This window comes from Conger conger, chromosome 3 (assembly GCF_963514075.1).
Source record: "Conger conger chromosome 3, fConCon1.1, whole genome shotgun sequence".
Lineage (NCBI taxonomy): Eukaryota > Metazoa > Chordata > Actinopteri > Anguilliformes > Congridae > Conger > Conger conger.
Window position 1 is genome coordinate 61490646 of NC_083762.1, and position 72089 is coordinate 61562734.

Below are 72089 nucleotides of genomic sequence, written 5' to 3' on the forward strand. Positions count from 1 at the left end.
TTCCTATGTGCATGATCTTATTGTAGTCCTGCATCCAGTCTCCCTGGAGGATCTTAACTGCCTCAGAGGAATGGATCAAAAGCACAGAGACTTGCACCATTCCGGGCCAAAACAAGCGGAACTGCACGCGATAGGAACCATTTTGGAAGTCAGTGATGTCTCCTGATGCACTTGCCTCAAGCTCTGGAGAGTGGATCCGGGCCAGGATGAAGTCTCCACCATAGGCTTTTGGGTGCCCTGCATAGTTCCTCATCTCCACGAGCACATTCACTGTATCCCCCACACAGTACTGAGCCCTAGGCTGCTCTAGCCTGACCAAACTGTGCTGAGCACTGGAAGAGTCGTTGAAAGAGGTAAAGTTGGAGGTTGAGGGAGCCCATGAAAATGAGAATATTACTTCATCTACAGTCATTTCTTTGTGAGGGGTCCTCGTTTCTGCCTGCAAGCACAGAATATTACAAGTAAGCTTGAGTTCAGGAACATCTGGAATTAACTGTGTTGGATGCTCAAAGCAGAGAATAGAACACCAATGTCCAGCCCACCCCAAACCAAAATTTTCAGCCCCCTCCAAAAGTATGGTAATGGTAGAGTGACATTAGTTATCTACAGTTAAATAGAAGTATGTTAAAAAAAAGTAAATTAAGTGCAAATATTTTTTAATAGCTTTTGGTTCCATATTTCAGATGTAGTGGAAATATTACACATTCAATTCCAAATCAAAGCATTAACTAATTTTATCAAGTCTGGGTTATTCTTTTACAGGAAGCAATGACAAAGAAAAGGAATATTAATCTGTCTAAAGAAATGGCAGTCGACATTTTTCTGTTCAAACTCTCTTAAGACTTGAATTTCTCTTGAAAATTTTCAAGATTTAACTTTAAATTCCATCCATCCATCCATCCATCCATCCATCCATTCATCCATTCATCCATTCATCAATTCCATCTTAACCCGCTTATCCTGAACAGGATCGCAGGGGGGCTGGAGCCTATCCCAGCATACATTGGGCGAAAGGCAGGAATACACCCTGGACAAGTCGCCAGACCAACTTTAAATTGCTTAACTAATATCTAGTCGCTTAACCATTCTTTTTGATAACTGCTGCGCATCTGCCTTGCATCGAGTCAAACAAATTCTGGCACCTAGAAAAAGGTATTTCAGCCCAGGATGAACAAATTACATTCAACAGTTCCAGTGAATTTTTGGGTTTTGCTTCAGAAACTGCATTTTTTATGTCACCCTGTTACGACCCCCTGCTTCCCTGCCTGTTTGTCTCTCGCCCCTGTAGGTATGACGTTGTGTGTGTCTGTGTTCTGGCAGGGGCTGGAGGGGGGCGTGGCAGGGAGGGAAATTGGCTTCACTGGTGACACCTGTGACCAGTGAAGCTAATTGTTTCAGTATTGGATAAAAGGGTTCAGGAGAGCTCAGGTAGTTGGTGAGCTCTTCCCCCACAGAGATACCCGTGAGGTTTGTGCCTTTTGTTATGTTGTACACCTTACAACATTCCACTCCTATACTTTCCACTCATGCACTCACTCACATTACTGATTTGCTGATCTCCACACCACATTGTTTTATTATGTTGATTAGGTTCTGTTTGCTTTTGTTATAATAAATAAGTAAAAAGTGACTTGGTTGTGCATCTCCCCTTTATTTGTCATGGTCCATGGTCATTGAATTCATTAATTAATTCATTTTGAATGCAATTCCCTCATGATTATCTGCTTAAATAAAATATTAAGTGGTTATACACTAAACCAACCAATATGTACATATTTTTAATCATGAAAAAACACGGTTAAGCAGGAGATTTTAACGTTGTGGCTGATCAGCGTATATGAATATACTGCATGCTTTACCGTATTACAGAAATAGCTGTTTTGTATTCAGCCCCCCATTTTCACCTGTGCAAGACTAAGATAGCGAATTAACTTAAAATAATCTCAAAGCAATAAAGTCTAATATTGACTTGCATCGCCCTGAAATGCAATAACTGCATCAAGTCTTTGACCCATTAACATCACAAAATGTTTGGTATCATATTTTGAAATTATTTTCCAGGCCTTCACTGCAGCTGCTTTCAGTAGATCTTTGTCAGGGTTTCGCCTTCAGTCTCCTCTTCAGCAAGTGACATGCATGCACGTCTGGATTGAATTCAGGTGACTGAATTAACTAGTCCAAAACTTTTTTCCCCACTGATAAATGCTTTGGCTGCAAAGACTGAGTGTTGTCTTGCTAAAGGTAGAATTTTTTGTCCATAGCCAAACAAAATCTGTCCGTATGCTTCCAAATTCAACCAACTGCTGCCATCCACCATTGCATCATCAATGAAAATGTCCAATCCATGACACTATCGTCCAGATTTCACAGATGAGGTGACATGCAGAGATCGGGAGTCAAGTCAGCGACTCAGACTCCAGTCGCGCTTAAGTTACCCATACACAGACTCCAGACTCGACTCGGATTAATATGGAAAATAATCCTTGTTTAAGACACCCAATGTCGTTTTACGCGCCACATCCTGCACTTTTCAGTTGCAACAATAGCAACACCCTACAGTGTATTTCTTGCAGCATAGCTAACATTACAGTTTGCATGTTGTCACTTTTGGGTTTAAAGAATTCAGGCTCATTGAGCCAAATACCTCTCTCGACAATTAAGCTCGGCTTCCCGTTCGGACAGGGGAAAAGTCACAGACGTTTACCCCTCCCAAGCAGAAACTTGCTTGACACAACAGGTTTGCACAATGCCTCAATGTATAAAAACACATACTTATAAGTTTATAAAACTTAAGAGTTAAAGTCTGTGTATTAGTAACTCATCTACAATAAGTGTATCAATCTTTTTCTTTGAATACTTTCGGATGCATTTTTGTACATTCCTGTGCAAAGAAAGCCAGGGGTAAGGAGCACAATAAGAACACTGATACTTAATGAATTCATATTCTAAATTCTGTTCTAAATTCTAAATTCTAAATCCAGGATATAATAACTCATGCAACTGGTTTTCTTCCAAATTTGTCACAAGTAACCGCTATATGTAAAAACATATAGTATGTGATATATGATTGCCAGCAGTGCCTGAACACTGCTAGAGAAACAGGATAAAAAAGGGGATTTGTTTCAGTAAAACTTGTCTGTCTAGTCCGTCTTGGTCATCCCTCTTGTCTGTCTTTGGAATGCACAAGAAACTGTTTGTATGTAATTATTCTCTGCTCACCAGCTTGGGTTCTTGCATGTTACTCGTGAGTCATATACAATAAATCCAATTGCATCAGACTCTGTTCCAGTTGTGTCTATTTTAAAAAAGAAGTTTTAAACAAGTGTATGCAGAACCCCAGGACATGAGGCCCTGACTGGGTACATTTTTATTCTACAAAATCCATACTGCTGTTTAGGCTGCACCATTCTGGAGACTTGAGACTGGACTCGGACTCTAGCTCAAGAGACTTGAGACTTGACTCAGACTTGCTTTTGATGACTTGTGAACATGTCTGGTGACATGATTTGGATCATGGGCTGTTTCCTTTCTCAGCATTTCTTGCTTTCCATCACCTTGGTAAAGGCTTATTTTAGATCTATAAAATTTTGTTCCAAAACCCTTGTCTCTGTCCTTTTGGGCAAATTTTTATCTGACCTTTCAATTCTTATTGTTGATGGAGGTTTGCATCTTGCAGTGTAGCCCCTATAATTCTAAGTTGTCTGCATGAAGCAGCTTGTGCTGTTTTCACCCGTCCTCTGGAGATGCTGATGATGTTACGGACCATTGTTTTTAAAACTACTTTTAAAAGCCTAACTATAGGCTAGGATAGCTTGTTAACTAGCTGGCATTAACACAGCCACTGGCATTTTTTCATGTAGCTAGAGCTAGCTGGCTAGCCTAGTGAACTCACTTTGTTGGTGTTCCACCAGCCTTATAAAATAACATAGCTGGCAATTTAGCTATAAGTTTTCTGTTCATGTACACCGGCCTAGCTGGTCTCTTTTTGTCTGCCCTTACTTGCCACTTCAGTGAGTGAGAGTGGCTGCTGCTAGCCGACTGTGCGTGTGCTATATAATGTCATATAGCTACTTGGCTACTACCCACATGTGATAATGTTGCTGAACATAATGGTCTCATGTTCATTTAGAACTTTAGATTAGCCTCATTCATGTTAGCATTGTGTTTCCCCAAGATAGGTCTATGGACAATTAATTGTCGAAATGTAGAATATTGAGGTTTAATTCAAATGTAATAAAATGTACAGTCATGAAATTAGAAAATGCACTTGAGAAAGCATCTGAATTACCAACAGAATGAGTGGTGTTGTGTCTGGACCCGTTGGATGGTTGTCGAGCCCGTTGCCATTGTAGTAGACCTGCAAAATGGCATTGAGAAGGTTTTGCAATGTGTGAGATATTGACATTGAAATTTGGCTATTTTCAATGGAAGAGCCAACCAACACAAACATATAGTGAGCACTATAATGTAAAAATATGCATGTAAAGTAAATAAAAAATACTTTTTACACTTAAGTGAACAACATATACCTTGAGTTTCAGATTATTAATTAAAGCTACAGCACCTAGAAAACAGTATTCTCCCCTGTGCCAGCCCACTATAATTGAACTTCACCTTTATATACTCTCAATGAGCACTTTATTAGGTAGACCTGTACACCAGCATGTTAATGCAAATGTTTATTCAGCCAATCATGTGGCATAAAAACATGCAGATGTGGTCAAGAGGTTCAGCTGTTTTTCAGACCCATTTCACATTGCCAAGCAGTGGGCTAACCTCTTGGGCTTCAAACTGTTTACAGGATTGGGTTTCTCACTGAGGGGTGATAGTGGATATGCCATCCATCATGTCACCTCTACCTGGCAGCAGAATTGGCCAACATTATTTGACCGTCTGGCTGCCTCATAGCTTTCACTCACCGACCTCTAGTGAATCCTTGTCACCAGTTGTCACCAGTCATTCAGCCCCTGCCCAGGATTACTCTTGCTCTGAGAGATGACGTCACCAGTGAGCTGAAAACACTCCTGGAGACAAGCATCATCGAACCAGTCAACTTCGCCCCTAGATTTCAAACCTGGTTATCGGCAAGAAAAAGGAGGGCTACCTGTAAGCTGATTAGATAATTGCATGAATATGTAGGTGTACAGGTGTTCCTAATAAAGTGCTCAGAGAGTATATACAAATCATGGCAAGAAATACCTAGTGACTATATTGCAAACAGCAAAACTGGCAAAAATGTTTTTGAAATTCTGATACTTGAATTCTGAAATTCTTACTGTGAGATTAAACTACCACCAAAAATGAATGAAAAATGAAACTGTTCATACCAATATTGACTTCCATTTGTATATTTTGAAAACCATAAAGAAACAAAAACAAATGAATATTAATTTCAGTCTTGAAAATTTGTATCCCCTTGTTTCAACATGATGCTCAACTGCTGGTGGAAGATTTGTTCTGTAGGACAAATGAATAAAAATACATTACACTCAATAAATATATAATATAATAATAAATATATTGTCTTTTTGGCATGATATACTGTCTCTGTAAAGGTGAAGCAGCAAGATGAGGATCTGTGCTAGGAAATGAGTCCATAGTATCTACTTGGTGTGGAAGACAAAGATAACTAAGTAGATGAAAAATAGTGTAAGGAGACAGAGAAAAAATGTATCAGAGTTTGCTGGCAGACATGGCTGATAGAAAAAAATGGAAAGTACATACAGTTTAAACCTTTATTTAAGCAGAGTGTCCTCCTGAGACCAAGGTCTCTTTTGTAGAACATACAAATTCATACAAGCATTGTACAAAGACCTTATAAATAAAGTGCCTGAACAAAGCATGTGGGAATTATGCTACAGTCACCTTTATTTAAAATAAGGTTTATATACATTAAAATATATATATATATATATATATATATATATATATATATATTTCCAGTGTCCTCCAAAATACTGGAATAGCAAGGCCAATTCCTTTATTTTTGCCATACACTGAAGACAATTGAGTTTGAGGATGTATATGAGATGACAGATACGCACTGCCAGAAAAGAGAAGGAAAAAGATAAGCCAGAGTATTACCCCAGGAAACGGCACCAAAATAAAAAGGAAAATCCTTCTCCAAAGATCCAGATTCTAACACACAAGCCTGTTCCTGCGGCCATCTTAGCCAGGCTAAAACCAAATCACACCATGTTGGTTTCCGCTTGAATCTCTAACGGTAGTGTAGATTTCAACTGTCCAGTTTCAACAGTCATTATCTATATTGGCATCCAATGAATGTTTTCAAATGAATTTTACAGATTGTATTCAAACTTAAAGTGGGAAAAGGAAATTCTGGCCGGGCCCTGCCCTGGTTCTGGTCTTAAGTGACAAGCTATGCAGGAGGTCAGGCTCATAGATTGCAGGCCTAGATTAGGGTATTAAGCCTGATTTATACTTCTGCGTTGGATGTATGCAGAACCTACGGTGTTTTAAGCCTCCGTGAGGTGGCCAGCTAAATGGCTTGTAGTTACGCATTACGTAATCACTTTACTTTCACTGACATCTTTCTGCCTTCAAAGTGCGTCTCAATCACACGCTGCAAAGGCACCTCCAATGTCACCTTTGAAGAACAGATTACTAATCAGGCAACGAGGCATCAAGTCAGCTGACTTCAGTTTCAGACACTGAAACTGATCAATGGCGGAGCAGCATTACCCCAGGCCTCTCTCTCTTGCCTTAGGACACCAATCTATCAAGCTTACCTGCCTCATGAAATGTATTCCACTGGTGTGGTGCAAATACGTTAAAAGCAGTTCCTCCAGTTTCACTGGTAAAACATGGTCTATCTAGAATAAACCAATAATGGAATCTTGTGCTGTAGTTTGAGCCTCTAAAAGCGTGGTAAGATAAAAAGGCTGGTTTGCAAGGAGGCATTTGTATATGAATAAAATGTAATGCTGCTTTCTTCGTAGTGCAAGTTATTGCCATGATACTGCATGGTGCAGAAGGCAGTGATGAGTACAAAAAGAAAAAAAAACAGCACAGAAGGCAGTGATGAGTATGATAAGTAAAAAATGTCACTGAAGCGCACTGTTGTTTTATGGCTAAGATTGCCTCTGCTGAAAATCTACATGATGTGACTCTGCTACCAGGCAGACATTGCCACTGCCACCCAGATAAATAATTAACATTACAAACTGCAAAGAAATTAGTAGAAGGAGCACTTCATGGATGAAATGGTCAAAAGGGCACTCTTTGGAAAGAGGAGGAAATACAAAAGTCTCAAAAAATCACAAGCAAAATAATTTGATAAAATTGGACATTAGGACTACAATCAGTCACTGTAATAATGCTGTCACGTTTCAGGTCTGTCTTGCCCTGTTTTATGTTTTATCATTTGTCTTAGTCACGTATTGTCTTATCATGTATTATGTTAGTCTAGGTTCGTCATGTTGTTTAGTTGTTTCTTGTTACGATTAGTGTTATGTTTTGATTTATGTTTATTGTTACGCAGACTGGTCGTTGTTTAAACATACACTTGTCTTTCCGCAAACCTTGCGTTTCGGCTCTCTCTCTCTCTCTCTCTCTCTCTCTCTCTCTCTCTCTCTCTCTCTCTCTCTCTCTCTCTCTCTCTCTCTCTCTCTTTCTGTCACTCACACTCTAATTGTGTCTATTTGTCTATTTACTAAAACTACTAATGCTAGATCAGGATTGGGTAAAACTACCAGACTAATCATGTGTTCATGTTACCTTACGTTTCTCGTGCATGTCATTTACTAATGATAGGTTTATTACTAACGATTACTAATTACCTTGTTAAACTTGTCATCCGTCGCACCTGTTTTCCATTCCCGTGCTGCTCTCTAACTAATTGTCTACACCTGTCTACACCTGCATTTATAGCCCAGTCGCAGTTCTGTTCGTTGCGAAATTGCCGTTTGTCCGTCAAAGCAACGCTTGAGCATTATAACGATTGAGTACACGTTAAGAGCCAAGCCTGTTTAAAGCCCTGACGGGACTTTATTTCACTATTGTTTCTGAGTCGTGCATTTTGGGTCCAACCCCCACGCACCCGTCTCAAATGTAAGACGTATTAAACAAAAATGTTTGAAGTCAATTTTAGATTTGTATAAAATTCAATTTTATGTTCAAGTGTTGTCGTTTTGAGATTGCAGCAGTTCTACAATGATAGCAACAAATGATCCATGCTGTTTGCCAATGGTATTAAGGAAGTAATACAAAGTTATGGTACGGTAAGATCAAATCTTTCCTCAGTCTGCCTTCTGAACCAGTTCAGACATTTTCCAACATATGGAATGCATTTTAACTTTTTGATATAATTCTGCAGAGTCAGAAAAGTGCCAAAACTCAAAGGAAAAGGATTCAAACGAAAACAACTTTCTTTACAATGATTCTTCAATTTTGTTTGAATTATTAATTGAATTATTATTGAAAAGTATCCTTCCATTTTGTTTGAATTATTCTTAATAATAATAATACTGAAAACAAAATGGAAGAATAATCACAAAGAAAATCCTTTGAATGATACTTTTTTCTTTTTGACACTGTTTTAACTTTGTAGAATTCTATCAATCAAATTCTGTCCAAGAGAAAGAATGACCAAATTATCTTTGGGAAAACCTACATTACATTATTACATTATTACATTATTGGCATTTGGCAGACGCTCTTATCCAGAGCGACGTACAGTTGATTAGACTAAGCAGGAGACAATCTCTCCTGGAGCAATGCAGGGTTAAGGGCCTTGCTCAAGGGCCCAACGGCTGTGCAGATCTTATTGTGGCTACACCGGGATTAGAACCACCAACCTTGCTTGTCCCAGTCATTTACCTTAACCACTACGCTACAGGCCGCCCCTAAGAAATATAAGAAAGAAAGATAGAAAGAGGAGGCACATAAACCAATTAAAAAATAATAATACAATTTAAATAAAGATAATACAAGCTCACCTGCTCCAGCCTTTTCATGGATTTAGTCAATTCCATCCAAAATAAAAAATTGTTATTTTATTATATCACAGTGAAATAAGCCAGCCTGACAAGTTTTGGTAAAAAGAGCACAGATGTTTTAGAAGCTATATACTGAGAAATTAGCCATCTAGAGAGAACAGTGGTTGCACAGTATATAACCAGTTTATGCATGTTTAGGGCCAGAAGGAGGGGAAATACTTATGCATAATGCATAAGGCAATGGGTGCGTAGTGCATACACAGCCACCTAGTGGATGGACAAAAACCAATGCAAGATATTTGTACCACATTGTTTTTCTTAACCAAATGTTTTAACAACCATGAAATGTAGGCTATATAATCTCAAACAATCTCATAGAAACTAACTTAGACATGCAGTCCCCTCCATAAGTATTGGAACAGCAAGGGTGATTGTTTTGTTTTTGCAATAAATGTTTCCTAATAAAGTGCTTAGTGAGTATATATAGAGATCTCTTCTCTATTAGTGTCATTATACGGGTGTAAAAACACCCTTTTGAAAGCACCCTTCCCTTAAATATCATTTTGAGTGTTCCCTGCAAATGTCTCAATGCAAATGTGGTGCTGCACATTTTTAATTTTGTCTGAATAAATAGCTAAAACATGTATAAATCAGGCGGCACGGATGGCGCAGTGGGTAGCACTGCCGCCTCACAGCAAGGAGGTCCTGGGTTCAAATCCCCTTCGGCTGGGGCCTCTCTGTGTGGAGTTTGCATGTTCTCCCTGTGTCAGCGTGGGTTTCCTCCCACAGTCCAAAGACATGCAGGTTAGGCTGATTGGAGAGTCTAAATTGCCCATAGGTGTGTGTGTGTGAGTGAATGGTGTGTGTGCCCTGCGATGGACTGGCGACCTGTCCAGGGTGTATTCCTGCCTTTCGCCCAATGTATGCTGGGATAGGCTCCAGCCCCCCTGCGACCCTGTTCAGGATAAGCGGGTTAAGATAATGGATGGATGGATGGATGGATGTATAAATCAGGCTTGAGTTATTCAGCTCCATAGCAGTCAAATAATTCTGGTTTAATTGCACACATTTTTTCATTTTAACCAAACTAGTAGAAAATCAGTCTTCATCAGTTAAACATTATGGCTGGAGAATGGCTAAAGCCCCAACAGGAAAATAGTTTGACACAAATAGCAAAATAGTTTGACACATTACAACAAAAATAGAAAGAAAATACTAACCACACAATCGTAGGATGGGGCTGGAGAAGACACTTTGGAAAAAATTGGGGGAAAATGTAAATAAATTGAACACATTGGCTGTTGCAAAAAACAGCATACACAGAGTTCCCCAGGACCAAGATTGAGATTGTGGTTTGGCATTTAAAGCACACCCCAATCTGATTACAAATACACTGGAGAGAGTACAATGCGATCGGAACTAAGGATATTTTAGTCTTCATCTTGATCTACAGTGGGTATATACGGAATGTCTCTAGAAAAATCCTGTGCTAGTCTCCCACTTGAAGGCACGATGCAATGAATCCACCCTGTCCTCTGTACAACCTTGAACAAGGTTTCCTCCCAACTTTTTGCAATACATTTGATCCTGCTTGGTGGGTGTGTAGCCAGGGTTAAGGGCCTTGCTCAAGGGCCCAACAGCTGTGCGGATCTACACCGGGGATCGAACCACCGACCTTGCGGGTCCCAGTCATGCAGCTTAACCACTACACTACAGGCTGCCAGTGACCAATTATGACCTTGCACCCATACTGACACATAAGATAAGACTGCACCCACTTGGGCTAGTGCCCAGTACAAGTAATTTCTTTACTCAACAGACACGCTACTCAAATGATTATAAATTCAGATACACCTCTACTATTCTCTAAGATCAACTTTGTGCTTACGGGTATATTGCAATGTGTATAGCAGGGGTGCACAACTCTAATTTTTTACTTAGCTTGGATTTAGTCTTCCTGACAGCTGTATAAACTACATTGGTCCACTTCTGTACATGAGCACAGCAAAATCTTTAGAATATAGTTGCAGCCTGGGGCTTACATAAATTTCCGGTCAAGCTATGATTGAGCTAATTAAGTAATTAAGAGAAGAAAATCCTGTAAAAAATCCTCTAATGGATCAGTGTTGTGCACCCCTGAGATATCAATCCTCAAAGGAATGATGGAGGACAGGGGTGAGGAATAGGAGCAAAAAATAGGGGATTTAACTCAAATCATTTTCTGGAAAACTAAAAGCTTACATTAATGATGTAGACATCACTGTCTGGTTGTCTATTCTTTAAACCACAGGTGTCAAACTGGTTCATTCAAGTCATTGATTGGCTAAAGAATCCACACACCTTGTTCTCAAGGCCTTCATTGGCAGCTGATTGAAAGGAAACCACAAAAACCTGCAGACACTGCGGCTCCCTGGGAATTCAGTTTGACACCCCTGCTTTAACCCAAAAGGTATATTGCCTATATATTTTGGGCTAAAAGATATGTACTGGCAGTGTGCTCATTTACAGTAACGTCCTTCAAATAAGCATTGAAGGAAACATACCCTTGGTATCTGTAAATAACTAGACAAAAGGTGATCTTAGGGTACTAATACACCTCAAGGACAATGCACTGTTCACACATTCACACAGATTTATGGTAAGGCGGCTGACTTAGCTGTGTAGCAGGGTATAATCAACTCAGGAGATGTTTGTCCTTGTTTTGGTCATGATTTGCTTGTTACTGTACAGCTCTGCTTAATACATATGGGGTAAGTAATCTACAGTATGACTTTTAATGGTTTCACTCTTCTGATATGATGGGGTGACGTTCTGGTTCAGGAAACAGTGTCCTCAATGACACCAGGGAATGTGGAGAATCACTTTTTTGAAGTTTTTTAATATTTTCACAATTCGATGGCCCACGGCTGGTAGGATCCAGGTTTGCTTACAGGAATCTGGAAAAGACAGAAAATATACTTGGAATTTAGGCATTTCACAGATACATTTGTATCCAGAAGGTCTCATGTAGCTTACGTTAATTTACAAACAATTTTTACAGCTGCATATTTACTGAAGCAGTTGAAGTACCTTACACAATGACTAAATGGTAGCACCCCATCCGGGAATCAAATCTTCAACCTTTGAGTCTTTCATTGGAATGATAACTTGTATTACTCTTGCCTTATTTAATTTTTTACATTTTGTTGCTATAAATCATTTCACAAGTTAATAAACAAATACTCAAACAAGCTTTAACCAGGATCTCATGTGAACATTTTTGTCAATACCAGCTTTCTGAAAGATGCAGCAAAATAGGTAGCATGAATGGCAAAAAAAAGCTTTTGGTAGTAACCAAAAATGCTACCCATCTTGTGTTCTCAAAAGCAAAAATACTGCAAACTGTTCATATCATAAAGAATTTAGCTTAAGTGTGTCAAGTACAGAGAAAATGGAAGCTATGCAAGAAAGGTCTTAGGAAGGATACAAGCGGTAAACTCTGAGTTAACAAGTTAGGGTTGGTGCTTGCAGTGTCATTACCAAACACTATCAGTGAGAGAACATGGAAAGGGGAGCAGTGGTCCACAGGCAGCTTCTGACTACTCAGCTTAAACGATTCCTTGCAATTATTAGATCTGTAAACTAAAAAACGCATGTGCCAAATAAAGCATTTAAAGCTATTTTATTGAACTTTTTTCATCATTTAGCCGGACAGAGACAAAAAAAGCATAGGACAACCAAAAATTTGATTTCTTTTTCACAGGAATTCCACGATGCCGATGTCAACATTTATGTACCCGGTTTGGTTGGCCAAGTTACAAACGCAGTTCAACCAGGTTACAAATGCAGATACAGCCTCTGTACAATCCCTATTGTCAAAGTTCACAATGGCTTCCTTCGTCTCTGGGCACGGGCACCTACCATCTGCATGAAGGGCGTGGCGCAGGCCATGCAGGTCCTCTCTGGAGTGGCGGGGCTGTTCAGGGAGAAGGGTGCGTCCAGCCCCGCTTCCTGGCGTGCAGCCGCCACCGCGTCTTTGATGGCGAAGAACACCGCGCTGCCCAGGAACACCCCCGGCTCTCCGATGCCCTGCGGAACAGCATGAGGTCCCGGAGGACTCAGAACAAACGGGGAACCTGCGTGTGCTCATCACTGCACAACAGCCCCGACTGGAGAAGTAAGCTGCTTACTTACGATACTAAAGGCTCATTTATAATACCTTTACGTACGAAAATAGACATGCACAACTGGTACTGCAAAAGCCGAGCCAGAGTTGTAGATGGCGGTAGTCTGTGAGGCCATTAAATAGATTGCGACATGTGGATGGAGAATTCTTTTCACCAATATGTGTGAAGTTTGTCATCACTAACACTGAGCATAAATGAGCCTTAACTGTACCACACAGAGCTGTCTCGGACATGCTTCTATGCATTTCTATCATCTTCCAAGACGATAATGCTGGAAAGGACCTGTATGAGACACTTACTCACCTTGGAGGAGTAGATAGCTTTGGGGTTTTTGGTTCCTGACAGCAGGTAGATGTTGAATGACAGAGGGACGTCACACACTGCAGGGATCTTGTACTGGGAGGGGCCGCGAGTGTAAAGCACTCCGGATGGAGAGAACTGCAGCTCCTCCAGAGTGTAAAGTCCCATCCCCTGCATGAACGCCCCCTCAATCTGCACAAAGATGGCAGAAACGCAGCCGCAACACATTAACAACGTTACATCAACACCATCAACCGGCTACACATTGACACAAATGAAATAACAAACAGTATATGCCCATTTTTATCTTTATTCAGAAGAAAAATATTCATGATTATGATTATTTTATCTTATTTACAATTGCACATTTTGGTTTGTAGAATGTTTTCTTTAATAAACACTGTGATAGTGGCAAGTTCCACGTATTCAACTGTGTATTTTATAAAGTCCTGACACAGGCTTCATGCACTATGATTAAATTCACACCATTCAAAGTAAATGGTTCCACAGCACACAGTCTTACCTGACCAATGTCGATGGAGGGATTGATACTGCGCCCAATGTCAAACACAATATCAGTCTTGATATTCTGCACACGGAAACAAAACGGGACATCACCAAGAGACCCGTAGAAAGTAACCAGACCATTCAGCATACTGCAGCATACACTTTTATAACTGTCAGTTTAACTATCAGTCCATATTCACAGGTACAGCTCATCATTGAAACTATTGCTTTTCTTCAAGAACCTCATCACGTACACACAATTTATCAAATATCAAATTGGTAAATAACAAAGTATTTACAGTAGTTGGATGCTCTCAGCACAGATCAGACAAACACTGCTGGTTTTCTACCCTTCCTTTACCTGGGAGTCAGGAGTGAAGACAGTCTGCCCAATCAGTAGCACTATGTGTTGAGTTAATTGCCCGGGAGAAAAGAAAACCAGGCATTTGGATTTGAGGGTTATTATTATTTGATGGCCGCCTCCCACATCCCGTCAGTGTTCATAGCTGTACATTAACATTACCCTGTAGTCTCCAGTCAGGCAGTCGACCTCCACCTCACAAAAGCAGCTCCCGTGGGTGAAATAGGCATAGGGTTGACCCTCATTCCTCTCCCAATCCATGTACAGGTCTTGACCCCTGTGGAGCAACACTAAACTAAGACTGCATTCAAGGTCAAGCAAGGTTGGACCAACACAACAACACGAATTACAAAAAAATGTCAGTGGTGTTTGGGGTGATGCAGTTGTTGCATTAAATAGTGTAAGAGAATCTAAGAGAGCTCTGCTTCAATATGTATCTGGTACCTGTAAAATCCTGTAGCAGAAAGACCGATTCTCTCGAAGTAGGCCTTGTTTATCTGCGATGGAGAGGGAAGCACATCATCACTAGCACTCTTAAAACCTGCTCTTCGAGCCATTCCCCAATGTTACATATCCTTAAGCTACTGTGCCAAACGTTTCCATCTCCCTGGCCAGCGACCGTACCCAACTTTCCCAGGTTCCACTAGGATTTGCTTGGATGATAGGCTCAAGTCTGCGGCGCAAGGTCTCGCAAGCATCCTGCATGGCAAAAAACAAACACATTTTAAATAGCACTCACAGACAAGAGGGACACACGCATACACCCACACACACAGGGTACCTTCACTGCCATGCCATTAGCGTCAGTGCCAAAAGATCCCGCAGAGGGGGGGGCATTTGGGATGGTAGTGGTGCTGGTCTCCGTGATATAGACCAGGGAAGTGGGGACTCCCAGTTCACGGCTCACTACCTGTGGAGAAGCATTACAGGGGAGGAAGTAAGTAGGAGGATGATGACTGAATGATTTTATGAAACACATTTTAAAATACACATAGTGGCAGTAGCCTTTAGGCAACAACCAAATACATAGTAAAAGTATCGAGGAAGCAAAACACAATAGAGTCATGATGACTTCTTTCTATTGTGGTCCTGGTAGTTGCAGTAGGAACCGATGTACTTTGTAGTAGTGTCTTCATGAATTCACTCACAGGGCAGAATTGCTGACAGTCTCGCTGTGGATCAGTGTATTTGGGTGAGCAGTACCTGCTGCATCTTGGTGTGGATTCCCTGACCCATCTCGATTCCTGCGTGACTCACAAGCACTGATCCGTCTGTGTAGATGTGGATCAAAGCTGCTGCCTTCAAACACAAACACACATGTAGATACACGCGCACACACACTTTGCTTAATGGACCAGTGGATACATTTCTTTGGTGTAACCACCTTTTTAAAAGTCTTCACAGCTATATCATTACTTGATAACCATCTGAATTTGCACAGAACTGCTTTCCAGAGAACAGAGGTGGCCATACGAACCTGGTTGAGGAAGCTCTCGGAGAAACCGATGCCGTACTTGATGGGGACGATGGCCACGCCTCTCTTCTTCCAGCGGCTGCCCTGATTGAACTGGGCGATGGCAGTGCGCCGGCTCTGGTAATCCGATTTCTCCTTGCACTCCTCCCAGCAACGTGCAAGGTTTGCGGGGTCAAACTCCTGTTTGTAGTGGGTTGTCGACACTCCCTTGTACATATTAATCTCACGGATCTACAGCAGGGGGATGAAGACAAAAGAGCCGCATGCTAGCTACCAACTTCTTTGCTGTTGTTACGAATGTCAGCATCTCCAATTGCTCTATAGGGAGACGCCTTACCTCTTCAGGGGTACGACCCAATACCATGGCAACATCAGTGATCATGTTCTCTATCGCCAGCAAGCTTTGGGGCATGCCAAAGCCACGGAAGGCTGTGTTAGAGGGTAGGTTGGTCTTGCAGGCCGTGGACCGACCACGCAAGTTGGGCACATTGTAAGCATTGTCCATATTCAGCAGAATCTTCTCAATGATCTGTAAATTAATACATGTACAGAGACAAATTAATGGCTGCCATCTTGAAAACAGTTTTGCAGAATTAGCAACTGCTGACTTTTTTCATAAAATTGTGTCTGCATTTACGTACAGTGAGTCCACTCCCCAAATATGGGGAGTTTTTTTCATGTAATTAAGAAAATAAACATTTTTGGATTTTCAAAAATGTAAAACAAATTGAAGTTACTTCAAAGCTTTGCAAAAACGATTTCAAGACCAAAGAAGAGGGGAACAAACCAAATATAAAAGATTCTGAAATTCATGAACATTTTTCAAAGATTCAACTTTCGCTCAAGTTGTTATGCGGATAATATCATTTGTAATTTTAAATGTTTTATTAAATTAGAAAATAATGCAAAATAGGACTTTTAGACCCCACTAGGTGTTACAATTAACATTTGTATAAGCCTCTTGCAGTACTGTATAGCTGTAGCAATTTTTCAACCTCATTATTATTTTTCATTTTGGTTTTTACACTATTCTGCAAGCAAAAACATTTTTCAGTAGTGTGTGCCTCAACCTTACAATATAACATGGAAAATCCAAATCCTAAACCAGTTGCAATGGCTGATTATTCATCCAACTATTACAAGGATGCAGTTGAGTGTCTATAATTTGATGGTCACCCTTAGTTATTTGAACACAGATGAAGAGCAAAATTTAATTTAGTGGCACACAGAATTTTATGGTAGGTCAATTCTGCAAGTTGAAAGAGAATCATTTGTATTTTTTAATTTGGTGAATAAAATTTCACTTTCACGTCTGTTTTCACTCAGATTAAGAGATTTAGATAATACACATAGTGAAGAGGAAAAAGACCAAAAAAAAAACCAATGAAGCAGCTGTGTAAAATACTATCAGAACTGATAGGAATGATGGAAAATACTAGGAAAATAAGACCCAGAATTATTCTTTAACTGAAAACACAGTATGCAAAACACAGTATGCATGGTTGCATACTACATATCACTTTGAGCTGTTAGGCACATACAGCGAGAGAGTAGATCTGTAAGAACAGACATTCTCACCAAGAGGGACTCATCCTCGGTATACCCGGCATTGGCGTAATACTGCATGTCTGCGGCTACTATCCTCCCATCGCTCATGAAGCCAACCTGAATAAGCAGGGACACAGAAGCTTTGGGGTGAACACGGTGACAGAATGAAACAGCCCCAATACATGGCATTAAGTTCGACAGGCATGCAGGTCTCCTGCAAACAGTACTATCAAAGTAAAAGTGTTTGCTTGGATGTAAAGTGGTATTTTATTCTATGGGGTTTAAGTCTGGGCGTTGGCTGGGCCACTCAAGGACAGTCAGAGACTTGTTTCAAATCCACTCCAGCATTGACTTGGCTGTATGCTTCGAGTCATTGTTGTGCTCAAAGGTGAACCCAGTGTGAGGTCAAGTGCACTCTGGAGGAAGTTTTCTTCAGCCTCTCTGTATTTGGCTACATTCATCCTTCACTCAATTCTGACCTGTCTCCCTGTCCCTGCCAATGAAAAGCACCCCCATCGCATTATGCTGCCTCCATCATGTATTCACCATAGGGATGGTATTAGCCATTTTTAGCAAATATAGCCATATTTCTGTATCATCAGACCAGAAAATCTTTTTCCTCATGCTCTCAGAGTACTTTAAATGCCATTTGGCAAACTCCAAGCGGGCTGTCATATGCCTTTAACTCAAGAGTGATCTTTGGGTTCTCGATTGCCTCCCTGACCAAAAATGCCTTTTACAACTTACTGAGCTCTATTAAAGGTCTGATTGATGGACAGTTGCTCAGATGGACTATGTCAAAGTGACCATTGGGTTCTTGTTCACCTCCCTAACCAAGGCCATTCTTGTCTGGTTTCTCAGCTTGGCCGGACGGCCAAATCTACGAAGAGACCTGGTAATTCGAAAAATCTTCAATTTCACAATTATTGAGGCGACTGTGCTCCTGGGAACACTCAAAGCTTTAGAAATGGTTGTATACCCTTGCCCTGATCTATGCCTCACCACACCACTCTTTGTCTAAATAGGTCTAAAGAGGACTTCATGGCTTAGTTTTTGTCCTGGTATGCAGTGTGAATTTCATATGCACAGGTTAGTGCCTTTCTAAGCTATGTCCAATCAATTCAATTTGGTACAGGTGGACTCCAAGTTCTGGAATCTGAAGGAAAGCAAACAGGATGCACCTGACCACAATTTGGAGTGCCGCAGCAAAGGGTTTGAATACTTATGTCAATGAGATATTTCAGTATTTTAATAAATTGTAACTTTTAAAGTTTTCTTAAAATATGTCTCCTTTTAGGGTCTCCAAATGGCCTTTTTGCAAACCCACCCAAGACATAGCTTAGAAAAAATTATGCAGAATGTAATTTTTTGGAGGTATTGTCATCAAACTTGAACCAGGATTTGTCCAGCATTGTGGCTGTGGCTCCATTGTGTATCCAAGCCCACTAGGCACAGCCACGAGCATCTGTATCCACTAAAATGTCTTTTAGGTGAGAAAACATACACTGTGTTTGAGTTCTAATAATATTTAGAGAAATATTAGAAAAAAAAAACTCCCAATGGTTACCTTTCAGAAGAAACCATTATGCCTGTAGTCAAAAGGGTTCAAGAATAATAACCATCGTATTTTGTGTATGTCTAGGCTTGTATTAAAAAAGTGGGGGCTGCAGTATGGGTGAAGGCAATCTTCTTGGCATACCCATGGAAATCTCAAAAACGTCTACTGCTTGATGTTGGGTTTGCATTGCATCCCACGATTCAAAACTTAAAAATAAGGACTTACTTTGTACTTTCCCAGGACTGGATGCCGACCCCCCGTTATCAGCATATCATCCCCCCTCTCCAGAACAAAGCGCACTGCCTGCCCTGTCCTATGGAGGGCAGCACAGTGCACACAGTAAACAAAGGTTGCCACGGTGCTCATGAGAGAATGCTATTTTATATTTATTAACATAATTCTGACCGCATTGAAATTCAGGAGCAAAAGTAGTTTCATGTTTCATGAATTTCCATGTTGGTCTTTATGAGCCAAAATCTACATCGGACTATCATTAGAGACTTTTTCAGATCTGCTGTATTGATTGAATGTGGATGCATGTTTTTTGCCCATACTAATGCTCAACACAGCTGAAAGGGTTGGCATACTTCCAGGCTGCCACAGCAGCGATGCAGGCCAAAGTAGCGGTCTTTATGGCTTTGCCACCAAAGCCGCCACCCACCCTCTTCACATGACAAGACACTCGGTTGGAGGGGATGCCCAGTGTTTCAGCAATCGATTCCTGCCCAGGAAAGCAAATGGACAAATACTGTATAACTGCAGAATGGTTAATGAAGGCTATTTCTGAAAGTAATTGCTTTTAAGCATTAAAGGTACAATAGATAATTCCGGACTCCTAACGGTCAAGAGAGGAATTGCAACAGCAGACAACCTCAAACCACAACACTGATTATGCTTATGCTAATTTATTTGTAAATTTGTCAAACTAACTATAGCCAATTTGCTTGTTTCTACCGATAACAAACTAGATATGTAGTGTTCACTTGGATAATAAGCAATAGTACACAGAGTTTCAGTGATTGCTTGTCCGGAGTACAATTTGGGCAGTGACACGAACAATCAGAATAAGCCCCCAGAATGCCATTGGCTGTGACAGTTGGAACCATTTTTCAACCAATGAGCTTTAATTGCTGTACAGCTGTCCAATGTTTTGATACATTTGATGGTGGCCCTACAAATGTACACTTTGAAACCCGAATTTAAGGACTAAAACCCAGGCAGAGGGTGAGTCAACATGTCAGCGAGCCTTTTTCAATGATAGGAAGGGACTGTAACAATGTTTTAACACAAAAATCTTACCTATTGTACCTTTAAAATAACTTATTTCTTCCTCTGTACTTCAAGTACATCTGGATTTTTTGCTTTCACTACAGTCTGTCACCAAGCTTAACGTCTCTACACAGGCCACAGTTGATGTTACAATAATAACCATAAATAATAATATAATATGTAATACTAATAATAATAATAATAATACAAATAATAATAATACAATAATATAAATGATAATCACTGAGTAGTGAAACAACACATTTGTCTTGTGGTAACTTATGTGACTATCCAACTTACATTGTTATGCGAGAAATAAGTATCTCAGTACAGATAATTATTGCCAAAGTCTTAGCCTCAAATGTTATTCTCCCTCTCAAACCTGAGCAGTAAAAATGCTGTCACAAATACTATCAGTAGTGAAAAGGCGATGTTCTGAAACGATGAACCAATACTGTGTAGTGTTTACCTGAGCTAATGCAGGGTATTGAGTGGACAAGTAAACCTTCATCTCCTTTTCTTCTCCAGAGGGAACCACAAGGCAACTTTGTGTCTCCATATAGAAGTGCTCCTGGCCACCCAGACGAACTTGTCCTGGGGTCAGAAAATAGGGACAGTGTTCATATTTTTATCGCAAACCTGAAAGACTTTTCAAGGGCTGTCAAGGACAAATTCAATTAAGTTTTGAAGAATGTTAAAATAATGTTATGGTCCATTTCCTTGGCCAGTGAGCATGTGACACATGCCCTCAATTATTGGTTTGCCTAGGCATGCTATTGCATTAGATAAACATAAAATCACATATCCAATAGTAAGTATGGTCCCACTAGCTGTCGTCATGAGATGTGTGGTGTACTGTATGCTGAAGTTGTCTGTTTAACATTATGTGATGTATTCCGCCCTGGAAGCGGTAATTGTGTGTGACCTTAGAACTCTATAAAGAGGGTGTGGGCCCTTGTGGCAAAATAAAAGAAGTATGGGAGACACCATCTGCGGAGAGATAACATGGTTTACCACGATACAGTCTGAGTTATTTGCGGGACCACGTAATGTTATGCACACATCGTGATCTACAAGCATCAACCAGCACGGTCTGTGGTTCAATCCCCGGAGTAGCCACCTTAACATCTGCACAGCTGTTCCGGCCTTGAGCAAGGCCCTTAAGCCCACATTGGTCCAGGGGGATTGTCTAATCAACTTTAAGTCAATTTGGATAAAAGCATCAGTCAAATAACAGGTAATTAAATTTAATGTAAAAGCTAGATAGCTGTATGTCATCATGGGACCAAACAACAAAACTTGAATGACGAATGCAAACTGCTTGAGCTGTCCATCTGTGGAGACGCATGGTGCTGGTCCGGGGAACACATAGCCTACCTACCATTGTCACCCAAGACAGCCATCTACTTCAGTGAATGTTCACCTGCAGGGTGTAACGCCAGCTATACCGGTGAATAAAAAAGGCTAATTCCCACCCTAGACAGCATTTAAAATAATATTAGCGAGTCATGTTTTAGGTGAACTGTAGTGTTTGTAATCATCTTCTAAAATAATGGTGTACATAGCTATAGCTGGACGTCAGAATAAATAAATAGATTACAAAACCAAGTACCAATGCTCTACAGAATCCAAGTGCATAACTCATCTTAATCTTCCCACGTCTCGTGTTTCGTACGATAGGAACTATATATATATATAGGCAGAACACTGGCCTTAACGTTGTGTGATGCTAGCCAATGAACCCAAGAAGATTGACTTTTCAAGGCTATGTCAAGACAGAAAAAGGCTTATTTGTCTTGGAAGTGCTCCCTTGTGAGGACAGTGTGTGCAGTGTCCCAGTTAGTCAGCATGATGGCACATTTACACAAACCTTCATGTATGTGGTCTGCCTTTGCAAAGGCCTCCGTCACACAGCCTCGCTCTAGTGTCCTCTGAGGCTTAAAGAAAGACTTTTTCTCTAAGGCTTCCTAGAGAGAGAGATAAAGAAAGAGAGGGGGGATGGGGGGACAGAGAGAAAAATGCAGGTTTATTCAAAGACTTTCTTCTGTGACCTTATGTGATCTGTGAAAAATATACATTCTCGTAATGATAGATTAGAGTCATATTAAGGAAACATAAGAGAGAGACATATTTATTCAGTACAAATGGGTACTTCTTGTGCCAGTAAGGCCAGCTTTGATTTATTTTCCGGGTCTTTCAGACATTGCCTTGTTCCATTCAATTGTTGCATTTATCTTCCATTTTCTAATAATGTTCCTAACAGTGGAAATAGGCAGGTTGACATATTGAGTTTAGAGGAACTGTTTAGAGGAACCCACGGTTGTTAACACCAGACAGAAAAGCCACTGCAGCTGGATATACTTTAGACATCATGGAGTTACTTCAGAATAAAATGTTTGACCCAAGAATTATATTCACCTGGGTCTGGGTAAAAAAGACTATTGGTTTAAAAATGTACATTCATGCATACGCAGACTATTAAAAACATACAGTAATGAACACATGACTATAGGCTGCTGTGATATGGTGCAAATATGACAGTGTATGAACAGTGTATTTCCACACTGTATTTCTGTGAAAGCAGCATCCCAGGGGTGGAGAAATTTGGCTGTGTAAAAGCTAAAATCCACTAGCATGGGTGCTGAAAGAAAGCAAGCGCCACACTATGAACACAACGCATCTGGTGTAAATCCACCCTAACTCATCCTGTTAAAGGTGTTGTTCAGGTGCACGGATGAGCCCCAAGGCTTCATGCTGAACCCAGAACAATGCCAGTTCTGAGTATGATTGGCACCCTGACACACCCTGATTGACACAAAATTGGCTCTAGGCAGGTAGCACCCCCCCAGCCCCAACCCCCCCCCCCCCCCCCCCCCCCCCCGCTGACCTCAATGGTGAACACCGCATCGGCCAAATCCTCATAGGTGATCTTCACTGCCGCTGCTCCTCGCTTGGCCTGCTGCTTGGAATCCGCGGCCACTGCGCATACAATCTGACCTACACAGGTTACCTGGAGAGCAGGACAAGGGCCTTCATTAACCATGGCAACAGGAAACTAACCCTGAGAGGCTACAGGCACCACACCACCAAGTGAATCACATAACCTTGTGAGATTCTTGCTTAAAGTCATATCTATCTTTATATAACAATTTATCAGATGCTATTACCTAGACCTACAATGTGTAAAAACACACGCATATGTTTTATGTTTTTTGGCTTTTTGCATCACCCTGGAGCTTTTGCATCACCCTGGAGCTTTCGATTTGTTTTCCGTTCTGAGCCATCGAAAACAATTTTTTGGGGTCTAATTGCTAAATGTTAACACAGAGAATTGACCACAGGAGCAGAGCAGAGGGGGAGGACAAATTAGGCTCAGGGGGCAGGGTTAGGGACTTTTCCAATAACCTACATCACTGTTCTTTGCAAATCATTTGTGGGCATACTAAAACCAGGAAGAGAACATTGATGCATGTGGGCCTTTAACATTTTACAGTATACAGCTGTATTTACTGAATATTTACTATATTTGCTATATTTACTGAAGCAGTTCAAGTTAGGTAACCCTTCCAAAGCCACAGTGCCCCCCTTGAGAATTGAACTAGCACTATCTGAAGAACAAGCATATGAATTTGTGTTTGGCAGCAGTGAGAAAATAACATGTTCCAGCTGTGGATTGCGCAACTTTGTCAAGGAAGACAAAGATTTTTTGGGGGATTGCAAAGGTGACTTGCCACAGTGCATTACATTTTGTATACTGTACCTCCTCTTCAGCCAGCAACTCCTCTTGGAGGCCCATGAAAGTGAAGACCTTCATGCCTGGGATATCCTGGGCAGTGACAATGTCCACCACCCCTGGCAGCTTCAGAGCTTCACTGAAATCTATCTTTCTATCAGGGGAGGGGGAAATGGGTAACACTTCACAATAAGGTTACATGAACTGGCATGAACTAATGAACTAACTCCTGAAAGGTGTATTTGTACATCATGAAACATTAGTTAATGAGTTGATGCCAATTCATATTGGAATGAAAAAAAAACAGTACACTTTGCCATTGGTTAATAAGTTTATCCGATGGTTTGCTAATGCAATAAATGTTCATGTCACCAATACAATTCTTGCATGAGGCCCAATGTGTTTATCCAAAGGTTATGATTGTCGTTGCTGAATAAATACAAGATTGGCAGTTATCCATGTTACTGCATAAACAGTGAGCTTTATAAGTTAGTCATGAAGCTAACCAGAATGATGTTCGTCTCTGCTGGACTGGCGCATCAGCCCAGCCATTTCATGATGGCTAAGCTAAATAAATACTTAATTTAAATAAATGAGTTACCAGTACCTTTCATGAGAAACTTTCAACACTTTCAAGGGGTACAGTCTTTTAGTCACTGATGATAGAGTATATCTGGCACTTACATGATCCTTGCATGAGCCCTAGTGCTGGTCACCACTACTAGAAACAGCTCCCCCAGTGATTTGGGGATGTCATCACAGTACACCGCCTCTCCTGTAGCGTGGCAAATGGCAGAGCGGTGCATGATGGGACGCCCCACAGGGTCCTTATTGGGCTGGCCTAGGGACACCTCCTGCAGAACAAACAGTACGATCACCTGCTGTTTGCTTACAGTCATACTTCACTCCAACCCAACGTGTGCTACTTTTCCAGACAAGGCGTATTTTCGGCATATTTGTCATCATTTGGGACATACGTAAAACCTGGATTTTTTAAAGAAGCATGTGATGCCAGCCTCCACTTTCTTTTGAGTGCAAATGAACAGAAAGTGGAGGCTGGCATCACATGCTTCTTTGGAGAAGGCATGTCGTATCTGTGCTCTCAAGGATCGATAGCAGAGGCTTGATTAATGAACGCTCATTCAAAGTTGAGGAGAAAAGAGGGTGAAAGACTTCATACAGGTAATCTCAGACCTGAAATTCCTGGACAGACGGCTGCAGCTCCCTGGGAAGAGGAGACACAGCGCTGGACAATTCCCCCACAATGTCATCAAGGGTGACATCCTGCAACAGATGGTAGATACAGCCAGCTGCAGCTTTCAAACAAGAAACAATGGCCCTGCTTAAAAATCTCCTCATAAAGTCATATGGCTTCTGCAACCTGTGCTTCTCCAGTACTGTTAAGTGTATCCATGAAGCATTCCTTCAGAACAAGATTTCTTCAGCTCCTGCATCCATCCCTTCAACTATCACCGAATATAAAATGGGTCAGAGGGTCTAAAGGAGGGTCTTTCTTCTCACATACTGTATAGTACATACATATTCACAGACACACATTCTCAGAAACACACATATGAACACACTATCTATATCCTTATGCATATACACACACGCACACACATACCATCTCTTGGAGCTGTTTACGCATCTCCAGGTTGAACTTGAAGAGGAAACTGAGAGTGAGGGACCTGCGGAACTCCACCTTCCCCCCTGGAGCTGAAGGAGATAGGACCATCTCATCCAGGAGGAGCCTATAGGCATGGCTCATCGTCTCCTCATTCCAGGGCCTGTTCCAGAAAGAAGATGGGGCCAGAGGGGGTGTCACACCCACCTCCTCAACTGACACGCTATAAGGTGTCACATAACACTTTCAAATTCTTGGGTATTTCCAAGCTATTTCAGTTTTACAGTTTACAGGTAGTTTCTGATGACCTGCTAGCTTTACAATGGCTATTATGGGGGCATATGGGGTGATCTATAACGTCAAATAAAACCCAGAAAGTGAATCGCTACTCATCATTAGAACAAGAAAATTGGAACACTAGGCAAATCAAATTATCAAAATCACTAAAGTGAGGGCAGTCATGAAAAAACCTTCTCCCACAGAAATTATAACATTGCAGGAAGAAGGCAGACAGACAGTTATTTTGACTGTATTTTGGTATCCATCTCTAATCATCACGCTTGGCCTGTTTTTCACCCTGTGTCACAATAAATGAAGACACCTTTTGTAACTCCAGGCCAGAACATGGTAAAGATTGTGTAACGACCGTTTCCTGTCCATACCGGCCGATGACTTCCTGGCAGGTTTTGGTGGCCTCCACTGTGCAAGGTCCCATGCCCCCATAGTAAATACTGAGGTCCTCCACCTTGCTGGTGCCCTTGAAGAACTTAACCCGCATTCCTGTGGTAACTGTGGCAAGGGCATTCTCCTTACGGGGTGCCTGACGGAATGCTCTCACAAACTCCCCCTAGAGGACAATGAGCAGCTTGAATTTAATGAAAGGCCTACATAAATGCAAATATTCTAAATATCCTCCTAATTTCTAAAAACTCACACCCACAGAATAACAGAGCAAAACCACAAACAACCAGCAAATGTACACCAGCTTCACTGAACCGTCTGTTGAGCTGTATCTACAATTTAAATATCTTCCAGGGTATGGAGCTTTTCTCCACCAGCAGATTGGTCTCCCTTCCTTTGGTGTCTGATATCACCCTGTTTGTCCTGTAACAATATTGATGTTGGTGGTAATTATAGAACACATATCACTAAAACCAATATGTATAGCTCCCAGAATAGTGTGCCAGAATAGTGAGTGCATGGTGATATTCTCTCACTTTCTGGCCTCACACTAGCCTTGAGGTCAGACTGGCATTTGAAAGGACTAAGAGGCAGATGGATCCATATGAGACTCGGTACCCCTGTGAGATTCTGCATCCATGGCAGACCATCCATCCATCTCTCTAACTGGATAGGTGATATAAAATCTACCGTTACATTTACCTATTTTGTAGAGACTGATGGTTTATAAGGAAGGACTATTTTCAACCGTAGCAGTAGTTTTATCAGGATATTATCTTACCTGTTTTGAAACTGGAATGAAAATCGACAAGGCGACCTCATCGGGCTTCAGAGTTGTTTTGGCAAAGCCAACAAAGAAATCTTTGTTCAGAAGAATCTCTCTTTCACCTCCTGTATATTGGATAACACATATTAAGCTTGTTGACAGACTGGTTTAAGATTAGTGAGCCCCTCCAATGCATTTCCACAGTGATGTCAAGCAATCACAGAAGTCTTAACAGAGATACTACTGTACATGTTCACTCACTCTCTGATATGACACGGAGGATGCACCTCCCAGCTGCAAGGACAGGGTTCAGGTCCGAATTTGGATAGGCGCTAACAATGTTCCCTCCAAGAGACTGAAAAATATATTCACATTCATGTGGGTACACACAAATACAAATGGGGCAAACTGTTTTCTGTTTTAGCAGATTCAGCTAAAACAGAGTCAATGAGAGGACCTTTTTCAAACTCTCAGACACAGAGCAGACACGTCAGTCTCCGACTCTCAGTCACAGATCCGACTCTCAGACACAGATCAGACTCTCAGACACAGAGCACACTCTCAGACACAGAGCACACTCTCAGACACAGAGCAGAGTCTCAGACACAGAGCAGAGTCTCAGACACAGAGCACACTCTCAGACACAGAGCTGACTCTCAGACGCAGAGCAGAGTCTCAGACACAGAGCACACTCTCAGACACAGAGCACACTCTCAGACACAGAGCAGAGTCTCAGACACAGAGCAGAGTCTCAGACACAGAGCACACTCTCAGACACAGAGCACACTCTCAGACACAGAGCAGAGTCTCAGACACAGAGCAGAGTCTCAGACACAGAGCACACTCTCAGACACAGAGCTGACTCTCAGACGCAGAGCAGAGTCTCAGACACAGAGCAAACTCTCAATCACAGAGCAGAGTCTCAGTCACAGAGCAGACTCTCAAGACACAGAACAGACTCTCAAGACACAGAGCAGACTCACAGGTTCTCAAAAACAGAGCAGACTCTCAAGACACAGAGCAGACTCTCAGACACAGAGCAGAGTCTCAGACACAGAGCAAACTCTCAGAAACAGAACAGACTCTCAAGACACAGAGCAGACTCCCAAGACACACCAGACTCTCAGAGACAGACTAGACTCAAACTCTGAGATAGACTAGACTTGGAGAAACAGAGCAGACTCAGACTCTGAGACAGACTAGACTCTGAGAAACAGAACAGACACAGACCTGCAGAAACAGACTAGACTCTGAGAAACACAGCAGACTCACGGCCACATTGCGGATCTGCTGCCCTCCCAGGTTGTTCAGCTGCTGGAGCAGGGCTCTGAACACCTCTGTCTGCTGATGAGGGAGCTCCTGGACCAGTTCCTTCATCAGAACCCTTACTGCTGACAGACTACTGCCCGCACCAACACTCACCCCTGGGGAACAACCACACTGAATCTTTCACACGTCCACCACCATCAATTTTCACCACCCGAGAGAAATGATTTAGTGTTACAGTGAGTGAGCACACACATGACAATATTTTACTTTTGTTTTTTAAAGCTGTTGTATGTTTATCAATCTGCTGTAGGATGGGCACTCACATCATTCCTAGATAGAAGAGCCAGTAACCTCTTACTAAACAAATATATGGGGTAAAGGATGAGAACAGAGCATACTGGGACACAGCACAGTGACAGAAACTAGGGATGAGGTCTTACCCTGTGGCGTTTGGGTCACTTCATAAAGTTCTGTAACCCTGGTAGGGGATATGATCATGGGGTGCAGGACACCTTTAAACTTGATTTCCAGTCCTGGCAAACAGCAACAAAACCATTTGAGGATTTCAGCGACCTTCTTGTCCATATAATATGCAATGCTTCTTAATCTTCATATTTATTAACACGAATTTTCCAAACGAGAAGGTCACAAGCTCAATATGAATGCAGACTATGTTCTGTAATATTATGACCTTTTTGTTTCTGTAATAAAATGATATCTTCCATTTTCACTCTTTCATATGATTCTTCTACTCAGCATGTTCGTATTTGAAACACTTTGTCAAAACAATGACTTAAATGTTGTAGATTGTTACATTCATAAAGTGTCAACAGCAAAGCAATGGCCAATGGCCTTTACAGAAAATGACTTGAAGGGTTAGTCCTTGCCAATGTTGGTGTTTCCAATGACTATGGGGGCTTGGGGATGGCTGGCCTTGAGCTTGATCAGTTCTTCCAGGGTCACGGGTGACACCCAAGTGATCCTTTCTCCAGTGAACGTGTGAGTTCTCTGTCCACCCCCCTCTGCCATCATCTGTGAGGAAGGGCAGGTGCCAGTCAATTTAATTTAACTCCATAATGGTAAGGTATTGAGACATATTTATATAAGATATTTCTATATACACTGTATATGTATATTTGTATATATAGCATTTGTCTAGTTGCCATTGACACTGGGGTTGTTATCAGCCAGTGATGGATTTGCCATATTTTTGGGCTAGGTCCAAGTAGCAATGGAAACCGGATCACTGACACGTTGAAGGATCTGAATGGCTTCCCCAAAGTGATGTCAGGACCTTGATACTGTACCACCCGATGTTCTGACAAATTGCCTCACCCTCCCAGTATGACCTGTCTGGTGCTGTAATGGTCAGACTGGTCTGTAAAAGAGTGCTATCCCTTCATAGCTACTGTGGTTAAAACAACCAAACAAGCAAGCAAAAACTGTTAAAATAAAAAGGCGTTAAAATACAAGGCCATTTACAATAAAAATAAAAATCCTGTTCAACTTACGTAACCACAGACAACAGAATATTATGTTAAGTATTATGTGTCCAATTTGGGGTTTTTTTTGTTCACTATCTAGACTACTGGGAAATAAAAGCTAAGGGAAAGATACCTGACTTTTGCTAGTTTGTGAGCAGATAATGTTTTATTTTTCCATAGTAAAGTAGAACAGAATTATGGGCAGGAGTAGCCTGAACTGACAGCAAGATTAAAATGTTTACTGGACACATAGAATGTGAGTAGGTAGGCCGTCCGAAGGGGTAGGGCAGTTTGGCAAAACAAATGAATCAGGTGATTCACTATAGTTATTGCCACCCTTAAAAGCACCTGCTGTAATTGTTTGGGATAGAGAAATAATTACTCACAATGAGCTCTGGGGGAAAGATTAGCTCTTGCGTAGGGTCCAAAGGCACAAGGTTCTCCTTGTCAAACAGCTCTGGATGTCCCTAAGAGACCCAAAAGAGATCTGGATGGTTCTACCACCTCAGTGATTACATTACATAAATTCACTGTCATCCAAGGTGACCTACAGTAGGGTGAAAAGATTTGGGCACCCCTGTTACAATGAATCTGTATGTGATCAAAAGCAAACCTGAACTGTAAATGGTTAAACATCATACCTTTCTGCTAATTTTAAAGCAAGACTGCTTTTTATTTTCATTTTTTACTGTAAATGGCAAAAAAGAAAAAACGCCCTGTGCAAAAGTTTGGGAACCATTTTAGATTATTCTTTGTTACTTTTTAGGGCCTCATTGAGTCAGGTGAGTATAATTCCAGGGCTGAACCTTTTATTCTGAAGTAACGCTATGCCTTCTAAAGTATCCAAATGCAGTGGTTGTCCACAGGTTCCTCTGAACAGTTCAGACACAGGTAAATTCTCAGACTGGGATGCAGACACACAGAGGGATAAGACAAACTAGGCGGGGCATGGGAGTGAGGATGATGTAACAAATAGACATCAGGTGAGATACATGAAATGGCAATCATACAAGAACAAGGGATGATTGGATTCACATAGACACACATGAAATACAAACAGCTCCGGATTAGGGAGTAGGCAATTGCACAGAGTTAAGGAACATAGTGATAGTGGGGAGCAGGTGTGAACACTTTGCTGAATTAAGGCAGGCAATTTAGCAATAGAACAGGGAGGCGAAGCTACAGAGCAGTGTGGAAATAGGGATAAGGTTAATCTGTTAGTTTACGTAATTAAACTAGAATTACCCAAAACTAGTTAGTCGTTAGTTAGACAAATTAGTGTGTTAATATAATTAGTACTGTACAAAATCTATGTTAGTTAGTATTAGAAGATGGGTGCTATCTACTAATATGAATGGAGACTGAGAAGGAATTGCGGGAAAAATTCTGAAAACATCCGAATAGTGATTCACGCAGACAGGAAAGTGACTCGGGCTCAGAACTACATGAAGACACAAACATCACAGGGGAAGACGAGTGCAAAGAATAATGAATGTAAACAGAAAACCAGACATGAAGATGAAAAAGAATACATTTACAAAAATACCAAATGAACTAATAGACAGAAAGCAGAAGACCAAGAAATATTTCAGATGAAATGGCCCGAGACCTGGTGAGAAATGCTCAGAAAGAAATGCTCACAAGTGTGACGCATGGAGGTGGATCCATTATGCTTTGGGGTTTGTGGCAGCTGGGGGCACAGGAAATATTGTGCGAGTGGAAGGAAGAATGGATTCCACCAAATAATTCTAAATTCTCAACTTAAATCGAAATTCTAGAGGCTAATGTTCAAAGGTCAGTCCAGACACTAAAGTTGAAGAGAGGTTGGGTATTCCAGCAGGACAATAATCCAAAGCTACCTCGAAATCAACCATGAAGTGCCTCCAGGAAAGATGGATGAAGATTTTTTAATGGCCACCACAGTGGCCAGACTTCTCAAACATGCCATACATGCAAGGAGGCCGAATAATATTTCTGACCTAGACGTGAGAATGGAGAAAAATTCCAAAAGTGAGAATTGAAAGACTCTTAGCTGGCTACAGGAAGCATTTACAAGCTGTTATAGTTGCCCTAGGAGGAATTACAAAGTACTAACTGACAGGGTTCCCAATCTTTTGCACAGGGCCTTTTTCCTTTTGTTATTTTGAAACTGTAAAAAATGTAAATAAGAAGTCATCTAGCTTTAAAATTTGAAGAAATGTATCACGTTTAACATTGTACCATTTAGAGATCAGGTTCTCTTCTTTTCACATATATATTAATTGTAAAAGGCTTTTTGATCAGGGGTGCCCAAATTCTTGCACACTACTACTGGAGGGAGGAAAAAGAAGTGGACCAACAAGATTGTCTGCCCTGGCTAACAACATTCCCAAACCAGTGAGTATAGAACAATACAGAAGTGCAAGTTAACAATGCTAACTGAGAAACCATGTACAGATCCTGTAGCAAAGAACCTGCACCACACTGCAGTGATCCATGCACTCAATGCGTAATTTTTTGCATTAACTTTACTCACCAACCACAAGCTTCAATTTTGTATCAATGTGACAGTACTCCATACCAAAAGTAACTATCTTCTAAAGTGAAAAGCATAGCTCGTATAGCCACACAGCAAATTGTTTTATGAATTTGCTGTGAGCTGTGTAAAAAAGTCTTGTGACCAGTATCCTATATGCAGAGATAAAACATGTGCAGTCAGTATGCAGGACATTCAACAGGGAAGTCCACCGGCAACAGTCTAGTCAACAGTTCAATGAAGCAGGACTAGTAGACTGAGGCCATTTTGGCTGCCACATTATGGTATACATCAATCAATGAAAATAAACAAGACCCCAAAGGTTTAACACCATGCCCTTTGCAAATTGCCATGTGATTCAGTAAAGGGCAACTACTGAAACTAGAAGCAAAAATAATAATAGAAGGCGTAATTAACTCACATTTTCTAATCCTTCCTCTGACTTATCTCCATTCAAGCAATCTTTTCCTTTACCATTTATTTGGCAACAGTCAGGAGCCTGAGAGGTACAAGGAAAACAAAAAAGCTGAAACAGTCTTCATTTTTGAGAGTTTTTAAAGTGAAAAACTGGGTGATGCATGGTTATCTTCATGTTATGCTTCACACTTCCTATGAAATGCTGAAATCTCAGGATCGACTACAGCTTTAAAAATATAACAATGATAAAATGATTGTGATTTTGTATGGGACATGGTAACATATTGGCCCTTCCATGCTACTGTGTTGTCTTTCATTTATCTGTTTATGAGTTCAACCAACAAACATCTGTTCCTTTCATTATTCTGGCAGTCTGTTAAAATGGATAGCATTAAACTGTGTCTTTATGTCAGAGTGAATAACTTCCACAGATAATGCCAATGCATATAATGTATGTCTTACATGGTCTTGTGTTTTATCTGGTGATCCTGATTTCTCTGAGTAGCAGCTGATGCAGCTGCGGCCTAAAAATGATTAGCTAATTGATAAGATACCATATATGGAATTGCTGAATTATATTATTTGAGACCCATTTACCTTCAAGAATCATTTAGTTCTCAGTGTGTTCTCTTCTATTTTATTAAACCACCACCTCTTTGTATTGGGTAACCTTGGGTAGCCTGGAATCTTTCTTAAACACCACTAGGTCCAACACAAAATGTGTCCCACACACAACTTATTTTGGGAAAGTAAATGCTGCCATACTGACAACACAGACGACAGCACATTAACGATAAAGAGACCACAGAAGTTATATTTTGAGAAAACACTTCATAGTTTAGCAGCTGTCAAATTGATGGTGCAATTCACAAAAATGCTTGCTGGTACTGTGTACATACCCCACAGAATGTCTTGTAGCCATCAATAATAGGACGATATCCAGTGCATCGGCACAGATTACCTAAAAAAGCAAGAGTTTACTTTAACTGGTATTAACCAGACGCTCCTAACCAGTGCAGTGTTGGTGTGCGGTGTTTCCCTATTTTCCCTAGGGAAGGGAAATATAGCACCAAGAGATCAGTGCAGACTTGACTGACAGCTTATCAACTACACAAATGAACATTAACCTAAATTATACGAATACAAACAAAACCACCTAAATGAGCACTCATCACCATTATGCAAAAACAAGAGCAAAGAACTGCAGGCTCTGACAAAAGAGATGAGAATCTGACCCAATTTGAGGTGAGATTTTGGGTGGTGGTGGAGGGTGTTGGAGTTGTGATGGTGTGTATAGGCACACTATGATGGGACGTACCCCCCAGTGCTTCAGTGATGTCCTCCAGGGTGGGCTGAGGCTTGTTCCTCAGCAGGGCGTACATGGACATCACCATCCCTGGGGTGCAGAACCCACATTGAGACCCATGGGCCTTAGCTATGCGCTCCTACAAAAGGACAATAAAAAGGAATGCAAAATGAAGTTAACCAATGGTCTACTCAAAGCAAACGAGTAGACCATTGGTTTCATATATTTAACCAAAGGTAAAATATATTAAAAAAATAACATGAAAGACAAGGAATACTGTGGCATAATACTGTGGTGTCTACCTGGACAGGGTGGATCCGGGTTTTGGTGTTTCCAATGCCCTCCACAGTTGTCACGGCAGCTCCGTGGAGCTGGCATACTGGTAGTAGGCAGGCATTAGCTGAGATGTGGCTGCTATGTAAAGAAAGCTGAAGCACTGATTTCAGTCCAGTCCATAAAGATGCAGTTCTGGCTTTACTGTCATACCTGGTAACTGACAGGGTTTGCACCAAAGCTCTTCAGGGTAGTTGAGACATTATCAGCAGTTGACAAAACTGCTGCAATTTAATATGTATTTCTAATTTGGACCCACAAATATTCAATATGAGGTATTCTAATAATAAATAAATCAATTCCAGATACCCCTGTTACATCTAAGTTATAAAACAGATATGTTTGCCAACCTTGGGTACAAGATTAATAAGTAGCAATGCTGTTGTGTGCCTGTCCTGCATGAACTAGATTGTATAATTTAGTTACCGTAAATCCTCAATCCTCTTTTGTTTACTTAGGCTGCACAAAGCACAGGCCTTTATTTGGGGCAGGCTTGTATTCGAGGCAGGCCTTTATTTTTTATTAGGCTTCTGTTGTAGAATTTTATTCTTAGAAATAAAGTAAAAGGCTACACTTCAAGTGGGCCAACACTGTTCAACACTTCCTGTAACCGTTCAGAAATCAATTAGTGTAGGCTAATCAGGAAACACCTGATTTGGTAAGTCATAGTGTCAGTTTAACAGACTTAGTTTATTGCAAATATTCTCAAACACAATAAATCCATAAAATAACAACTTGCCAGACACGCCTTCATGAACAATAACAAATTAGCGTAGATAACAGCAAGTTAAGGATCTTTTTTTCCTAAAGTGTGTTTTGTTGTGAGACATGCGTTTCGTTTGGAGCAGCATACCGGTAGGCTATCAAAAGATTTTCGCTTTGGTTTGGGATTTAATTTACTTTTGGACTGTTTGATTCTATTGCTAAATGTTGGGACTGATGGGCACTGAAATCTGGGGGGTATTTGATGGTTCACTGTTAAGTTTTATGTAGTTAAAAGAGTGTCGGGATTTCCACCCATCTGTTTATTGCGAGCCAAGGCAGCCGCTTTCATTCATTCATTCATTGAACGTGCGCTGTGCTGTAAATACATGGAAACCTTATTGCTTATACCTTATTAATTATTAATTTTGCAAGCGACTGGTAGCTTGAGAGCAACGTGTTGGAGACCCATGGTGTAGGACAACGACTTTTCATTGGCAACCGTATTAAACCAACCATCCATTATCTGAACCCGCTTATCCTGAACAGGGTCGCAGGGGGGCTGGAGCCTATCCCAGCATACATTGGGCGAAAGGCAGGAATACACCCTGGACAGGTCACCAGTCCATCGCAGGGCTCACGCTCACGCTCACGCTCACGCTCACGCTCAATTTAGACTCTCCAATCAGCCTAACCTGCATGTCTTTGGACTGTGGGAGGAAACCAGAGTACCCGCAAACACAGGGAGAACATGCCCCGGCTGACCGGGATTCAAACCCTGGTCCTCCTTGCTGTGAGGCTGCAGTGCTACCCACTACACCATCCATGCCGCCTTAAACCAACCAACAATATAAGATATTAAGAAGAGCTCTTTTATTTCATTGAGTTAAATCGAAACAATGTCTTCTAGTGCTCATGGACAGATAGCCCTACTGGTAGGCAATATTACCTCGGCTTGTATTTGGGGGCCGGCCTTTATTTGTCCGAATCGACCACGCCCCCGGCTATTAGCCGAGGCCTGGCTTCAAATAGAATCCCGGACATAATTTGAAGATTTACTGTAGTTATTAGTGGAAAAGGTAGTGATAATGGCTGATTTCAAAAACCGGTATCCGTCAAGAAGAGCTTTTGTGTATTTATTTTGATTCAGCCACTGTCTAGACTTACCATTGAATTATTATTAAAGGATACGTAATGCTTTTAGTCCGAACCTGGTACCGGGACACCATCACCGTACAAGCTCCACAGCCTCCACCACCACAGCCATACTTTGTCCCAGTCAGCCTTACTGGTGTGCAGTCAGAGTCAAGGGACAAACTGCAGAGTCTACACCATCATTTTACACTTATAGGAATCTTTATCCCCAATCATAAGCAGCACATAGTGCAAGGAGAGGCAAGAAAGCCTCAGGGGCCTAGTCATGACCTCCACCAAATTAGAAAGAAACATTATTCACAATATTACACCAAGCTGAGGCAGGATGTGATCAGTCAAGCTTTAATCCATCACTACACTAACAACAAGTGCTTCATCTGGGTGCAAAGTCTGGACCCCACTGCCCTTAAAATAATTAACCATCTGTGCCACGTGCACACTCTTCTGCTGCTATGTTTTGTTAGGCTATTTTATGTTTTTATGCTATTATACAAAACCACTTTCAACTCAATCATAGCAACATTAAGCATGAGCACTTGATGTTAATGGTAATTTAATGAAGAAGTGAGTTAAATGTATGTATGTAAGTAAGTAGCCTATGTAAGTCAGTATATAATTAAGTTCATTCATTCATTATCCTAACCCGCTTATCCTGAACAGGGTCGCAGGGGGGCTGGAGCCTATCCCAGCATACATTGGGCGAAAGGCAGGAATACACCCTGGACAGGTCGCCAGTCCATCGCAGGGCACATACACCATTCACTCACACACTCATACCCACGGGCAATTTAGACTCTACAATCAACCTAACCTGCATGTCCTCGGACTGTGGGAGGAAACCGGAGTACCCGGAGGAAACCCACGCAAACACGGGGAGAACATGCAAATTCCGCACAGAGAGGCCCCGGCCGACGGGGATTCGAACCCAGGACCTCCTTGCTGTGAGGCAGCAGTGCTACCCACCATCCGTGCCGCCTATATAATTAAGTAACTTAAATAAATAATGATTGTTTCTATTCATAAAGTGGCCTATACTGTACGTATACACAAAGTGATTGGGAGTCATTGCTTATCAAAATGGACATTAAGCCAACAATGAAAATAGGCTATTTGGTCAAATTCAACCATCAAGCATATGATGATCCTACATGAACAGCTCTTGCTTGCTATGTGTAACGGGTGAGGGTTTTGCCTGGGTCGGAGGTGGGATTTGAACCCCAGCCTCTCACTTGTCCAAATTATTTGTTAAACAAACACGTTACCAGTCAGCTAAAGACGAGCTCGCCCCTAAGGCAACAACGTTCTTTTGAATTTGAGGGTTACGTCATTGGGGAGTGTTGTCGTGCGATCACCTGCTACCAGCCTCCGCTTTCACTGCACTTCACCATGTTTACTAGCGAACTAGCTGAGCTAACCATGCTACATATGGACAAAAGAAATGCAAATAGCTTCACCCAAAATGACCTGCGTTGCACATGCGTATAACACATGTAGGCTGGACTGATAGTCTTGCATTCTTGGATATGGACGAGGATACATTTTTCTCTGAGGTAAAACAGAAGCATAATCTCTGGATCTACATTCTTCTCTTCGACCTGTTATATCACACAGAGCAGAGTAAACAAACAGGCTATTAGAAGTCATCGTCTGACATGCAAATCTCTCACATGTGGGGACAGGAACACTAGCCTAAATAAACAGTGCACATATGCCCATTTCATATCCATATGCTTGCTTACCGCGATCGAATTGGATTTTAACTTCCAATCGAATACGCTTTAAAGTAGCCTACTTCAAGAAAAACTTTATAAACCCGCAAAGAAAACAACACAAAAAATGTTACAATTCTTGTGGCTACTTGATTTCGTTGTTCTAACTTGTGTGTGTACCGTCATGAATAATAAATTAATTAGAATACGTTTACCTTCGTAAATAGGCTAGCAGAATTTGTTTTTACCTTTTTCCCGTTAATGTAAAATAACAGATGTTCCAAGTTTCCCTTCGCAGCCATTTTCTTGCAGAGATACACAACTAAACTGCGAGTATTCGGCTGCACCGTTGGTTAATCCCGTGTGTAACTTGACCTGAAATCACGCCTTCTAGTTGAACTTTGTATTGTGTATCTATGCATGAAAATACATGTTTAACCCTAGAATGCACAACATAGGTTGTCTAGTCTAGTTCAGTTTATTTGTGCTTTGTATAAAATAATTGTATCGTTCAGGATACTAGACATTCTCACTTAATTATTTTTCTTATGATCAAATACTTTCATTTTACTTTTCAAGTTTTTACTTTAAGAATAAAAGTAAGTCTATATGTCCCATAAAACGCACAACATGGATCCGAATGGAGCCGTATTCATTTCCTATGGAATTTCATGCATAAGCATAGCTGAGGGTCTCATTATCTTGTTTTTGGTGATCACAAATCATATTCGTTTTTCCTTCCTCAGCGTTTGAATAAAAATCATATTTGTATGATTACCCTAAATTTGACAGCATTTGTATGATTTGTATGATTACCCTAAATTTGACAACAGTCAAATTATCTATCTATTTATTTATTTATTTATTTATTTAATTTCTCATTTATCCCGGTGAGTCCCATTGAGATGGTTCTCTAGTCTTGGCGAGGAAGGAGGTTGTCGGAACTTGTTTTCCAATTAAAAAGAGAATATAAATAGCCAGGCAGTTGCCCTAAAATGGTTTATGATGACAATATGCCAATGACGCCCTCTGCGGTGGAATAATAAAGTCAGACCTGCCTTTTCATACAAATCACAGCGATGAGTAAGGGATTTAGCATTTGAGATAAAACGTAAGGCTCCATGTTGGCCGTGTCTATAGCCTGAAGAGTGGTAGCAGAAGCATGGGTATAAATAAAATCGCCATCGTCAATCTCTGGGAGAAATTAAGCTATGACCATTTTTTTCAGAGCGGAAAAGATAAAACCAAAATTTCCAAAATAAAAACCTAATTTAATCTTTCGTTTTTTTACTAGACTGTCATGTGCATTTTAAAAGTAAGCTTTTCATGACTCATAAAGGACCCATATTAATTTCTGGTATTATTTGATAATGTTATTTGCTGCATGGTTCTTTACTAAATCGCTGAAATAAATTAATTTAATCATTTCATCGTCTAGGAATTCATAATATAATGAATATAATATAATGTCATTATTTTAATTATTCCAACATTATTTATGTAGGGGTCGCTTTATGTGCAGGTCTCTTTGCTCGCTTTGCTGCGCGATGTTATGTCAGCTGGTTCTCCATAAACTGCACTCCCTTTGAGGTAACCTCATCGCAAATAATTGGAAAAAAAACTCATGGCTCAAGTATTAAACCAGGGGTGCCAATAATTGTGGAACATTTGGGGAAATACAGTACTTGTGAAAAAGGTGTGAAAAAATGCTGTAAAATACGAATGCATTCAAAAATAGTTCATTTATTTTTAGCAATGCATGAAGAGAAGAAGTGAATGAACAGAAAAAAAATCTAAATCAAATCAATACTTGGTGTGACTGTTTGCCTTCAAAACAGCATCAATTCTTCTAGGTATACTTGCACACAGTTTTTGAAGGAACTCGGCAGGTAGGTTGTTCCAAACATCTTGGAGAACTAGCCACAGTTCTTCTGTGGATTTAGGCAGCCTCAACTTCTTCTGTCTCATCATGTAATCCCAGACAGACTTGGTGATGCTGAGATCAGGGCTCTGTGGGGGCCATCACTTCCAGGACTCCTTGTTCTTCTTTATGCTGAAGATAGATCTTAACCCTCCTGTTATGTTCAACTTGAATAATGTTCCCGGGTCAAATTGACCCAGTGCATGTTTCACCATCTGAAAGTTTATCCATAAACACCAACTTTAGCGCAATTAATATCAATTAAATTAATATTTAGTGTAATCAAGTTTTTTCACCTCTTACAGATCATGGTTTACTGATGAGAATTCATTCCCTTTCCATAAAAAAATAATAATTTCAAACTGTTTTTTTCTGTACATTGGCAAAAAACATTCCCAACATTTTTTAAATAGTTTCTGTTATGGGGGCATGTTGATTAATTCAAACAACACATCTCTTCTGTTAGGTGTCAAACTGACCCTTTAAATTCAAATATACACGTTGAAACTACATTTAATTTTTAACAATGTTTACAATGTTTACAGCAGGAAACCTGAACAAGAAGGAGAACATTTTGTTTGTGTGTGTGTGTGTGTGTGTGTGTGTGTGTGTGTGTGTGTGTCCGTGAAGCACATGAGTGGCAGTATGTCACCACATGTTTTGGGCAAATACATTTTTTGCACTTGAAGCATGGTGCTCCTCCAATAGGCCAGTGTAAACCTGCATGTCCAATGCTTAGCTTGAACAAGCTGCCCAGATCTTTATGCCATATTTTGCTGGCTTTGAAGGCATATATTGCCTAAAAGGGCAGCAACCTCTGAATGCCACCGGGCTTTCGTCCACGGTGACATTAGGACCTGGGTTGTACAGTAGTGGCAGCCACTCTACCCACTTGTCCCACACTGTCCTAATAGCTGCCAGTTTATCTCTCTCCCGTCTGCCAGCTCTTTTCTCCAGATTATCAAACCTGATATTAAAATATGAAAGGTCTCCACAGACATGGTGGCTCGGAATATGGCCCTGCCTGTCTCTGCATCCCACAGGTAGGCTGTCGATTCACCTTTGGACTTATAAACCCCAGCCAGGATGAGAAGGGCCAAATAAGCATGTAAATGCTAATTGTCCAGTTCTCTCCACTCCTGCCCCTTCCCTTCTAAATTAGTCATTTCTAAAACAATTTTCTGGATTGAATCAGGAATGACCGACTCAAAAGCAGATTTTATATCCGTGACAAAAGTCACTGCCATCCTAGTGGGCCCTGGCGCTGCCTTTATTATGTTTGCAGCTGATGTTGTCCCCTGACGCCTGTTCGGGGATGAGAACCATTCTAGAAGCTAACTTTTCCGGGTGGAAAATTTCATCGCTGTGCTTTGCAGGGGTAAACTGATGTAGCGTTCCGCGTACACCAGTTTCCAATTGCTATAGGCTACTAAGTTACTGCAAGGCAAACTAGGTGTGTCCGTAAGCTTGGTGGTGTGCTATAGAGGCCTCTGTCTGAGTGTCAAGACAGGGCGTTGATGTTGCAGGAGCCGGGGGCCGGAGGCTGCTGAGGTGAAAAAAAGAGCGTCGAAAGAGGGTGCGTCAAAAAGGAGGGAAGAGAGGTTTCCCAAAAGCGTGCCATGCTCTTATACAGGGAAGGTTTATTGCTCCCACCATTATGGGATTGGCTAAACTGAGCTAGACGTCATGTGGGGTGGACGTCGCGGAATTGTCCTGTGGGATTGTGGGAAATGTGGTCCCTCAAATATATAACAGTGTGTTAAAAACAATGAATAAAGTGCAACTATTTTTTAATAGCTTTTAGTTCCATATTTCAAATGTAGTGGAAACATTACACATTGAATTCCAAATCAAAGCATTAACAAATTTTATCAAGTCTCAAATTCAAATTCAAATTTTATTTGTCACATACACAATATACAGGTACAATGTGCAGTGAAATGCTTAGTGCACCCGTCCGGTGTTTAAAAGACAAAAATTAAAAGACACAGACAACAAGCAATTAAAGATGAATTACTCATGTGTGAGTGCAGGATAAAAAGTGCAAGTGCAAAGTGCAGTGGCAGTCCATTTTTGCTGATATGTAGGTGTGTGTGTGTATGTGCTAAGCACAGTCCTCATTCAGCAGGCGGATGGCCTGAGGGAAGAAGCCCTTCCTCAGCGATAACACCTCCCTGAGGGCAACAGAGAGAAGAGTCTGTTGCTGGGGTGGGTGGGCTCCCTGAGGATTTTGTTGGCCTTGGACCTGCACCGTTGGGTATAGGTGTCCTGCAGGTTGGGGAGAGTGGTTCTAATAGTTCGCTCGGCTGAGCGGACCACCCTCCTGAGGGCCAAGTAGTCCTTCTTGGTGCTGCTGCCCATCCAGGTGGTGATGCTCCCCGACAGGATGCTCTCTATGGTGCAGGTGTAGAAGTTCTTGAGCACCCTGAGGGGGAGCTTGGAGTCCTTCAGACGTCTGAGGTGGTAGAGACGCTGTCAGGCTTTCTTCACCAGGGAGTTGATGTGGCAGGACCATGATAGATCCTGCGTGATGTGTACTCCAAGGTATTTAAAGCTGTCCACCCTCTCCACCTGAGTGTGTGGTAGCTCATCTGCTGCTTCCTGCTGAAGTCCACTATCAGTTCTTTGGTTTTACTGACGTTCAGCAGGAGATTGTTCCCCTGGCACCAGTTCTCGAGGTGGTTGATCTCCATCAGGTAGGCCTTCTCATCATTGTTTGAGATCAGGCCCACCACAGCTGTATCGTCAGTAAATTTCACAATGATGTTAGAGTCTGAAGTGGCCGTGCAGTCATGGGTGTATAATGAGTACAGCAGAGGGCTCAGCACGCAACCTTGGGGGGCTCCGGTGTTGAGGGTGAGAGGGGATGAGACATGGTGGCCTACTCGTACTACCTGTGGTCTGCTGGTCAGGAAGTTAAAGACCCAGTTGCACAGAGAGGGGTGTAGACCTAGGTCTCTCAGCTTGGTAGCCAGTCTGGAGGGGATTATTGTGTTAAAAGCCCAACTGTAATCGACAAACAACATTCTAACATAATTACCCCCCTTGGTGTCTAGGTGGGCTAAGACTGTGTGGAGTATATATGCTATGGTGTCTGTTGGGACGGTATGCAAATTGCAAGGGGTCTATGGTGGCAGGCAGGGAGGATGTGATGAGGTTTTTGATCAGCCTCTCAAAACACTTCATCACTACACATGTGAGGGCTATGGGGCGATAGTCATTTAAACAGCTGGGCTTGGGCTTCTTAGGGACAGGGAGTATAATCGACTGTTTGAAGCAGGTGGGAATGATGGACAGTGAGAGGGAGAGATTGAATATTACCGTGAACACAGGGGCTAGTTGGTCAGCACGGTCACGGTGAACGGCCCCTCCTCCCTGTCGGGAGATACACTGGCTTGTCGGCTGTCAGCCTCGAAGCACGCATAGAAGTTGTTAAGTTCATTTGCCAGAGCAATGTCACTGTTTACCATGGGCATAGGTGTCGCTTTATAGTCCGTTGTATCCCGTAGTCCTTGCCACAAGCCTTTGGTGTTAGACTGCTGAAGTTGTAATTCCAGCTTCTCGCCATAGCGTTGTTTTGCCTCCTTCACCGCTCTGCGGACGTTGTATGCGGCGGCTTTATAATCGTCCATGTTGCCAGTTTCAAGCTCCGTGTTGTAGGTAGCGGTGCGGATTTTCAGAGCGTCGCGGATAGTTTTATCCACCCACGGCTTCTGATTGGGGAACGTCCTGATGTTAATTTTCGGGACTATATTGTCCGCTAGTTCCCCGATAAAACCCACGACCGCTTCCGTAAACACGTTGATGTCATCAGGGGTGCGCTGGAACAAGTCCCGGGCTGACTGCGTTTCCATGGCGACCTGTAAGACGGCCTCTGATTGGTCAGACCAACGCGCTACCTCTCTCTGTACCGGGGCTGCTAGCTTCAACCGCTGTTTATATTTTGGCATGAGGAAGATAGCAGCATGATCGGATTTCCCAAATGCAGGGAGAGACTTTGCTTTGTACCCGTCCTTAAAGGGTGAGTAGCAGTGATCAAGGGTCCTCTCTCATCTGGTGGGACACTTGATGTGCTGCCGAAGGTCTGGTCTCACCTTCTTGAGGTTTGCGCTGTTAAAATCCCCGGCTACGATGATAGCAGCATCTCGGTGGTTAGCCTGTTGGCTAGTGAGAGCCTTGTTTAGTTCACTCAGAGCAAGGTCCGTGTCCGCTTGTGGTGGAATATTAACGGCGCTTACGATGACTGATGTGAACTCTCGAGGGAGGTAGAATGGGCGGCATTTAATAGTCAGGAGCTCCAGGTTGGGCGAGCAGGAATGTGTGAGAGGAACAATGTTCCTGTTGTCGCACCAGTTGTTATTTACCATCAGACATACGCCACCTCCTCTCGACTTGCCAGACTCTCCCGTTCTGTCCATCCGATGAACCGAGAGGTGTTCTGCTGGTTGAACGGCATGGTCCGGTACCGACGGTGTCAGCCATGTCTCGACGAGGCAGATGATGTTACAGTCCTGTATGTCCCTCTGGTATTTCAGCCTGGCCCTGAGCTCATCCAGCTTGTTCTCTAGGGACTGGACGTTGGCTAGCAGGATACTGGGCAACGGTGGTCGGTGTGCCCTGTTCCTCAGCCTGTTCCTAATGCCGGCTCGTCTTCCTCTGCGCCTCTTTCGTGTGGGATTTGTGCGTCCATTGTTTGTTTGTTTGTTGTCGGCTCTCCGTATAATCTCCTCGGGCCAAGCTGTATCGGGCTCAGGTGCCGAGAGACAGTGCGAGCAGCCTATATCTATCAGAGTCTGTTTGTTGTAGATGACACGACCTAATGCAGGAGTTAGTAGGTTTAGTACCACAAACAGAACAAACAAACATAATACCGGAGCAGGTACAACGGCAGCCGCATGCTCCGGCGCCATCTTGTTCACCTTTTATTTCATTGTGTGCGTTAGTCTGCGTTATTCTTTGACAGGAAGCAAAGAAAAGGAATATTAATCAATATTTTTCTCTTCAAACTCAAACATTACTGTATAAACTGAATAAATCTTTCAAGATTTAACTTCAATTTAAATTACTGAACTAATATTTAGTTGCATAACCATTGTTTATGATAACTGCTGCGTATCTGTGTTGCATTGAGTCAACCAACTTCTGGCACCTAGAAACAGGTATTTCAGCCCAGGATGAAGGAACTACATTCCACAGTTCCTGTGAATTTTTGTGTTTTGCTTCAGAAACTGTCACCTCACAAGTTTTCAACGGGGTTGAGGTCAGGGGTTGAGGTCTGGCCACTCCATTACCTCAATCCTTTTTGTCTGGAACCAAGATGTTCTTCGCTTGCTTATGTGTTTGAGGTCGTTGTCTTGTTGAAACACCCATTTCAGGGGCATTTCCTCTTCGCATGAAGCAACATAATCTCTTCAAGTATTTTGATGTATTCAAACTGATCCATGATCCCTGGTAATCGAACTCAAAACCGTAGTATGAAAAATATTGCCATACCATGATTTTTGCACCACCATGCTTCACAGTGTACTGTGGCTTGAATTCAGTACTCGGGGGTCGTCTGACGTACTGTCAACGACCACTAGACCCAAAAAGAAAAATTTTACTCATCAAATTTGAACCAATTCTGCATGTGCCATTTTTTTCAACAATGGTGCTTTATCAAACGTCTTCTTACTGTAACAGCACTGACAGGTAATTGTAGATCAGGAGCTGATGAATGGCTGAATCTTTGCCATTCTGACTATTTTTTGATCTGTTTTAACAGTAGTAGTTCTTCCGTGTGTTTTGGCTTTTTGTTGCTGTTTTAAAGCATTTGTGTGTGTGCATATTTAACAAGGGTGCCAATAAGTCTGGAGCCCACTATATATACAGTATGTGTGGGTGTTTAAGATGTGGTTATGTGAACTAAAGTTCATATTATTTAAAAGTTATTTTCCAAGGGGCCCCTGATACAGTCACAGTGGTTGAATACTGTGATGGTGCCCAGGAACTGCTAGTGGTATGAACAAGTTACTACCAATGTATTTGATCTGTAGGGATGATTTAATAGTTTAGTGTGCCACCTTTATCAGCCCATTCAAAAGTTTTAAACCTATGGGCTAATATACTGCAAACTGGCCAGAGCAATGCACCCTGCTAGGGTACTATGGGCTAATATACTGCAAACTGGCCAGAGTGATGCACCCTGCTGGGGTACTATGGGCTAATATACTGCAAACTGGCCAGAAAGATGCAGAGAGGTGCCACAAAATGCAAAAGATAGTGCAGGTGTAATCAGTGCAAAAAAACAAGAATATACAACATTGGCTCTGCTCGATATGTAAGTAAACTCGACCTGTTGAAAGGTTATTGGCAGGTCCCCTTAACGTCCTGTGCTTCGGAAATCTCTGCATTCGTGACCCCTGACGATTTTTTGCAGTACAACGTCTTGGCTTTCGGTATGAGAAATGCTCCGGCCACCTTTCAAAGGTTGGTAAATAATGTTTTATCCGGTGTTCCGAACTGCAATGCATATCTGGATGATTTGGTGGTATATTCCAGTACTTGGACAGAACATGTACAACTCCTACAAATGGTGTTTGACTGATTAGCATCTGCTTCGTTAACTGTCAACCTTGCCAAATGCGAGTTTGGGAAAGCAACTGTCACCTACTTAGGGAAGCAGGTTGGTCAGGGTAAAGTACGGCCTGTTAATGCAAAGATTATGGCCATAATAATTTTCCCGCACCTACCACCAAACGTGAGTTGCGTAGGTTTATTGGAATGGCTGGCTACTACCGTAGCTTTTGCCGTAATTTTTCTTCAGTCTTAGCTCCCCTGACAAGTTTGCTCAGTTCGGCAAGACAGTTTGTTTGGACACAAGATTGTCAACATGCCTTTGAAAGCGTCAAAGCCTTGTTGTGCAGTGCTCCCGTGCTCGCCACTCCGGAGTTCGCACTGCCGTTTAAGTTAGAGGTAGACGCGAGCACCTTGGGAGCTGGAGCTGTGCTACTGCAGGAAGACGCAGGCGGAATTGATCACCCCATCTGTTTCTTTTCGCGGAAGTTCACTAAGCCCCAGCTAAACTACTCTACAATAGAGAAGGAAGCACTGGCCTTACTTTTGGCATTGCAACATTTCAAAGTGTATGTTGGATCCAGCTCTGTCCCGGTTGTGATATACACTGACTATAATCCCTTAGTTTTTCTTTCGAGAATGTATAATCAAAACCAGAGATTAATGCGTTGGTCACTAATCATACAAAGTTACAACCTAGAAATAAAACATAAAAAAGGTAAGGACAATGTTTTGGCAGATGCTTTGTCTCGTACATAGGGTAGGCCTATGTTAACAAAAAAAGAAAAAGAAAACTATCATACTTTAAAGAGTATTGTATTCTTCGTTCTTGGTATTTACCCCGTAAATTTGTTCTTGTTGGTGGGCGTGTTACGTTCCACGTATGTATGTCTGTCGGTTTCCCCCTTAAACTCTACAGATGAAGCCATCAACCATTTCCATTCGCTGTCCCTGCTGTCAATCATCATTGCCCTGGTCCCGCCTCCACCAATCACATCCCTCTGCTTATATAAACTGTGTTGGCGGCCCTATAGGGGGCTATGCTAGACTTGGCTGCTCATTCGCTTGAGAACCCTGTTGTGTGTATGTGTGTTCCTCCGTTCTCCGACTCGTGTGAATGTGGTTGTCCGTGTGTAGGCCCTGGGGCAGGTAAGACAGGCCTCTATACACTGTTGCTGCACGTAGGGTGAACAATTGTTTAGACACCTTTAGAAAGGGGTGATTGCCACCTATGTATTTTTGATTATAGAGTAGAGATATATATTATTTTGTTCAGGGAACAATTAGTATGTATTTTGTTTTTAGCTCTCTTTGGTTTTGTTAATTTAATTGATTTGGCAACAACCAGGTCCCTTGGCCTCGTACCCCATTTGTCTTTGTCCTGTGAATTTTTGTTTGAAAACTGTAAATAGCACCGCCACTGTAATTTTGTAAATACACTTATTGCACCTCAAACCTGGTTTGTTCGATCATTTTTCACTCCCATAACGCTCAAATACATCCTCCCGGTCATTTTATTTCATTATAATTTTGTTGCGTACTCCCTCCTACCCCTGGACGCCTGAGAACGTAACAGTTATACATTCATATATATTGTAAGGGTCATTTTATTAATTGACAATGTGTGTTAACATAAAGACAATTTGACAATGTGATTAAAAATAACCTTTTATTATTATCTTTATTAAATGGCAAATGGTAAATGGCTGGCATTCATATGGCGCCTTTATCCAAAGCGCTGTACAATTGATGCTTCTCATTCACCGATTTACGCATACCAATGCCGATTGGCTGCCATGCAAGGCATCAACCAGCTCGTCAGGAGCATTTAGGGGTTAGGTATCTTGCTCAAGGACAGTTTGACACACTCCAGGCGGGGGATCAAACCGGCAACCCAGACGATTGCTCTTACCGCCTGAGCAAATGTCACCTCAATGAACAATAATGAATAATTAAATAAAAAAATGTATATGTAACGATTCCGTTTTGTATGTGTGGAAAGCGTAGTAACTCCCATGTTAGTGGGAACATTTTTACTTTATTACATCTACTGTTGTGAGCCACAGACCCCTTGCCGAGCTCAGACCTCACGTTCCCACGAGCAGTACCTCACCATGAGGTGTCTCGGGGACGAACTCAATGTACTCCGAATGTTCTGGAGCCCTGGTAAGTTCTACTGAACTTCCAGCCCAATCTCGAAGTGAAGGGTGTGATGCAAATCTGGTATTCGATGTCCTGTATTCAATGTATTCCTCTAAAAGAATCTTTATCACATATGATTATAGTAAGATATACTTTATTATAATCAATCAAAAGAATAGAGTTATACAGATTACAGTGTAAATATCATCTTTCAGTTTGCTGATCACATGCAAGTTACATATACCCCTTTAGCTCTTTCTAATTTACCTTTCCACCATGATGTTTAAAAGTCAAGGTACACCCCTCAAATACCCATCCTCTTTGGCCTTAGCCTTATCCTATAGCTCCCCCTTCTGGACGTTTAAAAGAAACTATTCCTAGAATATTATATTTATCTAACCTATAAAAACTTCTCTACATTTTTCTACCTTATATAGTACCTTAATGAGAAATAAAAGACATAAAAATAAAAGGAAACTTATAAAGTATTACCTCTATGTATTACTTTTCCTACTTCTACAATTACCACTCAAGCTTGATTATAGTTGTTCTGCGTGGCTCATTCTTCAACAGCTCGTAGATATCTTGTGAAGCAAAATTCTAAGATGCTATCCTAAGGTCTAAAAGCTTATTCCTTATATATATCCTTTTTGCGTATAAGAGTGTACCTTTTTGATAAGAAATGTCCACAATATATCGAGCGGGAAGACATTAATCTCTTATGCAACTTTTTAATGACCATATTCATCACTTCTGTTTGTCCCACTGTCAATTTCTCATACCTCAAAAGAAATTCCCCAATACTTTATCTCATGTGCCCCTCCGGTTGGGAATTTCCACCATCTCAATATACGACTGGAAAAACACTTGTTTTTTTTGTATTTTTTTAAGGAATCTATTCATCACTGGTGTCTGTTTCAATTTCATAGTCTCTCCTTGACTTCCTCCACACCTTGACCTCATGCAAGCCAGAAGTTAGTGCCTGCCACCATCTCAATACACTCTTCAGGTGCCCCTTTTTGTGGCGCCTTAAGGGATCTACAAAAGAAATCCAGCTAATAGCTGAGTGTAATTCATCATTTAACTCCTCCACTGTTAGTCCTTTGAATCTATCCGATAAATTATTTGTGCTATAATCAGGAAGACCCTCGAAGCCTCTTAATCTTCTTTCGGTATTGACATCCCTTCCGTTTTCCTTATCTCTCCTACATTTTTCCATCTCCTCATACTCTTTGATCTCCCAATTATCTTCATTGTTTTTCTCATCCTGTTGCTTTAACCAGGCCTTGTGCTCCTCCCCTGTAGGAGCAAGCCCAAACGTGTCAACTAAATATGTTATCACATCTACCGTCTCCTTGAACGCCAAACTCCCTGGGTCACCAATTTCCCGTTCAGCCTCTTCAGCATCTTCCATGGTCATGCTAGAACACATTCTACGCATGGCCTCAGTCAGGCCTTTAGCCTTGCTCTCTAAAACCCTGAATCTAAGTCCTCTGACTTCAGACTCCTCAGTGTCCATATACGGTTGTACATTTATCTTGTACCATATACTTCTCCTCTTACGGGAGCTTTTACTCCTACCCCATTGGCGTGTGCGAGGGGTTAACAATGCATTCCTGCCTAACCCATCTTCTGTCAATCTCTCATCAGGCGGGCCTAGGGCCGGGTCCTCGACACTACTTATTCATGCGATTATCTAATCAGCCAATTGTGTGGCAGCAGTGCAATGCAAACAATCATGTAGATATCAGAATGGGGAAAAAATGTAGTCTTAGTGACCTGACCGTGGAATAATTGTTGGTGGCAGACAGTGTGATTTGAATATCTCAGAAACTGCTGATCTCCTGGGATTTTCACACACACTAGTCTCTAGTCTAGAGTTTGCAAAGAATGGTGCAAAAAACAAAAAAAATCCAGTGGGCAGCAGACAGAAATGCCTTGTTAATGAGAGATGTCAGAGGAGAATGGCCAGACTGGTCAAAGCTGACAGGAAGGTGATGCAAATGACCACGCATTATAACAGTGGTATGCAGAAGAGCATCTCTGAATACACAACGCATCATAACTTTAAGTGGATAGGCTACAGCAGTAGAAGTCTAAAAAATAAGTCTAATAAATACATAACAGAGTGCTTTGTTTTATGATTATTCACATTTCTATTTAGTTGGCCGTAGAGTAGGGAAGGTACCCCCGGAAGAATCACCTGCTTTTCTGAAACAAAGTGAGGTATAAAATGATGGCGCTCGAGAGCAGGTGTACCTTAGCTGGTTGTTGTAGTTTTTTTTGTTTTTTTTGCTGCCTACCATTGTTTTTGTACATAGACACTGACCCATTTTTGGTCAGTGCATGTGATGTGTTATTTGCCGGTGTTATCCCCGGTTTTTATAACGTGGGTAGAATTTTATTTGGCCGTAACATATGGGGGCTGGTCATCCAGGATATGGATTATGTTCGAGTTTCTGGTCCAGAGGTTCTGGTCTACATTACTCCATTTAGTAGCACTGGTTTGGTATTGTCGATGATGACAATTTTGCTAGCGTCACTTTAACTGCATGCACTCCAGTGGTTATCTGGTTTTGCTGGCTTTCCAAAGCCTAGTCAAAAAAAGATTTATGTGTTGGTTGAGCAAAAAGTGCCGTCTGGTGAGTCTGCATATCCTGATAATCCTGTGAAACTGCACTTTTGGCTTAGTGTTTCGGCAAGTATTTATCCCTCCTGTTATGTTGCGGGTGAAATTGACCCGTTTCAAAGTTTACAAATCCAGGAAAAATAGAAAAAAAATGTTTGGAGCATGAAACCTTTTCTGCAGGGCTTAATTACTGTAATGCACATGTAAATGAAAAATTACAAATTTTACGTGTTTGCAACCCCCCCTTATATAACACACATACTGTTCGGGTCAATTTGACCCGGCAGTGATAATGGAGGATACAAAGGCTAAAATGATCAAATTTAGACCAAAACTGATTTGTTTTCTTTTCCAATATCAGAGAAAACCCAACCACACACACAAACACATGCACACACACACCAACACACACACACTTGCACACGCACACACACACTTGCACACGCACACACACAGAAGCACGCACACATATACAGACAGACATACAGACAGACAGACAGACAGACAGACAGACACACACACACACACACACACATCATTTGTTCCTGGACCCCAACTACACCCCTTCCCTCACTTTCTGCAGGGAAAATGTGAAATGTATCAAATCATTCTACCTAAAATGAGATTGGGAAAACTCCGCCCACACTCAGGGAGGATGGGCAACATATAAAAGGGCCCCTGCATGTAGTCCTACCAACATTATGCATCTGTACTCTCTCAGAGGTTGAAAAGATGAGCAATATGAGCAGAAGAATGACAGCCCAGGAGGCTCTGGAATACATCTTTGGTCAGGATGGTGAAGTAGAGGAGGAAGTTTCTGAAAGTGAAGATTATCTTGAGATCAATTCTGATCATGAAGATGAATTTTCAGATGATGAGGGTAATGTCTCACACCCATCAACTCCAAGAAAGTCATTTGTATCAAAAAATGGTCAAATAGAAGACACGTGACCCATCGGCAGCGATGCTGGCATAGTTTTGAGCTCTGCTCTCATAGTCTTGTTTTCTCAATAATCCTATCATATACCTCGAATACTTCGACATCGTTTCAATCATGAATCCTTCCCCAAACAAAGAAACACGGAAAAGGGATAATGAACAATCGCCTTTAAAGAAAAAATTCAAGGATTCTGCCATCTCCGAGGAAGAACTCGATGCAGCTACAGCTAATGGCATAAAGCTAGCCCTCCAAGAACAACAACGTGGTCTAGATGTGGTGGTAGCCTCCGCTGTCAGGGAAGCTGTTGACTCTATCCTGGTCCCAGCACTGCGTGATTTACGAATGGAAATTAAAAAAGGTAATGAAACTGTGAAGGAGATTAGCAGTGAACTTGAAAATGTAGCCCAATCTACTAAAAGGACCCAAGACCGCATGGAGTCTGTTCAGGTAGCTGCACGAGAGGATAGGCGATCGGTTATCGAGCTAAGAACACAGCTAGAACAGCTCACTACAAAATTAACAGATCTGGAGGACCGGGAGCGAAGAAATAACGTAAGGCTGGTTGGCTTACCAGAAACAGTGGAGGGTTCGGATGCAATCGGCTACCTCAAAGATAATCTCCCCAAGTGGATCCCTTCATTGGTGGACCGAAACATTGACATTGAGCGGGCTCATCGTGTGTATAATGGAGGAGAGGCTAACTCCAACAAGCCACGCACCCTCATCTTCAAATTACTGCGTTGGCAAGACAGATCGGCTATCCTTAACGGGGCACGTCAAGTTTATCCAGTGAAGCACGCTTCCAACGGAGCCACCTGCCAGTCTTCAACCGCTTCGGCACCAACAGCTAGCACGCTCCTGTTCTTCCCAGATTACAGTCCAGCGACAACAGCAAGGAGAAAGAGCTTTAGCTCTACCATGAAGAAAGCTAAAGACATGGGCCTGGAGCCATTTCTCATCTACCCTGCGCGGATTAAACTACAGTATAAAGGTGAAAAGAAGATGTTCGACTCCCCTCAAGCCGCCGAAGATTTCATCAACTCTCTTCCACGGAGATCCACCTCTACACCGGTACGGCGCGATGGTGGAGCTACTGCCACAACCTCAAATCCGACCATAGAGAAGAACCACGGGGATCCTCCACATGCCAGAGAAGGCAACTTAGTGGTTATGAAGGAATGAACGTTCATGACCTAAAATATACAAGTTGTAGCAATAGACAGTCGCAGGATCCTTACTATAAGGTATTTTGGAATATTTGGAACGTAAGATTAGCTAGGCTACTAGTTGCTTCCAGTCTGATTTAACACTAGCATGCTAAATTAGCCTAGCTCCACCAGTTCGAGAGGTGATATATCTTTTTTGTTATGACTGTGTGGGCTTATCTGTTACTATAGCTATGGGTTGGTGTGGATTGGTCACGAATCAGACAATGCTTATGTTTTTACAGACCTACGGTTTTTCGTCTGTGCGGTCTGTGTTTGTTTTTGTATATAGTTTTTCCCACCCCTTCCCCGTTACAGACATAGTCATATTCTTTGTTAGAACATCAGCATTGGGGCATCGGTACAGTAATTGGCAGGACGATCGCACGCATATGTTCTATCTTATACACGTTTATATTTTAAGACAGAACTTAGCCGTATAATATGTCGACGCAGTCATTGAATATATTATCACTCAATGTGAATGGCCTAAACTCCGCGATCAAACGAACTCGTGTTCTTGAGTATCTTCATCGTAAAAAGGTGGACATTGCCCTGATCCAAGAAACGCACCTAAAACAATGCGATGTGGCACGATTTCAAAATAAACATTACAGATTAATTGTATCATCGTGCGCCCTAAACAAGACCAAGGGAGTATGTATCCTTCTTAACCGGAAAATGTCCTGCGATGTAAATATCACTGGTAATGATGAGAATGGAAGACTTGCTTTTGCCCGTGTTAGCATACTCAATCATAAATTGGCGTTCACATCCATATACTGTCCAAATGAACCTGACAGAGACTTCTTTGCTTACATTGGAAACACATTATTAGAACAAAATGACTGTTCTTTAGTGGTGGGAGGTGATTTCAATGCAGTTCTTAATCCATCTCTTGATAAATCTAATTCAGATGCAATAGTCAATCCATCATCTAGCCTATTGAATACACTTATCACAGATTTAAATCTTGTTGATATTTGGCGTATGCAGAATGCTACTGCTAGGGATTACACATTTTTCTCCAGTAGACATAAGACATTCTCCCGGATAGATTATATTTTTCTTAGCTCAACCTTAATTGCCGGACATACGTCCATTACTATCTCACCAATTCTACTATCTGATCACTCTGCATTATTATGCAACGTCGATCTGCCCAACATTAAGACAAAGGCCCCCAGGTGGCGTTTAAATACATCTTTACTAACTAACTCTGGATTTCTTAGTTCACTCAAAGTTCAATTAAAAGATTTTCTTGATATTAACTCAAAGGAATGTTCCAATCCACAAGTTTTATGGGAGGCCACAAAGTGCTTTATTCGTGGTTTCTGTATTTCATTCTCCTCAACTCTAGCTAAAACAAAAGCTTCCCAGATCACAAATCTTGAAAACAAAATAGAATCGTTAGAGAACTTACAAAAACATAGCTTCTCAGATGATCAGACTAAACTGCTGACATCTTTGAAAGATGAATACAATACACTGGCTGTATCAAAGGCCGAATTTATCCTGCATAGAACTAGACAAAAGTACTACTTTGAATCAGAGAGGCCTAGTCATCTGCTGGCTCTTATGCTTAAGGAATGTGAAACAAAAGCTCACATCCCAGCAATAAATAAACCTGATGGCAAAATTACAACCAATCCGCAGGCCATCAATAATACATTTTTAACATTTTATGAAAATCTATACAAATCAGAGATTGCTTATGACGATGCTACTTGTAAGCATTTTCTTGACAAATTGGAGCTTCCCTGCCTCGAACAAACAGACCAAGATGATCTGGAAGCCGCGTTAAAGCTGGATGAACTACATAGAGCTTTGAAATGTCTCAATAAAGGCAAATCGCCTGGCTTGGATGGCCTCCCACCAGAGCTTTATGTAGAACTTTGGGACATTGTGGGCACACTCATGCTTGATTCATTTAACTTTGCAATCAAGAGTGGGACATTTCATAGAGACCAAAAAACAGCACTCATCATCTTACTCTTGAAAAAAGGAAAAGATCCCATTGAGTGCTCTAGTTTTAGACCAATATCCTTACTTACGAGTGATCTTAAGATATATGCCAAAGTACTTGCTCTGCGCCTGGAAAAAGTTATTCAATCTCTAGTCAATGAAGACCAAACAGGCTTTATCAAGGGACGCTATGCATCTGATAACATAAGAAGGCTGCTACACATTATAGATATGGCAGAGACACACCCAAATCCTTGTGCTGTGTTTTCACTTGACGCAGAGAAAGCCTTTGATAGGATAGAGTGGAAATATATGTGGGCAGTATTACAACGTTTTGGTTTCAGACATAATTTTATAACAATGGTCAAGGCACTATACCACTCCCCTTTAGCAAGTGTTCTAACAGGGGACATAATATCTTCTCCATTTACCCTACAGCGTGGAACAAGACAGGGGTGTCCACTCTCGCCACTTTTATTTTGTCTTTCTCTGGAACCTTTGGCACAAGCCATTAGGCAATCTACAGCTTCCCCTATGAAAATTGGTCATCACAATCATATTATATCTCTATATGCGGATGATATAATTTTGTTCTTAGATAACTTTGACACCTCTATTCACCCAGTCATTAAGGAATTTGATAATTTCAGCAGCCTGTCAGGCTACAAAATTAATTGGACAAAATCTGCACTTATGCATCTAAATAATATACACACAAATACTCCTATTCCCACCTATATTCAGACCAAATGCTCTTTTACATATCTGGGCATTACAATCTATAAAAATATACATAAAATTAACAGAGACAACTTCAACATTATGCTAAGCAAAATAAAATCAGACATCCATAGATGGAAGAATCTAAAAACGTCTCTTCAAGGTAGAATTAATACAGTTAAAATTAACATATTGCCCCGTCTCAATTTCCTTTTCTTTATGTTACCACTCTGTCCCCCTCCAAATTACTTTAAAGACATTCACTCCATGATTTCTAGTTTTATTTGGGATGGGAGACGGCCTAGGGTTCGTTTGACTACACTGCAACGACCCAAACTGCTGGGTGGTTTGGCATTACCAAACTTTGAACTTTACTATTGGTCTTTTCAGATCAGAGCACTCAGCACATGGGTTGACCCACAGTCTACCACTGCATGGAAATTGATTGAATCTGCTAAAATATTACCACACAAGCTGCAAGACATCCTATTCTCTAGCGTAACAAACAAAACAATTAAAAATAACTTTGGGCCCATCATTGCAAACTCTATACAGGTGTGGAAGAAAGCAGAACGTTGGATGGGCGCACCTTCTAAATTCTGTCAGAACACTCCACTATGGCATAACCCGAGGTTATTATGCGGTAACAAGCCATTTCATCAACCATCTTGGTCATCTCTTGGAGTGAATACATTAGGTGATATATATGACACTCAAGGTCTTTGTCACATACAAGACTTAAGAACACGCTTTTCTCTTCCTGCATCCTCTTATTTTGTTTACTTTCAGCTAAGATCTGCCTTAAAAACATATGGAGTTCCCTGGAATTCTCCTCTCCCCTCACATCCCATGTTACAATGGATTGCACCATTACTGGGCAGATCTTCTGTCTCTTTAATATATAGTACACTGATTCAGCACAGGGCCAAGGCTTTACCAATTGAATCCATATGGAACAGGGAGCTGGGGAGTTGGAATATAAACTTAGATTGGGAGAGAATATGGTGCAATTTAAGTATGACTTCTAAGAACCTAGCTCACCAACTAATTCACTTCAAAACCATACACAGAGCCTACATCACACCCTATAAGAGATTCCAGATGAAATTGCAAGTTACTAACAACTGTCATATATGTAACACTGCTTCACCCGGAACATTCTTACACATGTTTTGGGATTGTCCAGTTATCTCCAAGTTCTGGTTTCATGTAAACTCAGTTTTAGCGGATATACTTGATATTTGTTATGTTCCTAATCCTGGTTTTTGTCTCCTTAATGATAATTCTGAGATCAATCTAAAGCAAATTCAGTTCAAAATGGTATTCTCAGGGTTTACCTCTGCAAAAAAAACTATTTTAAAAAACTGGTTTACGCCGGATATGTGTATGAAATCTTTTTGGATCCATAGCCTTGTCAACATTGTCAACCTTGAACATACAACTGCGCGACTTAATAAGGCACAACCAGTGACTGTACAATCTTGGAACTCTTTCTCATCCAGGATAATTTCTTGGACTAGGGACAACAACAACTAGACAATCTTTGTTGTGATCTATCTGCTGTTTTTGTTGCTTTATGTATTGTCTTACCAAGCTGATGTGTTTTTTTTTTTTTTTATTATTATTTTTTTCTCAATTTAACATATGACTTTTGATATGTCTGTAACCCCCCCCCCCCATTTGAAAAAACAATAAAAATGTTGATCACAAAAAAAAAATGGTCAAATAGAATGGTTCTCACCCTCAAACAGGCGTCAGGGAACAACATCAGCTCAAACATAATAAAGGCAGCGCCAGGGCCCACTAGGATGGCAGTGACTTGTCACGGATATAAAATCTGCTTTTGAGTTGGTCATTCCTGATTCAATCCGGAAAGTTGTTCCAGAAATGACTCATTTAGAAGGGCGGCGTGTTTTTGGGCAGGAGTGGAGAGAACTGGACAATACGCACTTACATGCTTATTTGGGGCTTCTCATCCTGGCTGGGGTTTATAAGTCCAAAGGTGAATCGACAGCCAGCCTGTGGGATGCAGAGACAGGCAGGGCCATATTCCGAGCCACCATGTCTTTGGAGATCTTACATATTTTCTCAAGGGTCATCAGGTTTGATAATCAGGAGAAAAGAGCTGGCAGACGGGAGAGAGATTAGGACAGTGTGGAACAAGTGGGTAGAGTGGCTGCCACTACTCTACAACCCAGGTCCTAATGTCACCGTGGATGAAAGCCTGGTGGCATTCAGAGGTCGCTGCCCCTTTAGGCAATACATGCCTTCAATGCCAGCAAAATATGGCATAAAGATCTGGGCAGCTTGTTCAAGCTATGCATTGAATATGCAGGTGTACACTGGTAAGCCTATTGGAGGAGCACCATGCTTCAAGCGCAAAAAATTAATTTGCCCAAAACATGTGGTGACCTACTGCCACTCATGTGCTTCAGAGACACACACACACACACACAAACAAATTGATCTCCTCTTCTTGTCCAGGTTTCCTGTTATAAACATTGTAAACATTGTCAAAAATTCAATGTAGTTTAAACATGTATATTTGAATTTAAAGGGACAGTTTGACACCTAACAGAAGAGATGTATTGTTTGAATTAATCAACATGCCCCCATAACAAAAACTATTTCAAAAATGATGGAAAAAAACCAAAGTAAAATAAGAATGTGTTGAAGCAAATGTGGTGAATGACACATTTTTCCCAGTGTACAGAAAAAAAGAGTTTGAAATAAATTTTTTTAATGGAAAACGAATTGATTCTCATCAGTAAACCAGGATCTGTAAGAGGTGAAAAACTTGATTACACTAAATATTAATTAAATTGATATTAATTGAGCTAAAGATAATGTTTATGGAGAAAAATATCTTTTTAAACTACTTTCAGATGGTGAAACATGCACCGGGTCAATTTGACCCGGGAACATTATTGCTGTTCCCTAAATTTGAACATGACAGGAGGGTTAATTGTGCTTGGAGCCTCAATAAACGCAACTCGATAACGATTATTGCTCGACTGCGATCATGAATGAATAGTTATTACTAATAATCTGTGTGAATATTTCTTGCTCTGGGGGTTGAAATAGTGTGATTGCTGTGCCTATGCCAAAATGTCCGTACCTTTACACCTGCTCCAGACCATCCATACAAACTATTCCTTGTGACTGTTCAGTTATATTGCAGGCCTGAGATATAATCTCATGACATTCTCCATCTGTTAACAGCCGTGATATCTGAAGAGCATAATGTGTAGCCTACGAACTGGGCAGTGTAAATGTATCAGTTTTGTTGTTTAAAACTGACAAAATTCCAACCAAAAATGTAAATGTAATGTAATGAGAGAGAGAGATACAATCATATAAAATAGAGAAAATATCTTAGGCTAACTTAGTTGCCACGTGATGGCACGATCAACAATAATAAACAATATGCAACTTGCCTTACGTTTATGAAATAGGAAAATATTAACTCATAGACAAAGCTAACAATAAAAACGTATGTGTGTGCTATTCACATTCAGACCCGCAAATGTGGTCAAGAAATGTGTTTGTACGGCGGAAGTTGTGTCAAGTAATACAATTTTTGAAAAAAAGAAGATGAGAGTCAACCCTTTAGATAAAAAAATTAATTAAAAAAACACACTTTGAGGCTCAGGCACTTCATGGTCGCACTGTCCAAAAACATCATTCTTACCGAGCAAAATGCCCTACCTATGACGTTAACCTCCACACAAGCTATTGTCTCCAAAATTAGGGATTTGCAGCAAGAGTGACATTAATGGTCCACACTGTTTATTTACAGCGTGTAATGGTTTCAATCTCATGTTTTAGATCAGCTAACTTGGCCTACTCGCTCTCAGGGTCATGCTACATTACTTCAGATCAGTCTTATGAATACAGAACTGGAGAAAGCAGCTTAATTACACTGCTCATAACTGGAACCGTGTACAGGACACCTGAAAACTGGATCACAGAAATAATGGAGGGTTCAATAATTATTTTAAATACACACCGGATACATGCTCTTGTTTCTGGTAATGCATTCCATATTTATTTCTGCTTTTGTCAACATGAAGTAGGAATCTTGAATAATTAGTCTACATACCTCGGATTCAGGCACTCTTTATATGGAATGGCATGCAAACGAGTGAAGCACAAAGGAAAACACAAATCACATTCAAACACCTGGCTTCATAGGTACCTCACTTGATTAGGTGTACATCACATAATTCAATGCTTTACCTGTTATGGGTGCGGATCAGGTCCTACCTGTTCCACAATTTACAAATATATACAAATATATAATATATAAGCCCAGAACCTTTTAGAGAGAACCAATGCTTAATGACAGGAGAATGACAGAGCCAGAGCCACCTGATTAGACACAACTACATCATTAGGGTGGACGTTAAAAGTGTTGGCAGCAATAGTCATATCCCAGGCATCAACCAGAGCCACGTTCAGGTCCTTGAACACCTTCCTCTGAGCCAGGTTATGAATGTAGCCATACCAGTTGCTGTCACTTATCATCGATGACTTCAGTTTAATACTGTTCTCCAGCTTTATAACAACAACTGTCTGGGGGCTGTGGGCATGTAACCGCAGAATCGCCCGGCGGATACTTTGTAGCCTTCGGATAAAGACTTCTGGGGGGTAGGGCCGAAAATGCTGGCCGATTCCGATGACCACGATCACATCTTTCCGCCTGCCACCAACAGCTATGCGGTCCAGTACTTGTGGAATGGTGACTGATGTCTTTATCTTGCATGGCAAATGACTAAGCCAGGGATGATAATGCCTTATCCACCGGACGGTGATGTTGCTATTGGTGTCGGCAGCGAAGAATGATTCTAAACGAGATCCCTTTATAGTTTGCAGAACTGAGGAAACATAATGAATAAATTGAAATGTTAGGACATTTTTCACAAAGTGACAAACTATCCTTCCAAACCCTATTCAGTTTTGGACTTGGGGTGGACATTGAACAAACAACTAATGCTTTAACTGGAAATGCCACTCTGCCTGCCCAGTACAAATTAGGAGCCTGCAACTGTAATTATTTTTAGCTCCATGGAATGACACAAGCTGCACAAAATATAACTTATGAATTGTGAAATGATATGTTCAATATTTGATAAGAGGAAATAAAATGGCATTAAAATGTATACATTGACATTCCTGTCTTCAGCTAGTATAAAACCAAGCAGTTCCCTTTTCGCTGTATAAATCCTTACCTTTCAGCCTTCTCAAATACTCCATCCACTGACGTACAGTAGAGTCACCCAATAGGTAAAGAGTCTTCCCCTTTAAACATCTCTGAATGGTAACTTTACTGAGAAAGGGGCCTATCTGACAGAAGGAAGAAGACCACCTTTTTGAATGGAAATATCCCCCAGGAAAAGGGGAATTCATTCCTACCGCACACTTTTCCATTGGTCTGTGCAGTGCACCTGAAAGAAAAGGACAGAGATAAAGTTAGGTGGCCAGATAAATCCAGATTGGGAATATAGCCATGATACCAAGGAACCGATATTGTCTTTGTGAAGTGCAGGGAGCTCTTTAATAAGTCATGACTTCCATCCCCTATCCTCAGTTTCAATTCACCTCCTAATCACTGCATACAGACTATCACTCAGTCTGCACATTCATGAGAGTCGCCATCTGGCACAAGGGTTGTTCGAGAACTGAGTGAGCCAAACTTCAGCGAGGAGTCGTGGCTATGACAGTGAAGCCGATAAGCTTCAAGCCCAATTTTCTTCACTGCCCCTCCTTCACTCATTTTCTCCACTCGTTAACTCCCCTCCTTTGCTGCAAATACTTCTGGGGTAGTGGAGGTGTGATAGTGGGGGAGTATAATAGAGGGGAGTGAAAAACAATGGGATGTGCACCACTGATTAGGAGGTGGATTTGTGTTGGTATGTAGATTTATTTTCTTGGTCTTAGGACTGCCAACCATTGAAATTACAGGTTTCCTATTGAGAATTCTGATTGTAAATGTGATCCAAATGTTAAAAAATGTATTTCTCAATTCAAGCACAGACAAAAACATACCAATACAACCGACGACGGTCACAGGGTTGAAGCCGTTTTCTATTTCCAGTCCAGTGTTCTCCCTTTAAAATGCAATTATGAACATGACTTTTAAATGTTTAAACAAACACAGCAAACTTCCACTGACTCACTGACTCAGCAAGTAGAACGGTTCATTCCTGTCACAAATACATTTATTAATTTGTATTGTATGAAATAAGATGTAAGTAAATACCAAGTAAAATCAACCTTTTTGAGCAGCAGGCTCCAGCAGCTGAAGTGAAACTACCATTTTGGGAGTCATTAGACCAGGACACATACAATATTGAGAGTAGCAGATGCCTTACTTGGCTAATAGCTGAGCCTCCTCCTTTGTGAGTTTAGGACCTGATTGGCTGTAGGACTGCATGGTGGTCAGAGAGTTGCAGGGAAGGGTCTTGGGACGATAACAAGCATAATATTCTCCATCCTCCTTCTTCCTGTACTCACACAAGGGTCTGTTTGAGCTCAGGCGGAAGGCACACTGAGATTTCTCTCTTTTTTTCCCGTTGATAAAGGTTCCTATGTGCGTGACCTTATTGTAGTCCTGCATCCAGTCTCCCTGGAGGATCTTAACTGCCTCAGAGGAATGGATCAAACGCACAGAGACTTGCACCTCTCCGGGCCAAAACAAGCGGAACTGCACGTGATAGGATCCATTTTGGAAGTCAGTGATGTCTCCTGATGCACTTGCCTCAAGCTCTGGAGAGTGGATCCGGGCCAGGATGAAGTCTCCACCATAGGCTTTTGGGTGCCCTGCATAGTTCCTCATCTCCACGAGCACATTCAGTGTATCCCCCACACAGTATTGGGCCCTAGGCTGCTCTAGCCTGACCAAACTGTGCTGAGCACTGGAAGAGTCATTGAAAAAGGTAAAGTTGGAGGTTGAGGGAGCCCATGATAATGAGAATATTACTTCATCTACGGTCATTTCTTTGTGAGGGGTCCTCGTTTCTGCCTGCAAGGACAGAACATTATAAGGAAGCTTGAATTCAAGAACATCTGGAATTGAAAAACCTTTTTTTGAGAATTAACCGTATTAGATGCTCAAAGCAGAGAATAGACCACCAATGTCCAACCCACCCCAAAACCTAAATTTACAGCCCCTTCAAAAAGTATGGTAATGGTAGAGTGACATTTGTTATTTATATAATCAAGTTATTTGAATTTGAGTTCAAACGATGAATGAGAAAAAAAAGAAGGTATTTACACCAATCAACCACAACATTAATCCCTGCTTAAACCAGTTTTTTAAATGATTAAAAATGCTTTAAACTGTACATTTTAAATAAAGATGGAAATCTTGTAAGCTCATTGGGAGGGGGGGTGCATTGCTTTCTTATTTAAAGATATTCACATGTACTGCTGTTCATGATGACGTCTATGACGTCACTTCAACCCTAATTTGGCACACCTGATATTACTACTAATACCAACAAAGTAGCTCAATGAGATCTGAAGCTGTTGAATGAGGTGTGGCTTTGTTATGGTTGATGTGAAAACCTACAGGACAGTAGATCTCCAGGAACAGGTTTGGGCAGCCCTGATATAATGTGATGTAAATCGTAACAAGAACTAACATGAAACGTGACATGACATGAAATTAAAATGTAACAAGAAGTAAAACATAAAAACGTGGCGAGACTAGACTAACATAATACATCACATGACAATACAATAACTAAACATGAAACATGACATGACAAGCATAAAACATGACATTTTCTTTTACATAGCCAAACAAAATCTGTCCGTATGCTTCCAAATTCAACCTACTGCTGCCATCCACCATTACATCAACAATAAGAATGTATGAGCCTCTTCCAGAAGCAGCCATGTCCAATCACACATGCCCAATCCATGACACTATCATCTAGATTTCACAGATGAGGTGACATGCAGAGATGGGGAGTCGAGTCAGAGTCAGTCGCGCTTAAGTTACCCATACACAGACATCTACCCCTCCCCAACAGAAACACATTTTATACATACTAATAATTCTTAAAGTTTAAAAACTTATAAAATTTCCCTTGACAGAGTTAAAGTCTTCAAATAACTTTGTATTAGTTACTCATCTACAATAAGTGTATTGTATCAATCTTTTTTTTACTTTCAGATGCATTTCTGTACATTCCTGTGCAAAGAAGGCCATGGCAGTGTAAGGAGCACGATAAGAACACTGACACTAAATCCAGGATATAATAACTCATACAACTGGTTGTCTAGCAAATTTATCACCAGTAACCGCTGTGATATATGATTGCCAGCAGTGCCCAAGGGAAAGTGAACACAAGAGAAACAGGATAACATAGCGGATTTGTTTGGATAAGACCTGTCTGTCTAGTCCGTCTTGTTCATCCGTCTTGTCTGTCTTTGGAATGCATAAGAAACTGTTTGTATGTCATTATTCTGCGCAGACCAGCTTGGGTTCTTGCATGTTACTCTTGAGTCATAGACAATATATCCAATTGCATCAGACTCTATTCCAGTGTCTATTTAAAAAAAAAAAATCTTAAACAAGTGTATACAGAACCCCAGGACATCAGGCCCCGACTGGGTTAATTTTTTATTTGACAAAATCCATACTATTGTTTAGGCTGTCCTAAGTCTCCATTCTGGAGACTTGAGACTAGACTTGGACTCTAGCTCAGTGACTTGAGGCTTGACTTGGATTCGTCCCTCAGAGACTTGAGACTTGACTCAGACTTGCATTTGATGACTTGTGAACATGTCTGGTGACATGATTTGGATCATTGGGCTTTTTCCTTTCTCAGTATTTCTTGTTTTCCATCATTTTGGTAAAGGCTTATTTTGGTCTCATCTATCTATAATCCTTTGTTCCAAAACCCTTGTCGCTGTCCTTTTGGGCAAATTCTAATCTGATCTTTTAATCTGGCCTTTCAAAAAGCATACATCTTGCAGTGTAGCCCCTATAATTCTACATGAAGTTGTCTGCATGAAGCAGCTTGTGGTGTTTTCACCTGTCCTCTGGAGACAGGTATATTTCTGAGCCCAAGAGTGGTTTGATTTTCAAGACTTTCCAAAATACAATACTTGATATACCCAGTTTCTGTGCTATCCTTCTTTATGAAGAATTCTGTTCTTTAGGGTTCCAATTGCATCTGTATGATCACGCTAGGACTCTGAACTGTACTGTCTTCTAGGGTCCTCTTCCTACTTGTTCCTGTGTTTGATCTGCACTTTGATCGCTCTGGATAAGAGCATCTGTTAAATGCGTTGTAATGTAATGTTCTCTCCTCTTACGAACTAGTTGTTTTTCAGCCATAGTTAGTTCTCTGGTCTTAATGGTGTATGCCTCTGACACCAAATGCAATCTCCACAGATGGAAGCAAAGGCGAAAGCCAAGACAAGACAGTCACTGCCTGCTCTTTTATCTGTGAACTATCCATGTGAAAGGAAACGCCTGAACAACAGGTGATTCTAGGATAGGTGCCAGTAATATTAAATTAATCACAAAAAGTGAAATGTTTGCATTTGCTGAAATTAAACTGATTAAGCTAGTCTGCTCTCCATCAAGGTAGCAGCACAGATCTCTGACAGCTGTTCCAGCCATGTTTAATGTCTACTGTATGTCAAACAACATGTGCTCACCACTAGGCAGATTGTTTAAGATTCAAACCTCTCAAATTATTCATAATCATACAGTAGTGCACTGGCAATTTTGCATATTAAATTTAGAGAGATCAAACTTATTTTGCATTTTTCTAAAGCATGTTTTATTTACAACATGCCCATGTGTCCTATTTGGGACCACATATCCAGTATCACTTTTTCAACCAAGATTGCCCACGAACTGTTGGTACATAGCAAACATTTTTTAAACTAGTGTGATAAATTAATAGATCCTACATTAAAATGTATATTGTAGAGTATAGAGTGTATATTGCTATGATCTTATTCATACAGGCCTGCTGTATGTCATTCTGGATAAAAGTGTAGACGCATATATATACCTGCAGTATGTACATATATGGGTCTATACACAATTATGAATATTTGTCCAAAAGTAATTAAACAAAGTCATGGCTAACTACTGTGTATTCACATTCACTCAATGAAAGTGTCACCCACAAATCACTTTGATTCTCACTGTAAGAATAAATGCTATCATGTTGTATGTAATATCTGTTGAGTTTATCAAAATAAGTATATGCTGCCATGTTAGTGCTATACAAATAATTTGGTATAAATAAGAAAGTCTTGTTCTGCACAAACATATATACTACAGGGCTGTAGCATGTTGTCAAGGATCTGGTGCTGCTACCTTGATGGACAGCAGGCTGATGTTAGCGTTAGAATCAATTTAATTTGCTAGGAAATACATTTAACTTAAAACATGCTTTTTTGTGATTATTTCCTTAGTTTTTACACTGAGGTTTAATTAATATTTAATCACTGTAAATGTAAAACCCTTGTCAGACAACTTATATTAAAGAATCTATTTGGCCCACTAGCTAACTAAAGTAAACAAAATCCCATTCTCCCCATTTCTTATATGTGGGTGCCTATTGGCAAAAAGTGGGGTTTTTTTTTTTGGGTTGAATTGAATTCTCAACCAAAGGTTTTTTCTCATAGCTAGTTTGCATAAAGCATGCATGGTGTATAGTTAGAGTTTTCCATTTCAAGGATAATTCTGCTGTTTGAAACTCATTTCCTCAGTCAGATCTTAAGTAGACACCAGTTGTCTGCCATCAACATGGTATTTGCATATTACTATCTTGCTAGGTAGTGACATTGCATGTTCTCGCATGTCAGCCAGTCAGCTAACTAGCAAGGTAGATCGCAAACTACTTTTAAAAGCCTAACTATAGGCTAGGATAGCTTGTTAACTAGCTGGCATTAACACAGCCACTGACATGTTTTTCATGTAGCTAGAGCTAGCTGGCTAGCCTAGTGAGCTCACTTTGTTGGCGTTAGACTACCTTAATAAAATAACATTGCTGGCAATTTAGCAATACATTTTCTGTTTATGTACATCAACCTTGCTGGTCTTTTTGGCCTCCCTTGCTTGCCACTTCAGTGAGTGAGAGTGGCTGCTTCTAGCCGACTGTGCGTGTGCTATATAATGTCATATAGCTTCTTGGCTACCTCCTGCATGTGATAATGTTGCTGAACATAATGGTCTCATGTTCATTTAGAACTTTAGATTAGCCTCATTCATGTTAGCATTGTTTTTCCCCAAGATAGATCTATGGACAATTTATTGTCAAAATATAGAATATTGAGGTTTAATGTAATAAAATATACAGCCATGAAATTAGAAAAAGCACTTAAAAAAGCATCTGAATTACCGGCAGAATGAGTGGTGTTGTGTCTGGACCCGTTGGATGGTTGTCGAGCCCGTTGCCATTGTAATAGACCTACAAAATGGCATTGAGATTGGTTTTGAAATTAGTGAGATATTGACATTGAAATTTGGAATGGAAGAGCCAACCAACATAAACATATAGTGAGCACTATAATGTACAAATATGCATGAAAAGTAAATAAAGAATACTTTTTACACTTAAGTGAAGAACATATACCATGAGTTTCAGAGCATTCATTAAACCTACCTATACCTAGAAAACAGTGTTTTCCCCTGTCCCAGTCCACTATAACTGAACTTCACCTTTATATACTCTCAGTGAGCACTTCATTAGGTAGGACTGTACACAAGCAAACAGTTAATCAGCCAGTCATGTGGCATAAAGGCATGCAAGGGGTTCAGCTGTTTTTTAGACCAAATATCAGAATAGGGAAGAAATGTGATCTAAATGACTTTGATTGAGATCTTTCTTGGTCTTCCAGACCTTGCCTTGACTTCAACTGTTCCATTTTCTAATGTTTCTGACAGTGGAAATAGGTAGTTTGAAACATTTAGAGTTTTTTTGTAACCTTCTCCTTCTTGGTGGAATTGGTGGAATCTTTATTCTGAAATTCTTAAACAATTGTTTAGAGCAGGGCTGCCCAAACCTGTTCCTGGAGATCTACTGTCCTGTAGGTTTTCATTCCAACCATAACAAAGCTACACCTCATTCAACAGCTTCAGATCTCTTTGAGCTACTTAGTAGGTATTAGTAGTAATATCAGGTGTGCCAAATTAGGGTTGAAGTGAAAACCTACAGGACGGTAGATCTCCAGGAACAGGTTTGGGCAGCCCTGGTTTAGAGGAACCCATGGTTGTTAACACCAGACAGAACAGCCACTGCAGCTGGATATATTAGAATGCATGGAGTTACTTCAGAATAAAAAGTTCAACCCTGGAATTATACTCACCTGACTCATTGAAGCCCTAATGAGTAAATCACCTGGGTTTAGGCTTTAGTAATCATGTTTTTAAAAAGTAACAAAGACTCATCCAAAAGGGTTCCCAAATTTTTGCACAGGGCCCTTTTCTTTTTTCCATATAATTTATAAGCAATAAAATAAAAATTAATCTTGCTTTAAAATTTGCAGAAAGGTCTCATGCTTTACAAATCTGAATTTAAGCATCATGCAAGTATTTTTTATTATTATTATTGACTTTAATACAGTTTCACTTCTGTTACGTTCAATGAACTGTAATCACTATACAGTACAGCAGTACATTTGCTGAGAGAATAACGCAATTGTACTGATAGGGACCAATATTGAAATAATTGGCATTCACCTAGGCCTACATTATACACCTTCATTTTGGACATTTATGATTTTGGTAGCATCATGTACACTCAGTGATCACTTTATTAGGTATTTATTAAACGTATTAAGTATTCTGGTGTTGTAATCTATCCACTTACAGGTTTCACGTGTTGTGTGTTCAGAGATGTTCTTCTGTATACCACTCTTGTAATGTGTGGTTATTTGCATTACAGTCACCTCCCTGTCAGCTTTGACCTTCTCCTCTGACCTCGCTCAATAACAATGAATCTGCCCGCAGAACCGCTGCTCACTGGACTTTGTTTGTTGCACCATTCTCTGCAAACTCTAGAGACTGTAGTGTGTGAAAATCCCAGAGATCGGCAGTTACAGAGATACTCACACCAGCCCATCTGGCACCAACAATCATGCCACGGTCGTAATCACTGAGAACACATTTTTTTCCCCATTCTGACAGTTGATGTGAACATTAGCTGAAGCTCCAGACCCAAATCTGCATGATTTTATGCATTGCAGTGCTGCCATGCAATTGGCTGAATAGATAATCACATTAAAAAGTAGGTGTATTAAGGTGCTCTGTGAGTATATACAAATCATGGCAAGAAATATCTAGTGACTATAATGCAAACAGCAAAACTGGAAAAAAATGTCTTTGAAATTCTGATACTTGAATTTTGAAATTCTTACTGTGAGATTAAACTACCACCAAAAATGGATGAAAAATGAAATTGTTCGTACCGATATTGACGACAATTTGCATGCTTTGAAAAAAACTATAAAGAAACAAAAACAAATTAATATGATTTTCTTTCTCGAAAATGTGTATCCCCTTGTTTCAACATGATGCTTAACTGCTGGTGGAAGGTCTGTTGTGCTCTGAAGGACAAATGAATAAAAATACATTAGACTCAATAAATATATAATATAATGAAAAATATAGTCTTTTTGACATGATATGCTGTCTCTGTAATGGTGAAGCAGCAAGATGTCGCTGTGTAACGTGTGGTTAGGAAGGTCAGGCTACGCCGTAGGTAACACGGCTACATGGTACCTAGCCTCTGCATAGACTCAACGCAGAAGTACAAATCAGGCTTTAGTATGGCTTTGATGTCAGAGGACATCAGCATTCATAGAAGCAATACATCTTGCTGCATCCAGTTACCCCGGTCTTCTCTCTCTTTCCTTGGACACCAATGAATCAAGCTTAAGTGCCTCATGAAATTTATTCCACAGGTGTGGTGCAAATACGTTAAATTAGTTCCTCTAGTTTCATTCGTAAGACATGGTCCATCTAGAACAGGGCTGCCCAAACCTGTTCCTGGAGATCTACTGTCCTGTAGGGTTTCATTCCAACCATAACAAAGCCACACCTCATTCAAAAAGGCACTCTTTGGACAGAGGAGGAAATACAAATGTCTGAAAAAACCACAAGAAATATAATTAATGATAAAATTGCACATTAGGACTACTATCAGTCACTGTGATAATATAAGACATATTAAACAAAACATATTTGGATTCAATTCTATGTTCAAGTGTTGTGGTCTTGTGATTGTAGCAGTTCTACAATGATAGTAACAATTAGTTTAACACAAAATAATGATCCATGTTTGCCAATGGTATTAAGGAAGTAATACAAAGTTCTGGTACGGTAAGATCAAATCTTAAAGTCTGCCTTCTGAACCAGTTAAGACATTTTCCAACAGATGGAATGCATTTTAACATTTGAAGTCAAAAGAAAAGTCAAAGTGAAGTCAAACTTAAAGGAAAAAAATATGATTCAAAGGAACACAAATAATGATTCTTCCATTTTGTTTGAATTATAATTTGTCTTATTATATATATTATATATTATATATATGATTTTTTATAATAATAATAATAATAATAATAATAATAATGAAAACAAAATTAAAGAATAATTCACACATCCTTTGAAGTATACTTTTTTCCTTTGAGTTGCACTGTTTTGACTTTGTAGAATTCTGCACAAGAGAAAGAATTACCAAATTATGTTTGGGAAAAGATAAGAAAGAGGAGACACATTAATCCATTTACAAGCTCACCTGCTCCAGGTCCATGGATTTAGTCACTTACATCAAAAATAAAATGGGTTGTTATATTATTATATCACAGTGAAATAAGCCAGCCTGACAAGTTTTGGTAAAAAGAACACAGAAGTTTTAGAAGCTATGTACTGAGAAATTAGCTGTCTAGAGAGAACGGTGGTTGTAGAGTTACACAGTATATAACCAGTGCATGCATGTGTAGGGCCAGAATGAGGGGGAAAAACTTATGCATAATGCATAAGGCAATAGGCGCATAGTGCATACACAGTGGATGGACAAAAACCGATGCAAGATATTTGTACCGCATTGTTTTTCTTACCCAAATGTTTTAACCATAAAATGTAGGCTATATAATCTCAAACAATCTCATAGAAACTAATTTAGACATACAGTCCCCTCTAAAATATTGGTACAGCAAGGCCGATTCCTTTGTTTTTGCAATACATTTGTAGGGTCCTCGCACGGGCAAATAACGTAGGGATTTTACTCTCTTCGAAACCGGGGCGCCAATTAATGTAGTGTAGCAGTATAACTGCAAAAAGTAATCAGTCTCATAAAATTACTGTTATCAGAAATATCTAGCCACAAATTTAGTATTTTAATTAATAATTAAAATAACCAATATCAATTATTAAACATACCGGTAACCTGAAGGTTGGAAGTTCTTTGAAAGACTGCACAATGCGTACGCCAATTTCTAAGCAAACTTTGGCATTTATAAAAACTAACTTGACGGGAAAATGTGCGGTCCTCCACGGAAACTCTGACCCATGCGTATGCACATTAACTGGAGAAATGAGAAACTGCTACTCCGATGGCAATGGGATGAAACGCGAGAAATGGTGTGAAATTGATACTGTTGTGTCCTGGGCCTTTAATGCTCGTGACGTAAGACCAGAAAAACGGGAAGTGAAACAGGATGTAAAAAGGTAGAAAGATTTGCCGGGAGTTGTGGCTGGGTATGGCTGCTGTAAGGACGTGCTTCGTCCCTGTTATACTTATTAAAGTGTTGTATTGTTGAATCGCGCTATACGGGTTCTCTCCCTTCCTAAGTGCAACACAACATTTGGCAACGAGAGAAGTCGAAAATGATACAAAACAGATACCACTGTGTAAAATAAATCGAAATATTACCTCTCACGTATCCTATATGAAGAGTTAATTTGCCAAAACGGATAAAAGCCTGTCTTATAACGAATAAACAAACAGCTGTTTGATTGATGCTCCCTGGAGTGCCCAAAAAATATGATTTAGGATGATAAATATAAACGGAGATGTTGTTGTAAAATAATCCCTCAAATATGTTGACGAATTGTTAAACAATACTTCATGTTATTAAATGTATTCTCATAAATAATATGGTGAACAGTCGGACAAATTACGCTGCACTGATGCCGTTTA

At 40.8% G+C, this 72089-nt stretch overlaps 2 protein-coding genes across 2 annotated transcripts; both read right to left on the reverse strand.

Annotated features, from left to right (window-relative positions):
• Window positions 1–9987: 9987 nt before the first annotated feature.
• On the reverse strand, window positions 9988–38184 carry aox6 (aldehyde oxidase 6). The gene is made up of 35 exons (XM_061234759.1): window positions 38083–38184; window positions 37663–37720; window positions 36162–36258; window positions 34238–34346; window positions 33948–34074; window positions 33529–33590; window positions 32634–32711; window positions 30084–30164; window positions 29101–29245; window positions 28654–28746; window positions 28217–28368; window positions 27206–27299; window positions 26960–27069; window positions 26160–26344; window positions 25498–25660; window positions 25068–25157; window positions 24558–24727; window positions 23901–24027; window positions 23028–23150; window positions 22011–22107; window positions 20610–20734; window positions 19459–19592; window positions 19097–19184; window positions 17344–17430; window positions 16103–16294; window positions 15769–15996; window positions 15495–15590; window positions 15073–15201; window positions 14916–14990; window positions 14736–14788; window positions 14454–14568; window positions 13947–14012; window positions 13427–13615; window positions 12858–13025; window positions 9988–11893 (listed from the first exon to the last, which is right to left on the reverse strand). Exons 1-35 carry the CDS (start codon window positions 38134–38136, stop codon window positions 11843–11845), a joined length of 4011 nt encoding a protein of 1336 aa, XP_061090743.1. The 5' UTR covers window positions 38137–38184; the 3' UTR covers window positions 9988–11842.
• Window positions 38185–60229: 22045 nt separating this feature from the next.
• On the reverse strand, window positions 60230–67385 carry LOC133123993 (NXPE family member 4-like). The gene is made up of 5 exons (XM_061234760.1): window positions 67290–67385; window positions 62286–62935; window positions 61960–62021; window positions 61143–61358; window positions 60230–60788 (listed from the first exon to the last, which is right to left on the reverse strand). Exons 2-5 carry the CDS (start codon window positions 62906–62908, stop codon window positions 60250–60252), a joined length of 1440 nt encoding a protein of 479 aa, XP_061090744.1. The 5' UTR covers window positions 62909–62935; window positions 67290–67385; the 3' UTR covers window positions 60230–60249.
• Window positions 67386–72089: the final 4704 nt, after the last annotated feature.

Coding starts and splice junctions, on each gene's coding strand:
- LOC133123993 (XM_061234760.1), bottom strand. CDS start 62,908: ATGACCGTAGATGAAGTAATATTCTCATTATCATGGGCTCCCTCAACC. Junction 62,022..62,285: donor GAGGCTCAGCTATTAGCCAA/GTAAGGCATCTG, acceptor TGCATTTTAAAG/GGAGAACACTGGACTGGAAA. Junction 61,359..61,959: donor GACCGTCGTCGGTTGTATTG/GTATGTTTTTGT, acceptor CTTTTCTTTCAG/GTGCACTGCACAGACCAATG.
- aox6 (XM_061234759.1), bottom strand. CDS start 38,136: ATGGCTGCGAAGGGAAACTTGGAACATCTGTTATTTTACATTAACGGG. Junction 28,747..29,100: donor CATTGGAAACACCAACATTG/GCAAGGACTAAC, acceptor GCTGTTTGCCAG/GACTGGAAATCAAGTTTAAA. Junction 15,997..16,102: donor TGGGTCGTACCCCTGAAGAG/GTAAGGCGTCTC, acceptor CCCCTGCTGTAG/ATCCGTGAGATTAATATGTA.